Below are 72,089 nucleotides of genomic sequence, written 5' to 3'. Positions count from 1 at the left end.
TAATTCCAGCTTGAAAATTTGCACAAGACTTTGGCTGCGGAAGAAGGCAATCCTCATTCTCTGCTCAGGGTGCAACACACAATGCTCTCCCTGGTAGAAAAAAGCTTCCCTCGCTCTCCCCTACGTCTCCCACCTGACATACAGGCCCCCACTTAACCTTTACCCCCTGTTTATAGTAGGTGGTAAATACATGGGTCAAAACCCCATGGAACTGCGAATTTGGTGTGTTTTCATTTTTTTTACAGGAATTATCGATCCCGATGGTCATTCCCCATTCCTTGGGATTTTACTCATAGTTACACAGTACTGGCACAGATTGACCTTAAGGTAACAATAACATTGTTACTCCAGTACTGTGCAACTATAATCAGGCTTAAAAGAGGAAAATCCAAATTAGATAAATAATACGGTTTAATAAACAAACTGCACAAATGAAATGTGTCTCCAGGGGTGGACACTAGGGTATCTAGAAAGGACAAGAAGCTTGAAAAAAGACTCAATAGACAGGATGCTCTTTATTCATTGCCCAGTGTAACTGCACACCTGGGATGACTTGTAAGAGATAATCGGACTGATTACGAGTTTGACAGTCCTATGACCGCCGTGTTGGCAGTGGCGGTCAGACAGCCAACAGGCTGGTGGAGAAGACTGGCAAATTATGACTTTGGCGGTGATCCCAACGGATTACAGCCAGTGTGGCCAGACCGCCACGGACGACTGACGGCACCAGCAGGCCAGCGGAGACCACGTTTCCGTCTGACCTATTCCGAGGCTGCACATCTCCAAGATTTCCACTGCAGTCACACCACCACGGAAACCCAGGCAAAAACGAACAGTATAAAAGGAGACACTCACCTTCAGGAAGCCGTACTCGTCCGGAGCCACCATGGAACCACACCTAGACGTCATCCCTCTGCTCCTGCTCATCGAAAGACTACAGAATCTTCGCCAACGACAATGACAGCAACCATAAGTACACACACTCATCTGTTACTGTTGTATATTGCTACATTTTGTACACTTACGTAACATACCATAGGGAATGTGTGCAAGGGCTACCTACACTCACACGTAACAGTACAGTGACATGCACACTCACATACCACAACAATTACAACCACACATACACAGCACACACACTGCAGCCACCACACACACATATTCCACACGTCAAAAACACACACTTACACATGGCAACACTGCATATGCCCAGTCTCACACAATACCATTCAACATAACAACAAGTCACAATAACAACACAACCGCGCAATCATAAACACATTGCCAATCACTCACAACATACACAAGCCATGGACACATCACACATACAACACAATGAACAAATGTACAAACAACAAGGAATGAAAACACACAATTACACAATCATACAACTTAGGATTCGACACACACAGCACATCGTATCTATCAACCCATGCACAATACACGCACACTCCCACAGTCAAAGCACACAAAACCACGCACCACAACAACAAACACATGTCAACACAAACAACACACAATACCATGACAACAACATGTCTGCTACATACAACCCCCCATCACACAACACACACCCTATCCCTGGGGGACAAAAGCACTGCACACACCCTCACATACTGCCCATGCAATACAGGAAGCACTAGCACCACACACATACAAATACTGATACACAACCAATTTCAGCCAGCAACAACTCAAACCTAGGAAAGGAAATGCAAGACAAAGATGTACCTTCATAACAACTGGTTGGTAGGGGCATCAAGGGGGCAGGCAGGCACCTCAGGGATGATTGGTGGGTGGCAGAGGGGGGGTTGGGCTTAGGTTTGGGGTGGGGTTTGGGATTTGGCTTGGGCGGTGGGGGTTTTGGTTTAGGCTTGGGGGAGGGTTGGGTCTTCTTGGGAGGGGTAGACTTCTTGGTGGGGGATGGGCATGGGTACTTGCAGGGGGGTTACAGGAGGCCTTGGAAGTGGAAGGGATGGCATTGGGGAGAGGAAATGACCATTTAGAGGCATAACAGGTGGGAGAGGAGGAGGAAAAAGGGCAAACTCAGTTAGGAAGGCTTTTTTACACACACGGGGATGGTCATAGTAAAGGGGTTTGGGTGTGGAGGGAGAGTGAGTGGTCGTAAGAGATGTTGGTGTGGATGTCTTGGGTGCATGTTTGCTGGAGGAATGCTTGTGGGTGTCTGTTGGATGGGTGTTTGAGGGCATTTATGTGTCTTGGGCTGAGGGTGGTGGAGGGTCTGGAGGATGCCGTGGTTGACTGTCTGTTTGGGTGGTGACTGCAGGGATGGTGGATGTGCTAAATGGAGGCATGTCTGTGGTTGTGGTGTCTGTGGGTGTGGTGACTGGGGTGGATGTCTGAGGGTCTGCTGGGGTGCTGCGGGTGGGTAGGATGGGTATGGTGGCTGGATCTGTGAATGTTGGTGTGGTGTCTGCAGGTATATCTAGTGTGCTGTCTGTGATGCTGGGGGTAGAAGGGTTGTCAGGGAAGGTTATGACTATTGCTGTGTGTGCATGCCAGTGGTGTGTCCTGTGGTGCTTTGGTTTGTCTGTGCTACCCTTGGATGTAGAGGAGGATGCATGACTGTGTGTTTGTGTGCTTTGGCTGCATCGGGGAAGGGGGGATTGGGAAGAGGAAGGTAGATGGGGACAGGAGACAAAAGGTGACTGGCTGCCGTCAGTGTGGAGGCCAAACCCTGAAAGGATCTCTGTAGGCCAGCCAGTGCACTGTGAATGACCTCCAGGAACGTATTACACAGTTGTATCTGAGTTGCCAGTCCCTGGATGCCATTCACGATGGTCGACTGAACCACAGAGATGGACCTCAGGAGGTCAATAACCTCCTCACTGAGGGCAGCAGGGCTAACAGGGGCTAGGGTAGAGGTGCCTGCGGCAAAGGAGACGCCCACCCTCTTGGGTGAGTGGGCACAGCCAACTGGGTGGGGAACTACAAGGAGGGCAGTGGTAGAAAGAGGAGTGGTGGACAGAGATGGTGCTGGGGTGGTCCCAGATGGGTCCACCACCACCAGGGAATTTCCACTGCAGGAGGATTTTGAGGATGATGAAGTGGATCCTGTCTCCACCTTGGCACTCCCCTCACCCTCTGGGCCACTGGGTCCCTTTGTTTTGGTGTTCTCATGACTGCAGGTCCCATGGCCAGCAGCTTCCCCACTCAGCTGTGCCCTGTCTCCTTCACCTGCCAATGCTGAAAAACAGAAAGTGAGGTAGGGTCATCACATTCTTTGCATACCACTTACATCACCTTGTACACCTCAGGAACATCACACCTAGTTGCACTACACCCCCAGGTAGGGCCAGTTTAGTGTCAACATTATGTCACAACAAGATACATGTACACCCGTTCATGAAAACCTTGTCACACACCTTCTAAGCCACCTATCTCACACCTACAATAACATTATTTCAGCAGAGCTATCACACTAACCGTTCCATGACAAGCTGACTTGGCCACATGGTACTGGGCCCCTATCCACAGCAACATAGTCAACCAACAACCAAGCAATGGGAAATAGTAGTAACATTGATTTCCACATATCACATACACAAAATCTACATATACCAACATTTTGACCTGATGTCATGTACCAGGAAAGGGGCCTTATCATATACTAAACATAATTAAACATGTTGCATACAAGCCATAACCCTTTCATGTCACTGAGTTCACAACCTTATGCAACTACTCTTACTGACATATCCAAATTTGGAGTATGGTAAAGTCAGAACACGTCACCAACACATGTACCAATAGTGATGCAGGAAAGGATGATACATACTTTGTGGACCATGTCATCTAAGTCATTGTCCCCCTGTAAACAAAGTATTGCACACTTTAAGGGCATATTTAGCCCTGAGCATCTACCCACACACAACCACAGGTAGCAAAACTACTCTTTCAATACAATTGACACCTGTCATGTGCAGGAAGGTGACACATAGTTCTACAAATCATACTATAATTCCATCAATAGCCCAATGACTGAGTGGCAACATCACCATCCACACATCAGACATGACTAGCCTTCCATCTGAGACACAAACCATATCTGATGCTACCATGATAGGGACATACACCTTGATGCTATCCAAATTCTTGACTACACATACCATTCTACTCACATGTGTACGTGAACTACCACACCCGCACCACAATGTAGTCAGTGCAATAAATAAGTTGCCATACAAAAAGCATTCAAAACATAACCAAATTAGCAAGAGAAGTTATATTTAAGTACATTACAAGTGTGAATTTTGACAGAACCTTACAATGTACACATGGTGTTGGCAAAAACCAGTTCAGATTGTGACTGTTAAGAAGATGTCTTGGACTATTTATCATGCCTACAATGCTATGGTGAAGGAAATAGGTGTGTAGCCATTTCCGTTCTACAGAACATGAACATGTTACTAATATTCATAGCTCTGATATCAATGTATGTGATCCAACAGGAGTCTAGCAATATCTCCATGCTTACCTACATGTAGGATGTCCACTCAGATGACACATTACAGAGGTCTATGTACATCCCTCACTTACCAAAAGGGTTCACCTCCTAACAGCTCTGATTCCATTTTGCATGTATGACATGTGAAATGTCAGATGGACATGACAGCCTCACATGATTCACACATCAGAAACCTCATAAAAAGTATGGATAACTTTAACTTGTCTGACTCAATATTGCACATAGACATGGATCAAGGGTCATTGGAATAGACAGAGGGCAAAGACCTGGACAACCTACCATCATGATATTGGGAGTATAGACCTGCAGGTGGGAAGTGTTGGAAAATGGGTTATTGGTAGGGCAGGTAGGTACCTACACCTAGCAACAAGCCACTAACCTCCACATAGGTACAGTTAGGTCTCAGTAAATTAATCCCAGCTCAACCCTTGGTAGCTTGGCAACGAGCGTCAAGGCTTAACTTAGGAGACAAAGTGTAAAGCATTCAAATATCACAAAACAGTAATTAAATAAAACACAGGAAACAGTTTAAAAATCCAAAACCAATTTATAAAAATAGCTTATATTTTTATCTTTAAAATGACACAAAAACGATTAAAATCGGTTCAGGGGAACCGGAGATATGAATTTTTAAAGTATTATTATTTTCTAGCGCTTAGAAACAAAAAGCGCCAATCGGGTCATCTGGTTGCACCAGGACCGGGGCAAAGTCAAACTTTCATGCCGACCGCGATGGAGCCCTGCTCGGCTACAAGTCGCGGGAGGCCTCGGTTAAAAAGTTACCTTCTGACTTAGTCTCTTTTTTGATGTTTTTCTTCCCCGGGACGAACCTGCCAGTTGAATCCGACCTCCTGGAGCCCTTGTCCGGATACGCGAAGTCGGTTTCCTCGGTGGTGATTTTTACCTTCGGACTTAGTCGTTTTTTCGAGATGAAAATCCTTCGACCGGGGTAAACCTGGATCTTGATCCGACGTCCGTGGAGCCCTTCTCGGATACGATGGCTGGGAGGTCCCGGTCAACTTTTTACCTTCGGACTTAGTCTCTTTTTTGGATGTTTTTCTTTACCGGGACGAACCACGAAGTCAGGCCGGGTCGCGGTTAAGGCAAGCCGGCTAGAATTTCTGCGTCGGGTCGGTCACTTTATGGAGCTTTTTTTCAAAAATTCTCCAATCTTTTCCAAACTTCTGGGGCTTCACCCAGATGTTCTTTTAAGGTTCTTTTGGGGTCCACAGCTCACCCCAAGGGTCCAGAAGTTCTGTGATGGTCCTTGGGAAGTGCGGACTTCAACTCCCAGAATGCACCTGGCGCAAACTCCTTTTTGGCCACTGGACAGTGGTCAGCTGGTCACTTTTTCAGGAGTTGGTGCAGGGGACTCTGGATAGCAATTTTTCACCTGTAGCAAATAGGGAGTCCCTCCTTGAACCAGTTGAAGCCAGGCAAAGTCCTTCTTGTGGTGAAGCCCAAGTGTGCAGCTGGTGCAGTCTTTCTGAGTGCAGGGTCCAGGTGCAGGCCAGGGGTCCAGCAGGGCAGTCCTTCTTCTCCTTTTAGTTCCTTCTTCTTGAAATTTGGTGGGGATCTGAGGTGTGGGTGCAGGTCTGCCACTTTTATCCTTGCTCCTGGGTGAAAAGCAGGGGGGTCCTGGTTCTCCAATCAGGGACAGGGTCGTCCCCCTGTGATGACCACTTCCTGGGAAGTGTGGCAAAAATCTATCCCAGAAGGCAACAGTCTCTAAAAATCCAAAATGGATGAATCTGATTTTTGGAGGATAGATCTGGCTGAGCCCACCCACTGGTGTGGCTAAAAATCATAAACACACCCCTCTCCTGCCCTCTCCTAATCTAATTAAGGGGGCACCTAATTGTCTGGGGTTGCAGGATGTGGGGGTGTTGCTGGGTGCTCCAAATGTCCTTCTCTGCCTTTGAAGACCAGTTTGGCCGCCCTCCCCCTTCCTGCCTCACCATCTGCTGAGGGGAGATTTCTCTCCCCCAAGCACATTCCTTTGTGTGAAGTCAGGCCACTTCACACCTCATCAAGGTAGCCTGGCAGAAGCTGCTGCAGGCTGGCCAATCAGAGCACAGCAGCAAAAACAATGCAGAGCTGAAATTGGCAACTTTTTATGTAATGTCTAAACTTTTTACCTGAACAAGTTATATTAAATCCAACAACTGGAAATTGTGGGATTTATTACAACAATTAATTTGATACCAAATTCTTGGTATGTAACATTTAAGGAGACTTTAAAATTTAAAATAAAGTCTGCCCATTCTAGCCTATGAAGGCCATTTACTTCAATGAGGGAAAAACGAATTTGGCTGTTTTTACCTCACCAGGGCTTATAAATCTATTTTTATAAAGTCCCTGCTTATAGTTACATGGCACCCAGCCCTAGGGGCACATAGGGCACACCTTAGGGGTGACTTATATGTAAAAATAAGGTAGTTTAAGACTTTGGAAGTACCTTTAATTCCAAAGTCGAATTTGCATATAACTTTAATTTAAAAGCAGCCAGCAAGGCAGGCTTGCTTTTAAAATGACACTGGGCACCTCAGCAGTGCACCTAGGTGTGCACCACCTATGCTGTGGTCGCTAAACCTACATGCCCTACCATATACTAGGGACTTATAGGTAGGTTAACTTAGCCAATTATAATTAGCCTAATTTGCATATCCATTTTACACAGAGCACTGGCCCTGGGACTGGTAAGCAGTACCCAGGGCACAGCCAAGAGTCAGTAACCACCAGTACCTATCCAGAAAGAGTGGGGGTGATCAGGCAAAAAAAAAAAAGGACTTTCCTACACTGCCCCCCCCAGATGAAAGGTGATGGGTACTAACCTACACCCTGGTAGTCCTCATCAGCTAAGTGGAAAAACCTGGAAAGGCCATCTGCATTGGCATGAGCAGTCCCAGGTCTGTGCTCCACTGTGAAGTCCATCCCCTGTAGGGAAATGGACCACCTTAACAGTTTTGGGTTCTCCCCCCTCATCTGCATCAACCATCTGAGAGGTCTGTGGTCAGTTTGTACACGGAAGTGAGTGCCAAACAAGTAAGGCCTCAACTTCTTCAGGGACCAAACCACAGCAAAGGCCTCCCTCTCAATGGCACTCCATTTTTTCTCTCTGGGGAGTAGTCGCCTGCTGATGAAGGCAACTGGGTGATCATGGCCCTCGTCATTAACTTGTGCTAACACTGCCCCAATCCCTTCCTCTGAAGCATCTGTTTGCACTACAAATTCCTTGCTATAGTCAGGGGCCAGTAACACTGGTGCTGAACACATAGCCTGTTTTAGGGTGTCAAAAGCTTTTTGACACTCTGGGGTCCAAATGACCTTCTTGGGCTGTTTCTCGGAGGTAAGCTCAGTTAGAGGGGCCACTATGGTCCCAAAATTTTGAACAAACCTCCTGTAATACCCAGTCAGGCCAAGAAAGGCCCTGACCTGAGTCTGGGTTTTTGGAGCCTCCCAATCCAGGATAGTCTGGATCTTGGGCTGGAGAGGTTATACATGGCCTCCACCAACAAGGTGGCCCAGGTACACAACAGAACTTTGCCCTATCTGGCACTTGCTTGCCTTGATAGTCAGGCCTGCCTGAAGCAGGGCCTGAAGCACTTCCTTCAGGTGAACCAGGTGGTCCCTCCAGGTGGAACTAAATACAGCTATATCATCCAGATAAGCTGCACTAAAAGATTCCAACCCAGATAGGACTCTATTCACCAACCGTTGGAAGGTGTCAGGAGCATTTTTCATCCCGAAGGGCATCACCTTGAACTGAAAGTGGCCCTCTGGTGTGGAAAATGCTGACCTCTCCTTAGCTCTTGGATTTAAGGCAATCTGCCAATATCCTGAGGTCAGATCAAATGTGCTCAGGAATTTGGCAGCCCCCAACCTGTCAATGAGCTCATCAGCTCTAGGTATGGGGTGAGCATCAGTCCTAGTGACTGCATTTAGACCTCTGTAGTCCACACAGAATCTTAATTCTTTCTTCCCACCTTGGGGATTAGCTTTGGGCACCAGTACCACTGGACTGGACCAAGGACTATCAGAGGGCTCAATTACCTTCAGGTCCAACATCTTAGCCACTTCAGCTTTGATGTTGGCCTTGACCTGGTCAGACAGCCTGTACAGCTTGTTCTTGACAGGCAAGCTGTCACCAGTGTCAACATCATGGACACACCAATTGGTGAGTCCAGGGGTCAGGGAGAACAGACTAGCAAACTGTCCCAAGACTTGCTTACAGTCTTGTTGTTGCTGATCTGTCAATTTGGGAGAGAGTACCACTCCCTCTATGACCCATCTTTTGCCTTTGAGGACAGGAGGTCTGGCAGAGGTTCACCCTCCTCCTCCTTCCCTTCATCAGTGACCATCAGCATGGTCATGTCTGCCCTGTCCTGGTGGGGTTTCATCCTGTTTACATGTAGGATCCTGTGAGGATTCCTGGGGGTGCCAAGGTCCACCAAGTAGGTGACCTCACCTTTTTTCTCTAGGATTGGATAGGGCCCAGTCCATTTGGCCTGTAGTGCCCTAGGAGCCATGGGCTCCAAAACCCACACCAGCTGTCCTGGGTGATACTCAGGCATGGTAGCCTTTTGATCATGCCAGAGCTTCATGAGCTCCTGACTGGCCTCCAGGTTTCTGCTTGCCTTCTTCATATACTCAGCCATGCGAGACCGCAGGCCTAGTACATAATCCAGCACATTCTCCTTGGATTCCTTGAGAGGCTTTTCCCAAGACTCTCTCACCAAGCACAATGGGCCTCTTACAGGGTGCCCAAACAGTAACTCAAAGGGGCTGAATCCAACCCCCTTCTGTGGCACCTCCCTGTAGGCAAACAGCAGGCATGGGAGGAGGACATCCCATCTCCTCCTGAGTTTGTCAGACAAACCCATGATCATGCCCTTCAGGGTCTTATTGAATCTTTCCACCAGACCATTGGTCTGTGGATGGTAGGGTGTGCTGAACTTATAAGTAACACCACACTCCTCCCACATGGCTTTCAGATAGGCTGACATAAAGTTTGTGCCCCTATCTGAGACCACCTCCTTTGGGAATCCCACTCTGGTGAACACACCAAGTAGGGCCCTAGCCACTGTGGGAGCAGTGACTGTCCGGAGGGGTATTGCCTCAGGGTACCTGGTGGCATGGTCCACTACCACCACAATGTACCTGTTACCTGAAGCAGTTGGTGGGTCTAGGGGACCAACAATGTCAATCCCCACCCTCTCAAAGGGAGTCCCAACCACTGGCAGTGGAATCAAGGGAGCCTTTGGCTTGCCCCCTGTCTTGCCACTGGCTTGACAGGTGACACAGGAGCTGCAAAACTCCCTGACTTTTTCTGACATTTCGGGCCAATAAAAATGGTTGACCAGCCTGCTCCAGGTCTTGGTCTGTCCCAAATGACCAGCTAAGGGGATATCATGGCTTAAGGTAAGGAGGAATTCTCTATACTTTTGGGGGACCACTACTCTCCTAGTAGCCCCTTCTTTAAGGGCCCTTGCCTCAGTGTAGAGAACTCCATCCTCCCAGTAAACCTTGTGGGTACCACTGGTATCCCCTTGTTCTTGCCTGGCAGCAGTCTGCCTCAGGCCCTCAAGAGTGGGACACTCTCTTTGTCCCTGGCACAAATCTTCTCTGGTGGGCCCACCTGCCCCTTGCAGTTCTGCCAAGTCAGGCAGAGTTTGCAGGGAAGGTGTCCCTCCCTCAGAGTTCAGATCCTCCCCCACAGGGTTGGATTCTTCCTGACCCTCTGTACTTGTTGGGGCTGGCAAGCCAGACCCAGTGCCTTTTCTCTTTTTCTTGGAGGCTTGGCCCATTGTTCCAGGGTCCAAGTGTCCAGCATTCCCCTGTTGTGCCGCCTGTGACCTGGTCACAGCACACACCCATTCAGGGAGGTCCAGCATCTGTGCATGGACCCTTCTTTCCACTTCTGACCACTCAGATGCTTCAAGATCATTCCCCAGTAGACACTCTACTGGGAGGGCAGGAGCTACAGCTACTTTTTTAGGGCCAGTCACACCTCCCCATTCCAGACTCACCATAGCCATGGGATGGAGTTTGGTTCTGGTATCTGCATAAGTCACCTGGTGGAAGACACCAGGTAAGACCTGCTCTGGAGAAACCAGCTTTTCTGCGACCATTGTCACACTGGCTCCTGTATCTCTCAGAGCTTCCACTTCAGTCCCATTGACTTTAGGCCTCTGCCTATACCTCTCCATGATGGGAGGTAAGGTGGCCATAGTTGCAATGTCCACCCCACCCACGGATACTAAGGTGACCTCAGTGTACCCTGATTCCACCCCTGGGCCAACTTCCACCCCCAACCCTACACTAGCAATCCCCTGGGATTGCCCACCAGTGGGGGGCTTCGTGGAGCAGATAGCATCTCCTCTTTTATGTCCTGGCTGATGACAGTCAAAACACTTGCCGGCCTTAGCAAGCTCCTGAAACTTTCCTGCTTTAGCAGGATCATAATTCTTTCCCTGATACCCTTTCCCTTTAAAAGTGAATTGGCTCGGGGCTCCCCCTCCCTGAGAAGTTTTTGGGGACTCTTGTGAGGACTCTTTGGGTTTTTTGTCATCTTTCCCCTGGTTCTTCCCCTGAGAAGAACCATGTCCTCCCTTTTTCTGATCACCCCCTGGGGGTTTCTGGTTAACCCTAGTTCTTAACCAGTCATCTGCTGCCTCCCCCAGCTCTCTGGGGTTGGTCAACCTAGAGTCTACTAGATACTGGCGGAGCCTCTCTTGGACACAATTAGTTAGAAGGTGCTCCCTCATAATCAAATTGTACAGCCCCTCAAAGGTACTTACCCTGTTGCCCTGTATCCAGCCCTCCAGTGCTTTTACTGAAATGTCCACAAAGTCCACCCAGGACTGGGTGCTTGTCTTTTGGGTGTCCCTAAACTTAAGCCTATACTGCTCTGGGGTTAGACCAAACTTTTTAGTCAAGCAACTCTTCATACTGGGGTATGAGTCTGCATCCTCCCCACTCATGGTTAGGAGCCTATCCCTTCCAGAGTTGGGAACTAACTCCCAAAGGAGTGAACCCCAGTACTGAGGCTTGACTTTCCTCATCTGGAGGGCCCTCTCAAAGGCCCCCAGCCACTTATCTATGTCATCCCCCTCTACATAGGCAGGAACCACCCCTTTGGGTAATCTGGGGGCAAAACCCCCACCCAGGGACACCTCAGTTTCTTTCTCGCTGCCTCCATCTTTTTTTTCTTTGCTTGCCCACTTTTTGTTTTCTAGGGCAAACTTATCTGCTTCCAAAGCTATGTAGGCTAGCTGGGCTTCCAGCTCTCTTTCTCTGATGGATGGGTTCTCTCCTCCTGAAAGGACCCCCTTCCTACCACTAGCTTTGGGTCTGCCCCTAGTGACTGTATCCACTGAGGACCGTTCCTCCTCTTCCTCACTTGGGGTCTGATGCCTTCCCTCCCCTGAAAGGTTAGAGCTAGCATCTTCCCCTTTTTCTTCCTCCTCTGGAGCTTCCTCTGTCTCTACCTCTTGGGCCTCAGCCCATGCTGTCAGGGATTTAATCAGGATTTCCTTCCTGAGATTAGTGGTTGCAGGCAACCCTCTTTCAATACACAACCCCCTAAGCTGGACTACTGTCAGTGTGGGTAGGCTAGCCAGATCAAGCTCCATGGTTCCCTAGTTTGTGTCAACAAAAGCTTTTTGCAAAAATTGGAAACAAGAATTTAGAAAAATTACAACAATTCAATAATTGAAATTAATCCAAATTAAAAATTAAAAACAATTTTTGCACTAGGACAATTTAAAGGATTTTTAACTTGTTTTACCTAAAACTGTAACGTGATATTGAACACAAGTACAGGATCCCGTCGCTGCTTCCAATTATGTTGGAAAATGGGTTATTGGTAGGGCAGGTAGGTACCTACACCTAGCAACAAGCCACTAACCTCCACATAGGTACAGTTAGGTCTCAGTAAATTAATCCCAGCTCAACCCTTGGTAGCTTGGCAACGAGCGTCAAGGCTTAACTTAGGAGACAAAGTGTAAAGCATTCAAATATCACAAAACAGTAATTAAATAAAACACAGGAAACAGTTTAAAAATCCAAAACCAATTTATAAAAATAGCTTATATTTTTATCTTTAAAATGACACAACAACGATTAAAATCGGTTCAGGGGAACCGGAGATATGAATTTTTAAAGTATTATTATTTTCTAGCGCTTAGAAACAAAAAGCGCCAATCGGGTCATCTGGTTGCACCAGGACCGGGGCAAAGTCAAACTTTCAGGCTGACCGCGATGGAGCCCTGCTCGGCTACAAGTCGCGGGAGGCCTCGGTTAAAAAGTTACCTTCTGACTTAGGCCCTCATTCTGATTCTGGCGGGCGGCGGAGGCCGCCCGCCAGAATTCAGCCCTCCATAATACCGCTCCGCGGTCAAAAGACCGCAGAGGGTATTATGAGTTTTTCCCTGGGCTGGCGGGCGGTCTCCAAAAGACCGCCCGCCAGCCCAGGGAAAAACTCCCTTCCCACGAGGATGCCGGCTCGTAATCGAGCCGGCGGAGTGGGAAGCTGCGCCGGCTTGGAGGATTCCTTGGGGGCATCGGGAAACCGGCGGGAGACCGCCGGTTTCCCTTCTCTGACCGCGGCTAAGCCGCCGCGGTCAGAATGCCCCGCGGGGCACCGCCAGCCTGACGGCGGTGCTCCCGCGTGCCGCGGCCCTGGCGGTTCTATACCGCCAGGGTCGTAATGAGGGCCTTAGTCTCTTTTTTGATGTTTTTCTTCCCCGGGACGAACCTGCCAGTTGAATCCGACCTCCTGGAGCCCTTGTCCGGATACGCGAAGTCGGTTTCCTCGGTGGTGATTTTTACCTTCGGACTTAGTCGTTTTTTCGAGATGAAAATCCTTCGACCGGGGTAAACCTGGATCTTGATCCGACGTCCGTGGAGCCCTTCTCGGATACGATGGCTGGGAGGTCCCGGTCAACTTTTTACCTTCGGACTTAGTCTCTTTTTTGGATGTTTTTCTTTACCGGGACGAACTACGAAGTCAGGCCGGGTCGCGGTTGAGGCAAGCCGGCTAGAATTTCCGCGTCGGGTCGGTCACTTTATGGAGCTTTTTTTCAAAAATTCTCCAATCTTTTCCAAACTTCTGGGGCTTCACCCAGATGTTCTTTTAAGGTTCTTTTGGGGTCCACAGCTCACCCCAAGGGTCCAGAAGTTCTGTGATGGTCCTTGGGAAGTGCGGACTTCAACTCCCAGAATGCACCTGGCGCAAACTCCTTTTTGGCCACTGGACAGTGGTCAGCTGGTCACTTTTTCAGGAGTTGGTGCAGGGGACTCTGGATAGCAATTTTTCACCTGTAGCAAACAGGGAGTCCCTCCTTGAACCAGTTGAAGCCAGGCAAAGTCCTTCTTGTGGTGAAGCCCAAGTGTGCAGCTGGTGCAGTCTTTCTGAGTGCAGGGTCCAGGTGCAGGCCAGGGGTCCAGCAGGGCAGTCCTTCTTCTCCTTGTAGTTCCTTCTTCTTGAAATTTGGTGGGGATCTGAGGTGTGGGTGCAGGTCTGCCACTTTTATCCTTGCTCCTGGGTGAAAAGCAGGGGGGTCCTGGTTCTCCAATCAGGGACAGGGTCGTCCCCCTGTGATGACCACTTCCTGGGAAGTGTGGCAAAAATCCATCCCAGAAGGCAACAGTCTCTAAAAATCCAAAATGGATGAATCTGATTTTTGGAGGATAGATCTGGCTGAGCCCACCCACTGGTGTGGCTAAAAATCATAAACACACCCCTCTCCTGCCCTCTCCTAATCTAATTAAGGGGGCACCTAATTGTCTGGGGTTGCAGGATGTGGGGGTGTTGCTGGGTGCTCCAAATGTCCTTCTCTGCCTTTGAAGACCAGTTTGGCCGCCCTCCCCCTTCCTGCCTCACCATCTGCTGAGGGGAGATTTCTCTCCCCCAAGCACATTCCTTTGTGTGAAGTCAGGCCACTTCACACCTCATCAAGGTAGCCTGGCAGAAGCTGCTGCAGGCTGGCCAATCAGAGCACAGCAGCAAAAACAATGCAGAGCTGAAATTGGCAACTTTTTATGTAATGTCTAAACTTTTTACCTGAACAAGTTATATTAAATCCAACAACTGGAAGTTGTGGGATTTATTACAACAATTAATTTGATACCAAATTCTTGGTATGTAACATTTAAGGAGACTTTAAAATTTAAAATAAAGTCTGCCCATTCTAGCCTATGAAGGCCATTTACTTCAATGAGGGAAAAACGAATTTGGCTGTTTTTACCTCACCAGGGCTTATAAATCTATTTTTATAAAGTCCCTGCTTATAGTTACATGGCACCCAGCCCTAGGGGCACATAGGGCACACCTTAGGGGTGACTTATATGTAAAAATAAGGTAGTTTAAGACTTTGGAAGTACCTTTAATTCCAAAGTCGAATTTGCATATAACTTTAATTTAAAAGCAGCCAGCAAGGCAGCCTTGCTTTTAAAATGACACTGGGCACCTCAGCAGTGCACCTAGGTGTGTACCACCACCTATGCTGTGGTCCCTAAACCTACATGCCCTACCATATACTAGGGACTTATAGGTAGGTTAACTTAGCCAATTATAATTAGCCTAATTTGCATATCCATTTTACACAGAGCACTGGCCCTGGGACTGGTAAGCAGTACCCAGGGCACAGCCAAGAGTCAGTAACCACCAGTACCTATCCAGAAAGAGTGGGGGTGATCAGGCAAAAAAAAAAGGACTTTCCTACAGGAAGAAACAGCCAATAGGGTATGAATTGCTATATAGTGGTACACATATGACACAGTGACATGTGCATCATCATATTCTTCTGTGTAGAGGGCACAACATAGGTGAGTAATTTGTCCCTATACAAAACTGAATATGTTCACCTGTGTACCAGTGTTGAGGACTGTACATCTATGTGACATTGTTTCTCCATTTAAAGAGATTGCTAGGGTTTAGGGGATCTGACTGCAGGTATAAGCCAAATGCTGCCTAGGTATGTGCTGACTACAACGTTTTCACAGTTTCATGTGTCAATATTTAGCATTATATGTGACTTGGGTGTGATCATACTTATGCTGTACAGATTGAGTGATACACAAACATCTGCTGTTCTCTCACATACCTACCCTGGCAAGAGACCCTCCAGTGTACCAGTGTACCGTCCACTAGCAGACCTGCAGTCCATGGAGGAGCAACATGTGATACAAATCTACCGCCTGGATAGGCAGACAATCGTGGATCTCTGTTGTTAGTTGGAGCCACATCTGATGCCTTCAATTAATCATCCCTATAGAATACCTCCCATTTTACAAGTAACGTCAGTGCTGCACTTCCTGTCCACAGGGTCCTTTCAAAATACCATGGACCTTACTGCAGAGATGTCTCAGCCTATGTTCAGTCTGGTCCTGAAAGCTGCACTGTCTGCATTATTGAAACACCTGGACAGCTACATCAGATTTCCACAACCTGAAGATTTGGCCCTTGTAAAGGCTGATTTTTATGCATTGGGACACATTCGTGGTGGCTGTTGGAATGTTGAAGTTGTGTCGGTCCGACCACCACATCACGAGGTTGGTGGGCAGCCCGCCAACCTACCGTTGTCTCCAGTGGGCTGACAGTGGCAGAGGTCTCAATCAGCCAGGGCGGTGAGGAAGTCAGCGCCGCCCTGCTGAATCCAACCTTGTTCTCTGCCAGCCTTTTCATGGCGGTTTTACTTGGCATGGACAGTGCAGGGATGCCCCTGCCCAGCACCCTTGCAATGTTCACTGTCTGCTGTGCATTGCTGCCGGCTTGATTACAAGCCGGCGACAATGCTGCCACCACTTTCCTGCAGCTGACGGGTGGAAACCTTGGTTTCCGTCCATCAGCCCAGCGGGAAAGTGGTAATGGGCCCGTTGGGGAGGGAGCCAGTATAGCAGCAGGCTCCCCATCGGATGACCCATCTGCCGAACTCGAAATCAGGCCCAAAATGCTGTTTGTATGTGTTGTAGCGACAAAGCCCTTTGCATGAAAACAGGGTCAGCCTGCCTTGTTCGACTTTTGTCTGACCTGCTTTGCATTTTCCCCCAGTCACCTTGAGATACACCATGTTTATCCATGGAAATCTGACCTGATGCAGATACCTCTGACCTCAAACTTCCTAGGTGTCTGGAGAGCAGGTGTTATACAAAGTTTCTACCTACCAGGAAATTTCTATCTCTCACAGCCCTGATCTTCCCTTGCACCCTTCTAGTGTTGTAACATTTATAAAATCCCTAGGTATTCTGTGTTGACTGACAGGCCGTACACATTTTTTGTGAATTTGTCATTTGGATTGCACTGACCTCTTGTCAACGTGTGAAAAGCACGCTAAAGGCTGACCCCCAACCAGCCAGTTTTTAAACTTTATCTGGAAATAACAGAGATGCCGTGAACCAGCCCCGACATTTTTTAGAAACAGGACCTTGCTATATAGTTGTTTGGACAGAGTATCTAAAGAAAAATATTGTGATACAAAAATTTTGTGCCAAGAATATCTGGATTTCAAAAGTTTTGTGGACACAAATATTAAAAATAAGAGTATTGTTTTTTCGTGTTGTTTTAAATGTAATTTTATATAATAACATTTTTTTGTTAATTACCCTGCAATACATTTTGTAATCAATGTGTCAATTTAGCTCTTTTGTTTTCATTTGTTTAAAAAACGTATTGATGAAATTGTTTACATTTATATTTTAAATTGATGTAATGTGTCATATTCTTTTTTTTTAAAAATTTAGTAGCTCGATGTTGTGTTATTAGGGGATAAGGGTGGGGAGATTTTTAAACAAATGTGTGCTGTTGTTTATGTGTTTAAGTTACTACTTGTGAAGATAAAGAATAATACTGTTTTTAATTAAAAAAATATATACATTTTGATTTTATTTGTAAATTGAATGTTAAATAAATTTAGCTTTAAAGTTTTTTAGAAAATAAAAAATGCAATTATTAGAAGCTTTTACATTTTAAAACATTTTAATTTATGTATTTAGATGTTCAAAATACATTTATTATATTTTAATGGAATTGTAATAATTGGATTACACATGAAATTAAATAAACATTGAGATACATTTTTTTACAAAAAGTAAAAATGTAAACATAAAAAATTAGGGAATTTTGTTATGTGAATAAGATGTTATTGTATTTTTTTATTCTGTAAATGATTGAAAACAAATGTACGTTTTATTTGAATTGTGTCCTTTATTTTGTTTTGGTGTCTCATTACACTCTTATTTGGGGTTTCTTTTATTGTGTTTTGGCATCTCATGTTACTTCTGTTTGGATTGTGTTCTTTATTGTGTTTTGGTGTTCCATTATATTTCTTTTGGGGAGTCTTGTATTGTGTTTTGTTGTCTCGTCTTACTTTTATTTGGATGTATCTTTCATTGTTTTTGGTGTCTCGTGTTACTTTAATTTGGATTTTGTCATTTATTGTGTTTTGGGGTCTTGTGTTATTTTTATCTGGAGTGTCTTTAATTGTGTTTTGGCACCTTGTGTTACTTTTATTTGAGGTGTCTATTATTGTGTTTTGGCATCTTGTGTTACTTTTATTTGGCTTGTGTCTTTTATTGTGTTTTGGTGTCTTGTGTTACTTTAATTTGGATTGTGTCTTTTAATGTGTTTTGGCGTCTCATGTTACTTTTATTTGTATTGTGTATTTTATTATGTTTTGGGGTCTTGTGTTACTTTTATTTGAGGTGTCTTTTATTGTGTTTTGGCATCTTATGTTACTTTTATTTGGATTGTGTCTATTATTGTGTTTTGGTGTCTTGTGTTACTTTAATTTGGATTGTGTCTTTTAATGTGTTTTGGCGTCTCATGTTACTTTTATTTGGATTGTGTATTTTATTATGTTTTGGGGTCTTGTGTTACTTTTATTTGAGGTGTCTTTTATTGTGTTTTGGCATCTTATGTTACTTTTATTTGGATTGTGTCTATTATTGTTTTTTTGTGCATCTCGTGTTGCTTTTATTTGGGATGTCTTTTATTGTGTTTTGGCCTCTTATGCTATTTTTGTTTGGGTTGTGTCTTTTATTGTCTTTTGGTGTATTGTGTTACTTTTATGTTTATTGTGTCTTTTATTGTCTTTTGGTGTCTTGTGTTACTTTTATCTGCACTGTTTTTTTTGTGTTTTGATCTCTCATGTTACTTTTATTTGGATTGCTTTTTTATTGTATTTGGAGTCTCATGTGACTTTGGATTGTATATTTTATTGCATTTTTATCGTCTCATGTTACTTTTTTTGGATTGTGCCTTTTATTGTGTTTTGGTGTCTCATGCTAAAGGGATATGTTTTCCAAGTCGTCAATTACAGAAGTTTCTAAGCAGACATAGAAGCTGGAGACTGGCCAGTTCACTGCGGGTCCTCTAATACAGTGTTGTCCAACCTTTTTACCGCCGCGGACCGGTAAATGTTTGATAATTTTTCCGTGGCCCGCTTGTCCCATTGTGTGACAAGCGGGCCACGGAAAAATTATCAAACATTTACCGCCCGCCACAGTGGGGCGGCCCGGTGCCGATTGAACCACGGACCGGCACCGGTCCGCGGCCCGGGGGTTGGGGAACACTGCTCTAATAGGATAGTCAAGTTACATCTTATGAAAGTGGTTTTCAAGTAAGAGATAGACAGGAGCACCTTATCCCCTTTGGGAAAAACCTGGAGAACTCCCCAGTATCCAACAGCAAGTTCCCTGTTTGGGCAAGAATGGCCAAGGTTAGACTCTGTTGAGAAACATTTCTTGTGCCACAACGTTCCTCCCATCTCTGGTCTATATTTCCTGAAAACAACCTTCTTAATAAGCACCAATGAAGATTAAGCTCAGGCTCCAACACTGAGACTGCCACATGGCAGAATGTAGTTGTACCCTCTGAATCCTTCACGTAGGCAACTTCTGCCTTCTGATCCTCCTCAATCTGTTTGCAGACAAGGCACAGTCAACCACAAAGCCCTCTTTATAACTATGGTACGTTTCAAGAATCCTGCACTCTATTATAATTAGTACATCCAATAAATGTGGTACTCCAGATTGATTTAGGAAGAGATTCTTTATTGTTGTTCAGTATTATCCATGATAGTTCTGTGTTATGTTCAGAACAGCTGACACATGTTTCGCTCAGGCCATTTGGCCAGTAGGCTTTTTGTCTGTTCAGTCAGGTTGTAAATCGAACTACGAACCAAGTGAACAAACTTGTAAAGGTGACCAATGCAACATCGTTTCTCAACTGTATACACATATGTATTGTCTGTAACCCTGTAAGAAATGACCTATGAATTGTTAAAGGTTCCACGCCAATCAATCTTGAAAGACTTTGAGATACGTTTTTGACTCTGATTGCAGTACTACTTGAATCTATGAAAGAACAAATAGATATGGGAAGTAAATTCTTCAACTGGTTCTCTTCCTAGCTGGTGAACTACTTTAAACTGATGAACGTAGATGGTCCAACCCCACTGCATCCTTATCCCTAAAATCTTGAATCTTTGCCTTCAAACTTCTTGGTGAGTAACTCCACTGCCGAGGAACACTCCACCTTCAATATGTTGATAGTACCAAGTTGTAACCTGGAAATATTCTCACTTACTAACATCACAAACCTCTCTCTACCCATGGAAAACCTTCACATGTCGATAACTAAACATCATATACCTTAGCCCTCAGAAAACAGAGTTTGTGCATATCTCACCCCTTTGTGAATCTCCCTGTCTAACCAAGACAAGATTCTTTCATCATTTCAGCAGTTTACATCATCTGGTTCACTAAATCCACAACCTTAGGTCCTATAGCCTGTGCTCAATCTTAGATCCCTGAATGTCCTGCCTCCCACCAATCTCTATAGTTTCTGTTCATCCATAAGGGTCCTAACTTCCCAGAGACCAGCAGGTCTCCTGAGGCTCATACTCATTCTTAGGTCTTGAGACTTCCCTGCAACGTCAGGGACCAGTGGCCCCTGCTTATACTAAGTCAGCAGCAAGAGACTGTTTGGGGGTAAAGGGTGAAATATAAATGCTGTCACGTACTAACACCTCAAGTTCCCAAAGAATGACGTTACCCTCAGAACCCCTAAGCTCACTTCCACTGGTGGGTGCAATTAGGCTCTTACACTTGGAACGGTGAGGCTCCTGCCCACAGGGAGGTCCCGAGTGGTTACTGCTGCTCTTGGAATATTCCTCACTCTAAGGCCCCCTGATAGCCCTCTGCACACTGAGGACTTTTACACTCACCCTGGACTTTTCAGATATTCATTGTATTTTTACAGTACTTAAGAGAGGCCCTCCAGTGCCCAGAGATTGGTGGAAGGCGCATTGTTATATTTGTGTTACTTCCTGCTAGCATCACTCTTACATTACGACAAACGGAATGATGTTAGTGTGTAAATGTCAAAATAAAAAATAGTGTAACTTTCCTCACATACATGCAATTTTATAAAGCACAAACTGGGCTTTACATGAGCACCAGATAGCATTACAGAAAGTCAGGGTCATTTTTGTTTAGGCTCAGGTGGATTAAGTGATATGACGAGAATCACAGGATGTTGAGCTGACACTGGGATCGAACCGGTTTCCCAGTTTCAAAGTCGGCTAAGGCACAACCTCTCCCTATTGACTGCAGTAATTGATATCTGTCAGGCAAAGGGGAACAGCACAGACTAATGTATCAGTATCTCCTTGAGGCCTCTGTTACACCTGGAGTAGAGGGGGCAGAGAGGGGAGGCACACCTAATGCTGTGAAAGCTGGATCAACCCATTGTCATTCTGCCTCTGACAATTAGCCGGCTGGCCTGACTTAATGTGCAGGCATAGTATTTGTATACAAAGGCTGTAACAGCAGCTTTTCAAGTTGTGCACTAGCGATGGTGTCCAAGACAGCCCAAGCGGGTAGACTGCTTCATAGACCAAAGAAACGGGCCTACCAACTGGCCTGAGCCACATGCCCATCTGCCGATGGCCGATTGCCCGACTTGCCAATTTCCGGCTGCCTGTGTTTAGATCTGTTTTGAATTGTCAGGATCCATTACTTGACCTTAGATGGCAGAGGTGTAGCGGGTGTCAACTCTGAAAGTATAAAGACCTGTGACCCATGCGCACAATTTGTATAACCATCTGTTTTGACTATATACCACCACTATATCTCATGACAATGCAACCACTACATATCTTTGCATCATCACCAGAAATAGATGTGGAGCCAAGGGTACACTGCGGGATGAGAAGGGTGGACGTTGGAGAAATAACTATGGACCTGATTTAGATTTCCGCAAATGGGTTACTCAGTCACAATGGTTACAGATAGCCCTTCCATTGAAATATAAATCCCATAGGATATGATAGGATTTATATTTTGACAGACGGGCTATCCGTCACCGTTGTGATGGAGTCCATCACCATTGCTATGGAGTGACCTGGCTGCCAAAACCTAAACCAGGCCCTAAATCCTTATTATGGTGATGAGATATTATCGTAGGTGGATGTTACCGGACTTCGGTGTAGTGCCATACAACTGTGCTGACGCGTGCGTTTCTCAGGGCCAGCATCTGTTGTGCGTCCAGATGGTCCACTGTGACCCGTCGCTGCTTCTTCTGATAAAGGAGTTGTCCTCCAGACACACCAGAGTAAAGGGTTCTCCTTTCCTGTCCAGCCTGGGTAGCTGTGTTTGTGAAAGGCACCCTATATGGGCTATCCATCCCTTTGTGAGGTCGTCCCTTTGTGAGGTCAAAGGAGGCGTAGATCTGTGAGTGAATTTTCTATTTCCAGCCCGAGCTGCAGTTTTCTTGAATACAATGGAGTGTTTCTAAAGTGCAGACGGAAGTCCCCAGACACCAGCCTTCTCCCCCTTAACTTGCTAAAAAAAGGCACCTAAGTCGAGAGATGCCCTTTAAGAAGTGCAGTTGTGCAGTATTTGCATGCGTGTCAGCAATCCTTCTGTAAGCCTAGCCTTCATCTGCAGTCTTCGCGGCCCCTCTCTCACTCTTTCCGCTTCTCTGCTGACTCCCCATCCTTTCATGTGTTCGTTTAGACTTTTCTGCATCCCCTGCGATCAATGCAGACCCTGAGGCCCCGGCTCCCCTTACACGCGTCCTCTGTCCTGCTCCGTGCTGCTTCTCACCTTCTGGAAAGATCAGCAGGATGGACATGTGGGGGCTGATTTAAGAAAAGTGCAGCTCCACTTTACCTTGCCCCCCTTAGCGCCCCCCTACCGCCACCATGTGTGCGCTGTATTTAGAACATGGTGCACCATGGCGCAGGGTAGGGGGTAATAGCATTAGAATTCCTGACGCTATTGATGTACTCTGCAGGTATAGCGCCAACATTTTGATGCTACTCCTGCAGAGTACATAGGGGCCCATTATAAACAATGGCGTGCCCCCTTTTATTCCCTGCTCTGAGCAGGCGTTAAAAGTATCGAAACAAACGGCGCAAGGAAATCACTTAGATTTCCTTGCACCATTTTTTCGGCCCCCTTAATGGGGTAACGCCCCCCCCTTGCATACATTATGCCTGGTGCAGGCATAATGTGGTGCAAGGGTTAACAAAGTGGCGCAGGGCATGCATTGCACCACTTTGTAAACATGGCACGTGTAAAAAGCTACCTTAGCGCCGCATTAGCATTAAAAAAATGACACTATGGAGGCGCTAAGGCCTCTTAAATCAGGCCTGTGGTGTCCTGCCTGGTAGGATAGATGCTTAAATAAAACACATACAAAGACAGGGGAAGGACCATTAATTCTAAAAAGTGAGAGAAGGTAGCAGCCTTCAGCACCATCTGTACAAAATGCCATATTACAAAGAAAGAAAAAACAAAATCACCTGTTTTTCAGTGGGCAGGAATTTCTCCAGGTGCAAAATGATAGTTTGCTTCACATTCAGGTACCATTGCTGTGCAAGGACAATCTGTGAGTGAACCCCAGGGCTGCATTACTGGAAGGGTGCCCTCCCCATTCTGTGCAGATCAGGACAGAGCACCCAGTTACAGTGCATGCTCTGTCCTCAGCGGCGTTGCGCACTCGTGCCTGCCCTGGAAGCAGGGCATTAACGAGAGGTGGAGCAGCTGATTGAAGCCAACCACCCACCTTTCCCTGTGCCAACCCGGCTGCATTTGCACAGCGGGGCAGGGTCGCATTGGTAAGGCGGGCACTCGGGCAATGGATGATGGGCCGGTATCTGAGTTGCAGCTCTCGGGGACGCTGTTCGGGGCAGCGTGGTGGTGATGTGGGCTGTGTCTGTGCTGGTCAGATGCCGCCGCCGGCCCAGTGGGGGCCTCCGCGACCTTACCGGAGGCATATGGACCTCTATAGCCCCCTTTTACCAAGGGGCGCAGGTGTTATCCCTAATCTCTCTCTGGGCGGCCCCATTTATTTATGCAGATTGAGCAGACGGGGGCCTGAGCAGAAGTGGCCTCACATATTCAGGTGTGGTTCACCACTGTGAAATAATCGGTGCATAAGGAGTCCTGGCAGAATTTACTGTTTTTAATCTCAGTGAAGGTAAGCAGGCATGCCTCTTTTAGACAACCCTCCCCCTTTTTTCATAATACTTAAAACACTGAAGCAGTGGTTTGTGAAAAGGCGCAATACGCAAATGTGGCCCACATTTTTTTAGAGAGCATGCTCCAGGCAATTTAGTGACCGAACCTGCCTGCAAAGCAGTGCTTAATTTGTGCTTGTTGTTTCCGGTGCGGAGCACCAGCACTTATTTTTGAGGGCCGGCACTTTGTCTTCTGCCTCAAGCATTTGCTGAGAGCCAAAGACATATGGCAAAGAGGAAGGATGAGAAAAACAAAAAAGCGTCACAATGGGAGAAAGCAGAAAGCTGCAGGAGTGAGCTGAAGGGGCAGGGAATGGCTGTAAATGGATTGAAGAGGCTGTAAATGGATTGAAGAGGCTCAAAATGGTGTCGGGATTACGCTGCCTCAGTATTCCGTGCTCGCACATTTAATTGCAGCAGCTGCGTTTTTCAGAGGAGGGCTTTGGGCACCGGCACGTTTTTATTTACAAATTAAGCATTGCTGCAAAGGGATGCCTGGCGGGCTCCTGGGACCCCCTTTTCTCCTTTCCGGGGGGGAGGGGGAGGGGTGGCAGCCTTAGGGGGTGTACTACCCTGCACCACCTGTATGTGGCGCAAGCACAAGCTTCTGCTAGCCCCTTCTGTAATTCCAAAGTGCTCCAGTGACACAAGAATTGTTCTCAAATTCCCATTGCATATGGGGCACTTATTACAATACGGCCCATGGGACTTATAGGACTGTCAACCAGTACTTCCCTGGGGCAAAAATATATAACAGAACCTTTCACAATGGTTCAAACAAAGGCGGGCAAATCAAGTTGCTCATTGGTGCTGCTTGCGTAATATAAAATTAAAGCAAGTGCTATTTTCTCTAAATCTTTGAACAAAAGCGAAAACTGGAGCAGATCATTCTCAACTTATTCTACAGCATTTACATAATATCAGACGGTTAACATACCCTTCTCTACTTTTCAATCACTAAAAATGCAGCTAAGATTACGATATAATTAAGTTGTTCCATTTTTCATACATAGGTAACCACTTATTTCTTTAAAAGGAAAAATAATATTTGTGGATAATATTGCCTTTTCTAAATGTCTCCACTACATAACCAACATTTTATGTAGGCTAGCATCTGTTAAATTATATTTAACCATGTTTTCATTCTTAGTTCCCTTCCTTTTGACTTAGTTGCAAAAAAATAGTTCTGTGTAGGGGTAAGTGAAAAGGGGCGGGTGAAATATTCCATTCCAGGAATTGGTGGAATTTTGGAGACTATACGTTACATTTGTAAATTCTGCCAATTTTTTCTCTCAAGCACGGCTTCAAACCAGTATGTTGGTGAGCGAGATTTGATGTCCCTTAGCCTGATTTTTGGTCAGTAGAAGGACATCTGGTGAACTTTTTCCGATGTGAACAGTCATTGACAGTCGTGACCATTCGCTGTCAGAAAATGCCGCTCGAGTAGAAAATCTACTTGTGCGGCAGAAAAATCAATTTGAGTAACTAGCCCTGTGGGGCGCCATGTGGTGCCGTTCATGCTGACTTTTCAGCATGGAATGTGCTCATGGCGCTAAATCACAGTGCAACATGCCTATTTCCAACAATTGCCAGAACACCACGGAATCTTGCAGAGTTTTTATGTAACTCCGCTGAATTCCTCTGTGAGATTGACTGGGGCAGAATCTGCTTTCCCCACTCCATATCACACAACCAGCAAAAATGGGGCAGATGGATTTGCACTGATTTTTTAAAATGTTTATGTGCAGTCAATATTTGAAAGAGCCAGATAAGGAATATCCATTCTTGACTACTAAAACTTGTATTGTATGCTGAGTCCTACCCAGCCCCTGGTGTTGGTGTGTTGTCAATACACTCATGTGGGGCCTAGCTTGGCCAATGGGAAGTGAAAGAGAAAAAGCATTGACAAAGTCAGTTGGCCTCACTTAAGTTTACATGCAAGCAAGGGAGATTGGAATTGAAAATGCTTTTTTGAAGTAGGCTTCGGTATCTCTCAATATTTAAATTTTATCTTCCACATTTCTTTTGAAGTTACATAAAAACTCAGCAAGATTCTGCGGAGTTCCGCTAACAGGCAGAATTAGGCACGTTGCACTGCTCGCACTGATTTTTAGCACCAGGAGCTCATTCCGCGCTGAAAAATCTGAATGAACTGCTCCATGTGATGTGCCAGAGGGTGTTGCTTCCCGAGTTGATTTTCCCGCTGCTCAGGTAGATTTTCTACTCAAGCGGCAGCTTTCTCACTGCGAACAGACGCAACCCCATGCATTGGGGAAATCTCGCCGGGTGCCCATTTAGTGACCACAATTCATGCTAGGGGACACCAAATCTCACTTGCCAACTTAGCATTGGCAAGTGAGATTTGTGAGAAAAGTGAGAAAAAAAAACACCATGTGGCTGTTGGCAGATTATGGCCGGAACTCCCTGTTACATGCGTAAAGTGGAGTGATCAGAACTCAGCCAATTCTGCAGGTGGAGCAGAATTTATCTCCCACCTATAGTTCTGATTGTGATACTGGGGGTTATTCTAACTTTGGAGGAGTGTTAATCCGTCCCAAAAGTGACGGTAAAGTGACGGATATACCACCAGTCGTATTACGAGTTCCATAGGATATAATGGACTCGTAATACGGCTGGTGGTAAATCCGTCACTTTTCCGTCACTTTTGGGACGGATTAACACCTCCTCCAAAGTTAGAATAACCCCCACTGTGTTCAGAGCAGAACCAGTGATAAAACTAATGATGGGGAAAAACGCCGTGGGCAGGTCAAACACACAAGGGAAGAAAGCAACAAATAGACAGAAAGCAACTGAGAGTGGCACAAAAGCCATTCAATCTTAAGCAAGGATTGGCTCTGTGGAGTATTGTATACAATGGTGACTCCTGACAGACAGCTGGGACTATCCGTAGCAAGACTGCAATAATTGGGACTGCTGGGCACTTGTGTCCCTAGTCTGAGAGCTACGCAATATTGTGACTGTGTATTACCTGTACTAGACCCGAGGCCTTCACAAAGGTCCTCAACACTGGTGTATGCACCGGGTACACTGGCAACGAGGCAGCCACCAAAATACCACATACCTAACCACCTTGTCCCTAACTGCAGGCCACCCACCCAACAGAGGTAACTCGCCCCATCCTTCACCTGAAAAGAGCAGAAGGGGTTGACACAATGAGAATAGTGACCCTAAAGTTAACAAAAAATTACGTCTGATAGGAAATAATGGAAAAAGATGGACTAATTTGGTGCGAGGAGAGTATAAAGAGGCAGTACTCAGTCACAGAAGTAAGGTTTCTCTTCCCCTCCTCAACAACCAGACATAGGTGGTCACTGGTAGAAAAATGAAACACATGAGCTAGAAATGATAAGCCAGGTGTGCGAAACACCTGATAAGCAACAAGGCGGCGTGGAGGAGGGGACTTTAATCGGGCAGTGCGAGGTGCAAGGCACAGCAATCACTCAGACCGTCGCCCCTTCCAAATACCCATCTACCCACCATGAGTGACGGTGACCACAGTGAAGAAGAGAATGAAGGGAAGAACCAGCCCCAAACCCTTACCCAGCAGGAATCAACACGCCAGTCCATCAGCTAGACGGGCAGCAGTGAGTCCTATAACCCCATGCAATGAACTGATGAGCCTGCAACAGCCCCCCAAGATGGCATGCGTGGATAGCCAGGCTGAACAACTACTTCACGGAAACAAATGAGGCAGACACAGGCGTAAAGTGGTCCTTGCTGCTTCTCTACACAGATGAAGAAATATTTAAACTATTCAAAAAACAGCCAAACACCAGGGGGAAGACACTCATGAATGGGCCATGGACGCTTTGCACGCAGATTTTTAACCCAAAGCTAAACCCTGATTATGAGCAGTTCAAACTACAACAGGCAAAGCCACCCAAAGCCAGGACCATTGACGGGTTATATGCCTGGCTCCATGACCTTGTAAGTACGTCCGCAGAGAAAAATCCCAGCAAGGCAGTGACAACACAGTTGATCCAGGGATGTCAGTTCTCTGAGAACACCAAGAATGTCAGTGGGCAAGATACTAACACTGGGTGATCATGGGGGCTGTCCAAGATGAGAGCAGAATGCATGGAATCAGCAAAGGTATATGTCAAAGGACAGTGAGACAACACCCCTTCCATCAAAATGGAAATAGTCAAAGCCATGAGAGGTGGACGCAGCAGAGGCAAGACGCAAGACAAGGTAACCAAGATCCACATGCTTGCAGGTACTGCAGACCTGGACCACTTCCAGCAGCACAATGCCTGGCACTAGGCATGCTCAAACTGTGGCAAGCAGAGTTGTTTCACATTGCTGTGCCGTGGTGAGGGACGAGGATGGAGGCTGTGGCTCTCCGCAGCGAGACCGCAGACGATTTCCACTGAATCACAAGAACCAGAAGAATAACTCGACAGGCCCACCACACGAATGGTGATCGCTGACTATGGAGAAGAAGAAGAGAAGATTTTCCTCATCTTATTCAGTGACCAGTCACAATAAGCAAAATCACCAAGGCCTACCTACAGAATACAAATACAGAGATGCATTATGCTTTCCCTCATTGACACAGGAGCATCTGTGGATGTCTTGTGCATCAAACAATTGCAACAACGAGCTCCTCGCCAGGAGCCTACAAACAACAAAACACACATACATATGTTTGGCATCACTGAGACCATCTCTCTGGTCAGCACCTTCACCACCCTAGTCTCACAGGAATACAAAGCTACAGCCACACTATCTAGCTGTAAAGCTGCAGAAACATTAAAGTTACTCACATTCCATTCCTGCTTCTAATTGGCACTAGCAGCACCTAGAACCATTATTCACTCAAATGTGAAAGTCCAAGCCACAAACATCCAATGCCCTCGGGGGGGAGAGGAGATTAGGAGAGCCAGGGGTGCCCTGGCGTTATGAAAAATCACATTTAAGTTGATAGTCCCCTTATCCATGAGAGACCTTGCAGTGCAGTTAGCACATCAAGGGCACCAAGGAGACATCAAGACCAAAGCCTGACTTTGTTTTAAAAAACGGTGGTACCTCAGAATGGATGGAGGTGGAGCAGACCAGTGCCAGCTGCCTGCTGTGCCAAGTGAGAGCCGGCAGCAATAATCACAGAAAAACAAGCTAACCCTTAGCACAGACTTCTGTGGGCTTCCAGATTGGAGACAGCTACTAGTCGTATTTGACACATACAACAAATGCCCAGAATTGAGATCATGAACATGACAGCATTCAAACAAGTTCAACCAAAGCTAGAAAGATCTTTGAAGCATACAGCATCCCCACGTCTCTGAAGATGGGCACTTCAGGGCTCCCTTTTAGGGGTCCACGTTTAAAGCATACATGAGCAGACAGATGTCAGGGACAAAAAGATCAACCCAAGATGGCCTCAAGCCAATGTAGAGATCAGAAGGTTCATGTGCATGATGAATAAAACACTGTTAATAGGAACCAAAGAGCAAGACAATACTGAATGAACAATGCATCATTTTCTAAGAGCATATCATCCGACATCCTCATTGCACAACAACCTGAGCCACAGTGAACCTTCTCATCGCTAGATCTGTTGGTGTTATGCTATTAGTTACCCTATAATGGGCTCCACCGAGGTGAATTCCCACCACGCACAACACAAGTGATCAAAGAACAATGAAAATGACAGGCGAGGAGAGCAAGGCCAAGCAAACTCCCTGAGGGTCATCACATGACCATGACCACGACCATTCACAATTCACCTTGAAGGAAGTTGGGGACACCATTCGAGTGTGCACCATGGACTGTAACATCAAGGCTTGAAACTACCGTAATCGCTCGATGAAGATACAAGACAGTGACCAGAAAGATCTTAATGTTCAATAGAATAACCCTAACTACATTTTTAGCCCCACCAGAGACAGTACCTGAACCCTGCGACAAAAATCTTGAGTGAAAAAGCCCAGACAACACCAACTCCGGGGTCCAAGCCATCAGATCTTGCCACCCAACCTACTGATCTCAGGCAAGGGAGAGGGGGTGGGAGTCCTTGGGGCATAAAGCCTCTTTCTGAAATGCAGAGGTTCATCTGAGGTTATGGGTGGTTTGACCAGAGAGATATCCCGCAGCACTCAAAGAAGCTCAAGGAACATTGGTGTTGATATCAATCGATGGCTGGAGCTCAAGTCTGACTGCTCTGTTTTTATTTAGGATGATAGTACTTGTATTTATAGAGCGCTTACTACCCCTGATGAGGCGTCAAAGCACTTTTCAGCAAGTAGCACGCTACCCTGGAAACAAAAAAGGATTAGTGGTGGATTAGTATGGGGATTAGAATAGTATAGTATTACTATAGGGAAATGTGAGTTAATTTGGGCAGTGTCTAACGGTGGAGGGATGTAATGTTCCGCCCAGCCCCAGGTGATAATGTGTGGTATGGACAGGCATACGGAGGCTAGACTCAGCTGACGGAAGTCATAAGAGGGGCTCCTGCATGCTCCTGACCCTGTCCAGACAACAGCAATGGAGTGCTTGTGTGTTACCTGGATTCATTTCTGAGGGTTCCACAATGGGCTCCATCACTATCTTAGGCCCTCACTTTACTGTTGCTTACTGGTATGTGGGTGCGTGACTTTGCATGGCCTCATAGATATGGAGTAAGGCAAGCCTGCGCAAAGCACTGTGTAACCATACTCTGCGTCAAGGAGGCATTCCATGGGCGTTGAGGTGGGTGTTCCCACGCAACACCCTTGGAATTTGACACTGTCCAGATTTACAAAATCAGGTAAACCAGGGGAAGTGGCAAAACCTTGCACCTCCCAAGAGCATTTTCATTTATCCTCGTTTTTTTCCTCTTTCCATAGGTTCTGAATCCTGCAGCACACATAGACCGAGGAAAACAAGGAAAATCCATGGGGATTGTTTTTGTGCAGGAAGGTGTCCCTTTCTACACAAAAACAATCCAGCAACAACACAGACACCCTTGCACTTCGTGCAAGGGTGTCTGCATTGGCGCTAGGCACCAAATAGTGCACCGGCGCAGGCTGAAAGGAGAGGAATGCACTGTATCTCGTAAATATGGTGCATTCCTGCCCTTGTGGTTTGGCGTAGGGCAGCATAACAGAAAAACTTGAAGCGCTGTCCTATGCCAAATCTTTGTAAATGAAGCCCACTGTGAGCAAAGGCTCTGATCTGTGGCTGCCCTCCCGCCATATTGTTTCCGGTGAGGAAAGGGGGTGGCGCTGTCAAAGCAACGCCAAGATCCCACAGGTTATTTAAGTGGGAAAGAAGGTGTTTCTTCCCTGGTTTCCTGGTTAGGAAGTTGGTGACCAACAACCATACCAATGCAACCATCAGTGCAAGCCTACAGACTTTCACAGTCATTGCACAAGATCACAACACTTTGGAAATGATGGGAGGAGGGAAGCGATAAAGCATAATTTCGTTTTTGCAAGTAATTTCTATAGATCTGAATATTCCAAACTTGTTCAAATTTGTCATAGGAGTCTATGCACTTCATCAGCAAATTTCATTTTAGCTTATTTTTTTCTCTAAACTGATCTTCAAATGTTCTATTGTTTGGAACTGCGTCTTTGTTACAAGGGTGTGAGAATTTTTAGGTGTAACACAGAAACGTGGGAGTGTGGGCATTTGTTTCCGTTTCATTTATTTATTGATTTTCTTTCATTTTTTTCTATCTTGTTTTCATTTGGGACTAGGATCTTTCCTTTCTACTAAGTAATTCTGCTTCACATCAGTTTCTTAATTTAAAATAAAAGTTACCTGTCTAAATCATCAACATTGTTTTTTTATAATCTGTTTTGGATTTTTTTTTTAAATCTTTTTATTGCAAATAACTCCAGCGGAGAACACAATACAGTGTAGCTTCAAGTCACAAATCAAGTCAAATCGATTCCCTCACCCCCGCCTCCTGCTCCCCACCCACTACTCAGGCCATAAGCAGTTTACTGTACAATAGTAGCCTCTGTAAGCGTCCGATGCTCAATCCTGTTTCCCGGGGATCCAAGAGGGAGCACGACCCACCCGTATAGTCATTCCATTTCCCTCATACTTCAGTCCACTCACGTGGGCAGCCGCATTTTGCATATACCACCTTCTCCGCTAGCATACACCAGTCCATGTCCATCTTCCAATCGCCTAGCTGCAGCGGCTGTTCCTATCTCCGAGTACGTGTGATATTGCGTTTAGCCACCATTAACCCTAGTGTCACCAGAATGAAGTCCATGCGGGTAAGGTCAGTTTCCTCCCATACATTTAACAAGCACCACTTTGGGGTCGTTTTTTTTATGCACTAACATCCATTAATGTTCATATAAAGTAGATTTGAGTACCTTCCACCGACTTGCAGCCTGGAATAAAAATCATACCTTAGGCACCCGGGCTCTCCTCCCGCTTTGGTCGTATTAAGGATCCTGTCGGAAGATACCTTACACCGCCATTACCAGGAGTCACAGAGAAGAACCAGATAGCAGATAAATGACTTAAGAACCACTCACCATTAAATTAAACTCTCAATTTAAGTGCACTAGCCCAAAAAGTATTGATAGTATTGAGTTTTCCAAGAATAAAGGATTGAAGATAAAATGGGATAAGGGAGATCCAATTGGTTTTAACAAAGATATTGTGAAAGATACTATGGGTTCTATTTTAATTTGTTTAACCGACGAGTTAGGGCTAGCAAAGATACAATCTGAGTTTAATAACATTTGCAGGTCTATCTCAGACAACCTAACCTAAGGTAGACCCTTCCGTGAGCCACTGTTTGTTTGTGGTTTAGTGCGGCTTGTTCGGCTGCCCATAAACTGCTGTTGGTCACCCCGAAAAGCTGCCCATGTGTAGCATCTGATGTTAAGGAGGCAAGAAGGCTATATAAATTGCCTCTAGAGGAAAGAAAAACTGAGATTAGGAATAAGGCTTGGGAAGATCTCAAAGCAGCAGGGAAGTCCAGAGGCAACTCAAAGTTTTGTGAAGTTGTAAATCAGCCTTTTTTTGCTGAGCCAGATGCACCCAAAATAGAGAATTTAATCACACTGGATGCATGGGAGGCCCACTTCACAAACATCTTTTTGCTCGAAAATCAGCCTGCTAATATAGTTTCAGACTGCAGTCCAAATCTTCAGCGCTCCTAAAATTTCCCAAGACCTATCAAAGTCCATGAAGTGATCCTAGCCATCAAAAAATGGATTTCTGAGAAGGCTGCTGGCCCAGACTGCATGCCGGCCGATATTTTTAAAAGTGATACAAATTTGTGGGCCCCTTTATTAGCAAATGTTTTTAGATCTGCTGTGTTAGGTCCCAACTCTGGTTCTTGGAGAACGGCGATCATTGTGCCTATTATTAAAAAGGGGGACAGATCCCTGCCCACTTGCCACGGACCAATGTCTTTGTTAGATTCCAGCATCAAGATCCTGGATTGAGTATTATTCTCCCACCTGGAAGATTGGGCTGCGGAAAATAAAGTTTTGATGGAGGCCCAATACGGATTTAGATCTAGTATTAGGACTTTCGAACAATGCCTTTACCTGACAGCCGGGAAATATATCAAGGCCAAAATGGGTTTACCACCTCTGGCCTTTATTGAATTATCAAGTGCCTTTGACCTGGTGAATCGCTCCAAGCCATGGGATATGATGGGCAGGATGGGCAGGGAGAAAGAACTTCTCTACATTATCAGGTGTTTACATCAGGACCTCACAATAAGGGTGCGCTACAGCCCCTCACGTGAATGTTCCCCTCATATGAGCTCCACCCGGGGGTTAGGCAAGGGCGTTCTGGCTCCTTCCCTTTACCTGCTTTACATCAATGGGACCAATAAGTACCTGATGGAAAATGAAAAGGACATGCCATGTATGGGAAACAAACTTACACCCATTTTGTTATACGTTAACGTTGGGGTGCTCGTGGCCTGCACGGCAAATGGCCTACAGACCCTTCTAGATTTATTTTCAACCCACCGGAGTGACTTGGACCTGCAGGTAAATTTCTAAAAATTTATATTACGACCCCCGGTAGTCAAAGCACGAAGTAGAAGCGTTTTGTTATGGATGATCCTTATTTATGAAAGGTAAAACCTTTTAAATATTTAGGTATTCTTTTTAATCCATTGTTTAGGTCAACTGCATTACTAACCCCTAGAATGCAGCACTTCAATAGAAACATTGGGTCCATGTTCAGATTTGCACTAAGGTTAAAGCATAAACCAGTCATAGAAATGCTGAGTTTACGTAAGAGTAAATCATCAGAGGCTGGCCTTGTTAGAACTTGTACTACTGTCTGTGACTTGGCAGGGCAGAACAGATTCACGAGCTCTCATATTTGAGGGAACCTTTTGAGGTTTTTGGGCTTTCAGAACTATATAGAAACAACCCCCCCCCCCTTTTAAAATTGGGTCTGAATGCAAAAAACTGGTTAAACAAGGCTACTTCGACCATTGCATGAATTCATGTCTAGAGGAGGCCCAGGCGAAGGAATCGATAATTAAATATTCACCAGAGTCAACAACCCAGAGCATCAAGCCCTACCTGGAATGGATTCTAAGCACTGCTTGGTGTTATCATCTTACACTTTTTAGGGTATGCACGCTGCTCGGCAAGATGACCCTCTGCAATGTCGGAGTGACAATGAGCCCGATTTAGAGTTTGGTGGATGGGTTAGTGTGTCACAAAGGTGGCAGATATCCCATATTACAATATCCATAGGATATAATGGGATCGCAATACGGCAGACAGGATATCCGTCGAGTGTTTGGCGGAGTAATCCCACCCGCCAAACTCTTAAACAGGTCCAATGTTCTGCACCCTGTATTCAGCCCGAGGCTTTCTTTTTTGGCCCCTATTTTGCGAAAGACAAATCTGAGAAACTGTAAAGGACGAGCTTGTGTTTTTGCCGTGTCTAGGATGGCCAGGTATTTGCTATGCATTGTTGAATTTTATAAGAGTGGCTTCTCCTGTTAGGAAAGTATATGAAGTGTATCAACTCGCGACATATATGCACTGTGATCTGCACGAGAGCACATTAACCCCCGTTGATGGGCTACATGCTTTTGCTAGAATGTTAATTCTTTTATTTTCTTGCTGATGTCTTGCTTTCCTGGCTCCGGTAAAATTATGATATTTTGATGACTTAAAAAGTTCTGGTTGCTCAAGAAGGAGGAGCTAAATGGCAAGTTGACATTTTGCCTCGAACTCCGAAAATCTGTGCATTGGAAATAGCCCCTCAGACCAGCTGCAATAGTTACTGTAGTTTTTTAAATAAATATAATTAGTGATGCTAATAAGAAAGAGTGGATGACATAAAATAAAGTGGCCCAAACCAGCAGGGGACCCGATTCTCGGTGGCCACGTAGAATTTGGCTACTATCGTTAGTCAGTAGACCAACTCTGTTACTGCGAGAGATTTAGTCAATGCCCAATCGGTGCTTTGCGGGTAAAATCATTTTGTCAATGACATCTGATGATTCGGTTTTTTTTTTTGCATACATTCATTTGTGATACCTAGACAGTTGCTTAAGTCTTGCTGCTCCTTTCAAACTAATGATCCCCCGACTTTGATTTTTTTTCTGCTTTTACAAAGGTGACATGTCACGTGTTGGGTTCAGAAACAATGAAACGATATGTAGTGCTCCTGGCAAAATAACATTTAGCCATTGGTGTACTCCCTCTCTTCTAATGGAGAGGCAGTTTACATAGCTTTTTTTGTAAATGTATGTCACCCAGTGGCGCCCCTAAGGATTCTGGCTCACGTTGCCTATGTAGATACCAGCCATGGTTGGTTTCCTGCAAATAACACTTCTGTAAGAAGGCTCAGGGGTAAAATACGTTCACAGGCTTAGCTTGTGAACTGCAGGTCAGGAATGAACATCTCAGTAATGTCTGCTCAGCCTTTCATCCTTCCGTGAATGGTAAACTAACAAACATTAATGTGGGTAACAAACATATATTGGCAGATATTACTTACTGCGCTTGCCAAAGGCACTAGTGTGGTATATAAAATAACTTTAATACTATGGGGAGGTTTGCAGGGGCTCAGAGACACTGAAAACAAACTCAAAAAAGGAGCACAGTCAACAATACTATTTCTTGCAAATCCATGTCTTGTTTATTTATAAAGCAATAAATATTTCAAGCACAAGTAAACTGCTTGTGTGTGTAAAACTGTACAAATGGGGGGGTAGGAGGAGTTCAGGATGTGGGGGAGGGGCCAGGTGGCTCCTGAGAGAGAGGCCCGCGTCTTCTTATCCTGAGTTGGAGATACGGTGTGAGATGATGTAAGTAAAGAGAGAGAAAGAGAGAGATAGAGAGACGAGAGAGAGAGAGGCCGGGATGCTTTAGAAGCATTTGCGGTGGACGATGGAGGGGCCTGCCTCGTCGTACTCCTGTTTGCTGATCCACATCTGTTGGAAGGTGGAGAGGGAGGCCAGGATGGAGCCACCAATCCAGACAGAGTACTTGCGCTCTGGGGGTGCAATGATCTGTGAAAGAGAGGGGGGAGAACAGAAGATGTCAGACAAAGAGTGAGACACACCACCCAACAACACTTCCGACCAACTACAGGCAGTGCTTAATTTGAGCCGGAGGTTTTTGGTGCCCGGCACTTGCTACAGTCCACCATGTGGTGGTGCTGTTTATCCAATTTCAAAATGAGCTCAACAACAGTTATTTAGTAAAGATTAACAATGAGTTATACCTGATTCCCAGGCCATTCTTGCAGCTCTGGATGGTCTGGAGTATTCTGAGCTGTCACACTGGTAGGAGTGTGATGTTACTAGTTGTTTATAGTGTCACTGGCAGCGCTGCTATGAGCAATGGCTGCTGCAAGTGGCAGTGGCCTCTTTTTTTTTTTTTACTTTTTTTTTTGTAATACAAATTAAGCACTGACTACAGGCAGTGAATTCATGCTCCGCATTGCATCCGTGGGGTGTCACTGTGATGGATTGTGCATCCACCACGGATCCTGCTCTACAGCTCAGGTCACCTCTTATGTTGGATATCAGGTTCACAGGGACTGAGCTCAGATAGATTTCAGTGCGTGGCCTCTGCTTGCTGCTTGTAATATTGGAGAGATATTGTGAGTGATGCTCTTAAACTGCTTGCCTTTCAGTGTGACGGAGGTCGCAGGCGCAGACGGTGATTGCAAGTCTGCGACTCTGTCCAGCCACTGAGGCAGCTGAAGACTGATGCTAAACAGCATCAGAACAATGTCCTGGGCCTTTCCCAGAGGTATACCTAGGGGCGCACTCTAGGCTGCCACTCACACCATTCATGCTGGCGTTTAGACTGCAGTGTGTGTTTGTGTTTAACTGTGTGTCTGCATGTTTGGAAGAATTTCCAAATGTTATCGCGTGAGTGTGCCTGTGTGCCAGCAATTCTACCTCTTTCTGAGTGAATATTTATATTTTCGCTTTTGATTGGCACACACTGCCAGCAAAGTCCTTCTAAGGCGCACCTGGCATGCAGTTGGGGCTTCCCCAGCTCTCAACCAGCCTGCGCCACTGGCCCGTCCCCAAAGTCGGACTGTGTCCCAAGTACAACCATCATTGGTACTTTCCAGTACATATAGCCTACGTCACCACTAACCTTCATCCGGAATTATATGATATAGTTATTTACATAGTGCTTTCCATACTCTTTGTGAGTTAAGCGCTTTATCAAAGGCGCGCGTGCCAGCCTCCTGTGTTTAGCGCTTTGAATGAGAGTAGGCCTTGAACCCCAGCTCTGAGAGGGGGACCCTTCCCGCCTCACCCACCTTGATCTTCATGGTGCTGGGGGCCAGGGCGGTGATCTCCTTCTGCATGCGGTCAGCGATACCGGGGTACATGGTGGTGCCCCCGGACAGCACGTTGTTGGCGTACAGGTCCTTGCGGATGTCGATGTCACACTTCATGATGCTGTTGTAGGTGGTCTCGTGGATGCCGGCAGATTCCATTCCTGCGAGAGAGGGAGGGGGGTTATTAGTGAACAGGGTAAGGGAAACTGGTCAGTAAAAGAGGGGTGCAACTGCTGTCTGGGTGTCCCCTGTTATTATGTTGCACTTTCCTGTGTGTAAACAAGTGCTTCCCACAATAGGTGACCCTGACCTGCAGGACACCAGCTGCGAACAGGCGCTATGGGGACGAATAGGTGATGCAGCACCCTGATGACGCGTCAATGGCTGCTGGGCCGGAGAGGCCACGCCCACATCATAGAATACCAGGCAGCACCCTCTCTGCACTACAATGGCCTCTCGGCAGGCGAGGCCCCGCCAACCACAAGAGAATACCAGGCGGGTGATGGCGAACAGGTGAGGTGGTACCCTGACTGCAGGGCGAGAGGGACCAAGTACTACCGAAAACTACCCCTCCGAGCAAAGGCACGAGCCAGGTTTAGTCCAGAGGTGCAATGGGTGCAGGAAGCAAGAATTTTCCAAACGTAGGACTGATGGGGGCCACCCGGTCCTGTCAGTCAGTCCCCTGATTTCTGCTAGAAAATCATTATCCTGAAGTATTACTGGTCCTACGTGTCTCAGCCGTGACTTTTAAAATTTAATTATTCTACCTCACTCTCGCCCTCATACCATGACCTACTCGTCCTGAGCCTCCCCCTCCAGATCATGTCATGCCATGCCATCTAGCTTCTTAGCCCCCTCTAGGCGCTTGATCAGAATGACTGCATCCATTCCCCTTGAAACGGAAGCAGACTCCGGTGGTAGCCCGGGACCTCTCCATGTATGGAGGCCCCCGGCGGTCTCCAGCTTCCCCCGGGCGCACTCACCGATGAAGGAGGGTTGGAAGAGGGTCTCGGGGCACCGGAAGCGCTCGTTGCCGATGGTGATGACCTGGCCGTCGGGCAGCTCGTAGCTCTTCTCCAGGGAGGAAGAGGAGGCGGCGGTGGCCATCTCGTTCTCGAAGTCCAGGGCCACGTAGCACAGCTTCTCCTTGATGTCGCGGACAATCTCCCTCTCGGCTGCGGGGGTGAGAGAAGAGGTGGTCAGGGTGAGGGAGGGCAGCGTGAGGCTGCCATGCCAAGATTCAAAGGTCCATGCCTGACGTCCTGCTCCAGGCCAGGCTTTTTCCTTGAATTCTGGTACTTGTTGTCTTGTTTGTTACATTGTAAAATAAGACTACAATTCCCAGAATTCAAAGGGGGAAAACCTGGACTAGAGCAGCACATCACCACTGTACCTGGGGGAAACTTGGCAGGTATGCATATGTCTCACTATCACACCAAAGTCAAATCACAGGCTTTCTTTTTACAATCCATTGCATTCTGGGAGTTGTTGCCCAACTGGTTGTGGTGTGAAACCAAACCAAGACTACAACTCCCAGAATGCACCAATTTGCAATTGGAAGGATCGTATCTAGAATAGTGGTGTCTGGGTGGCATGGATCCTCATGGCACCTCAAGCCAGGAGCCAGTAACAGTACTCACCAGTGGTCACGAAGGAGTAGCCACGCTCGGTGAGGATCTTCATGAGGTAGTCAGTGAGGTCTCGGCCAGCCAGGTCAAGGCGCATGATGGCGTGGGGCAGGGCGTAACCTTCGTAGATGGGCACGTTGTGGGTGACGCCATCACCGGAGTCCAAGACAATACCTGTTGGGGGGTACAAGACCAGAAATAAAGTGAGATAACATCAGGGCCACTTTTCTTACCCCAGGGGCTTATGGGAGATTTCACTCACATAGTGTGACACAGCCCTACTACCAACACTAGGGACCACGTGTGTGTGTGTGTGTGTGTGTGTGTGTGTATATATATATCTTCCGTTGTTGGTATTTATCCTGTTTCTAGAAGCCCCCAATTTTTCTAGATAGGGTAACTATAGCTGCCAAGTTTCTCAGGCCCATGATCCACTTCAGGTTTTTTCTTTCCATCCACTGAGTTTTAGTCTTGTTTTATAATAGAAAAAACAAGACTACAAGTCCCAGAGTCCAAACAAAAACACCTGGCATGGAGCAGCACATCACACCTGGACCTGGGAAACTAGGAAAGGCGGGTTAACAAAGATGTAGAGAGATAAATTGATTTGCCCAGGATCACATACTCTTGTTAAGCACCTAAGCCGGCAATACATCCTACATCCCTCTATGTGGCATTTGGTGGCTCAGCATCTAGGGTACACTCCCTCCTGCCTTCAGAAGATGACCGTGTTCGAGTAAGTACACAATAGCGGGCTTTCATTCACTCCCCAGGTGTTGCTCTTGGCTAACAAGAAGCATGCACGGGACAGGGCGGTGTTATCAGCTGGGCCAAACACCTGGGCGTTTTTTGCCATCTGCACTAAGCACTCTGGGACTTGTAGTTCCACTCTCCCCACTACAAATCCAGCATCTTAGGCGCTGGTGGGGGGAACCGCGACTGGCTGAATCTGACCCTCGTGCCATGGGGTCAGTGGGCACCGATGGCAGATGGTCAGCTGACCCCCTCACCTGTGGTACGGCCGGAAGCGTAGAGGGACAGCACGGCCTGGATGGCCACATACATGGCGGGCACGTTGAAGGTCTCAAACATGATCTGCGTCATCTTCTCGCGGTTGGCCTTGGGGTTGAGGGGGGCCTCGGTCAGCAGGGTGGGGTGCTCCTCGGGGGCCACGCGCAGCTCGTTGTAGAAGGTGTGATGCCAGATCTTCTCCATGTCGTCCCAGTTGGTGATGATTCCGTGCTCGATGGGGTACTTGAGGGTCAGGATGCCTCTCTTGCTCTGGGCCTCGTCTCCCACGTAGGAGTCTTTCTGACCCATGCCGACCATGACACCCTGTGTGGAGAGAGGGGACACGTGTTACACCGGGGACGGCTGGGGCGCCTGACGCGGGACATGCTGGACACGAGAAGTGTGGTTTATGGGGTACGGCCTGAATGAGAACTAATTACAGGAATAGGGTGCGATGGGGGGTGGGTGTGGGGTTTTGGGGGTGGCAGTGTATAGCTGCCAAGATTCCTAGATCCATGCGGGATATGCTGCTCCAGTCCAGTTTTATTCCTTTGAATTCTGGGACTTTTAGTTCTGTTTTATAATGAAATAAACAAGCTTACAATTCCCAGAATTCAAAGGAAAAACACTGGACTGAAGCACCACATCACGCATGGACCTGGGACACTTGGAAGAACTGATTAGAATGGCCAATATTTACATCGCTGGACTTTTAGAAAAACGATAGACTTCCATTTCTGCCAGTCGGAAGATGGCCGTCTTCTTTGTGTGAATATACATGGGGTGGGACACAACCAGTCGGTTTTCTCAATACAGAAACGCAAACTAGCAGGGGCTCTAGTCTGGTGATAGCCAACAGAAAGCAAACTACAAGGGACAGATGGGTTATCACATGTACGTTCACAGACAATGCCATTCTCTCTCTGGCCATTGGGTGTCTCTGTTGCATTGATGTTTGGGACGTCATCCAATTCTTACTGTGGCCACTAGGTGTCACTTTAGCCTTTGCTGTGAACCTCCGCATATGCCATGGAATATAAATGGGGGGAGTCGGTGTTACCAGGCGTATCGCGTCACTTGGTCAGTAAAATGGGGCGGGGGGTGGAGGTAGGGCTTCAGATTCTACAATAAATAAGCTGGCACATCATATTCAAATAAATTATGTGAGAAGCACGACTTGAGGGGACACCTAAGGGGCAGTGGAAAGAAAGAGAAGTGAGGATTGCGTGGGGTGGGTGGGGGGCTTAAAACTCATTGTTTTGTAAAGCAAATATTTTTTTAAGATGTTCAAGACAGAGACGAGTGGTTGTACTTTTGTCCGTGTGAGTAAAAATCCCAGGTGACATTCGACATCCACCTCACCATGCACAACTAAAACCTATTCTGACTGACCACAAGGTGTCAGCGTTGCACCAGTCTCTACTTTTGCTCTTGTTATACATTAGGGCCGAAATTAAGCTTTTAATCGACCAATTCAAAGTCCTGAGCAGTAGGTGACAGAAGGAGCCTGGCAAGCAGAGACTTGGCACTCCTTCCCAGCCCCGGTGTTGTGTTTTACGAGCCTGGCTCCCAGGTGGGGCACGTGCAGGCACTCGGTGCCAACGAAGGTGCCAGGGAAGGGCGCCTCTGTCCCTGCCACCTGCTGAGGCCGGAATGTCTCGTGCAGGCCTCGTCCGGCTGGAGTGACAGCGAGGAGGGAAGTGTCTCCCGCTTGGGTCCCAGTCCCTGAAAGGACCACGGGGCTGGGAGGAGGAGAGTTGGGCGCCCAGTAGTGGCAGCTGTGATTGGAAGTGGGGTGGCGCGTGGCAGGATACCCCAGGAGTGCGCGCGTGGCCCGTTGATGCCCAAACTATCCCTGGCGGAAGGAAGGCCATTAATAGAACACCGGGCATGCATGAGTGAACCCCGAGGGGAGTCTGGGGCGTGTGGGTGACGTGAAAGAGGAACAGGGTGAGGGAGAGCGTAGGGGTACAGAGAGAGGCACAAGAGGACGTCACTCCAGGCCCTGCAATGCAAGAATAATGAGGCTGAGATGGGCATAGCTGGGAGGACTGGTGGACATAGGAGCTAAGGAGGGTGTAAGGAGAAAAGGACGGGTATGACGTAGTCTAGAAAGACAGGCAGATGGGCGGAAAGGTAAATACTTGGGTGGATGGATGGATGGTTGTGTTAGTGCATGGATGGGTGGATAGATCAATGGATGACATGTGTGACAGGAAACATTAACGAGATGTCAGTGGAGACCAGAGGTGTTTTCTGGCGCAGGAAGCGGAAGGAGGGACGAGGTCTGGTACCTGGTGGCGGGGACGGCCCACGATGGATGGGAAGACAGCGCGGGGAGCGTCATCTCCGGCGAATCCGGCCTTGACCAACCCGGAGCCGTTGTCGCACACCAAGGCGGTGGTCTCCTCGTCGTCACACATCCTGAGAGGTTGGGGTCTGAAAGAAAGAAAGGAAACCGGCTCAAACCCAAGCCACCTTCGCCATCGCGCACCGCTCCAACATGGCCACCGTTTGGCACACGTGCAGCCAGTGGTGCCCGCGGTCCCAGCCTAGCTGCCAGACCGTCCCCCCCCCCCCCCCCCCCCCAGCTATATATCCTAGTAAATAAACGTTATCCAGCATTGCTCCTCATGTGTGCATGTCTGCCAGTGGTGCCCGCGGTCCCAGCCTAGCTGCCAGACCGCCCCCCCCCCCCCCCCAGCTATATATCCTAGTAAATAAACATTATCCAGCATTGCTCCTCATGTGTGCATGTCTGCCAGTGGTGCCCGCGGTCCCAGCCTAGCTGCCAGACCGTCCTCCCCCCCAGCTATATATCCTAGTAAATAAACATTATCCAGCATTGCTCCTCATGTGTGCATGTCTGCCAGTGGTGCCCGCGGTCCCAGCCTAGCTGCCAGACCGTCCTCCCCCCCAGCTATATATCCTAGTAAATAAACATTATCCAGCATTGCTCCTCATGTGTGCATGTCTGCCAGTGGTGCCCGCGGTCCCAGCCTAGCTGCCAGACCGTCCTCCCCCCCAGCTATATATCCTAGTAAATAAACATTATCCAGCATTGCTCCTCATGTGTGCATGTCTGCCAGTGGTGCCCGCGGTCCCAGCCTAGCTGCCAGACCGTCCTCCCCCCCCAGCTATATATCCTAGTAAATAAACGTTATCCAGCATTGCTCCTCATGTGTGCATGTCTGCCAGTGTGCACGGTGTTTGGGAACATTTGTCACAGCGTGGTATCATCTGTCCGGCTATCCCAAATGTATTCTACATTTCCATGTCCCCCTCACTCAACAGCAAATGTAAATGCTTAAAGCCGCTTTAATGCGGGTAAAAACTGAGGCATTTCGATCACACCTATAATTTGAAGCAAACATCCCCACTCTCCGTTTTTTTTTTTTTTAAATATACTTAAGGATGATTGTTGGTATTTTCAATAAATGCAACGTTCACATATCAAGGGTAAGCGCTTTAGTACACCTATTTGGGGAGTTAAAGCGCTTGCATATATGGGTAACAAGCTACACCGTGTGGGTGAGTGGCTGGGAGGGTGTTGTCCCTGTTTTGAGTCAATGTGACAAGTCTTTCCATGTCGTGCGTTATGGCCACCAGGGTGCTGTCATCCTGTCGTGGAACACAGCGCCTAGAAGTGTGTTGGATGGAGAAGTGCACGGTTTTATGGGTGTCAGTACCTCGTAGCCTTGAACCTCTCTTTGCTAACCCCTGTATAATATGTCCTGGGTTCATTACCCAGTTAGCTGGTTATTGCCCTGGGTCGGTTTTTGTACAGCTAGAGACAGAAACGGTGAGGTGATCTGCTGGGATGGGCTTTGCTAATATCACCCATACCCGGCTGTCATTATGAGCTTTTAGAAAAGGGACGATGGTATGTAGCTTGTCGAAAGCACCAGTGACGGACTAAATAAGGTCCTCTGCATGGGTGAACAACCTTCCCGCAGATTTACACACAGTGGTCTGCGCACCCCTTCTCTGCTCATGACACACGGACCCGCCATGGCCTACGGCACTTCGAAGCGTGGGCCTACATTTCCCAGAATGCAGCGTGTTCTTGGTTGCAGCGTGCTCTTGGCTACAGGGCCGCGGAAGGCTCACGCTGCCGCTTATGACACTGGAAGCTCTGGACAAGTGAGGACAGCTGATACAGCGTCACAGCGCTGCAAGGCAGACTGTGGAAGCAAGCGCTTTATAAAGAACAGAGCAGTAGTTCTTCTAACTGGCGGGTACCTCCTCGTGAGTACTCACTTCTATGTGGCCACCCACCCTCAAAGCAGGGTGTGTTGTCACATGTTTGAAGAATTGAAGGTGTGACCCGTTGACGCCTCAGTTGAACACTGATTGGGTATGGAGTCTGAAGCCAGTGATGGGAGTGCCGACGTAATGTAAGAGCAGCATATAAAGCGCGCGATCTCGGCGCATTGGCCACTTGGCGCTAGGAGGGTGGAAGGAGAAAGCCTCAGTGGGGAGTCAGACGGGAACTCAAACTCACCCCTTTAAGGTCAGCTGGAGGAACGGTGCTGCTAAAAACAGCGCCTGGAGAAGCTACAGTTGGCCTTGCAGCGCTATACATCTCCTCTGACACACAGATGCATAGGTAGCTAATTAACTTCTAAAGCAGAATACTTCGGTACTAATCCCCGCTTCCTTGCCCGAAAGCGTGTGGTCTTGGGCAGACTGCTTTCTCTTTCAGTCACCCAGTTCCCTAACAACAGCAGGCCGGACGCCTACTTGTAAATAGACTAAGCACCCCTCCACAAAACAAGGCGGTCTGTTTCATTCGTTCAACATGTGCCTAGAAGCCACCCACTGCGCAGTGCTGCGACATACACGCCTATCCCCAAAGGCACGCACCACTTCAAGACACATTAAGTTGGTGATGGGACTGTGTCCAAAAATACCAGAACTGTGAATCGACAATCGAAGGCCTTTCTGTGCACGTTTCACCTTCATCCGTGAGTTCATAAAGCGCTTACTGCCCTCGTGCAATCAAGCGCCTTAAAAGTAAATATGAAAGTCACAGCGCATAATGCTTCAAATTCTCACGCAGTAAAGTGACCAATCAGGGATGTCTAACAAAACCCAGTGCTTAATTTGTAAACAAATACGTGCCGGGGCCCTCGTCAGGAGCCTACCGCAGCGTGCATCACCCACTGCCACTGAGGCGCTGCCAATGACAGAACCATCACAACTCCTAACCATCACACCGCTACGAGTGTGACAGTTCGGACTGTTGGAGGCCCCCAAAAGCCTGTCAGGTAATGGTTTACAGTGTTTATTGAATTAGTAAACAATAGCTCTTCTGCTCATCTTTAAGTTGCAAAAAGCAGTGTCGAGCACTTAAAACCACCGGCCCAAATTAAGCACTGCCTTGTATTCTAGCATAACAAGTACATGTCTTGTGTATCAAGTTTATAACCCAGCTCTCAGTCTACGTAGTACATTTTAGTAGGGTTTTGTGCTGTTCACGTTGTGTTTGGAAGTTGAGTTGCTCTCGTCTACGTTTTTATGACCTTGATGCTTCTCTTTCCTCGAAGAAGGGATGGGATGGCGGCTCAAGACAGAGCTGACCTGGTGTTCCTCAGTTGTCCACTTTGCTGTGTGAAGCCTGTCCTTGCATCTGACACTGCCTGCACTATAAAATAAGGAATTGTGATCACTTCAATCACACTTCGATGATGTTGGACTAATATATGGTTTTGAAGACACTGCAGCTTTTCGCGTAAAGACTTTCCCTATTCAATGTATTTTATTATAAGCTAAGCCCTGACGAAGTCCTTATGAGAACAAATTTTCTCGCAGGATGAAACACGTGTTGGCTGTGTTTGCGGCATGAACAGTTGCTGTACTTCTACATATTATGTATTTTCAATATTTTCAAGATTTGCTGCTTCAAGTATATAGGCTTTGATTGCCATATAAACTGTAAATACAAGAAGGACTATTGAACGGACTTGTTTTTCATATGTAACAACTGGCATTGTTCAAATGAAGATTATACACAATACCATGGATTCATGAGTGCCCTGACTTCTTTTCTCTAGCATTGCGAGTTTCCTTGGAAACATTGGAGGATTTGGGAAGATCCTTCTGCCAGGAGCACCGTGCCGCATACTAGTAGCAATGTTACTTTGGGACACACTGTGAGCGCCCTGATCCTATGACTTTCTTCCTAAGTTCTTTTGCTTTTGTCTACGTAGTACATTCAGTACGGCATAATCAATATACACTAGAAAACATTAAAAGGTATCACACGTCGCCTAAATGCTAGGTCACCTATACAATATCTACATCAGCAGATTAAATATAATTCAATCTATGGTCATTACAGCATGCTAATTATGTATTCTAAAACAGTGCTCCCAGGGCCTGCTTTAGGGCCGGTGGCGCCCTGTGCAACATTTTTTGTGGCACCCCCCAATCTCCCCATGACCACCTCCTCAGATTCACTCACTACCACCCAGCAAAAGTGCCCCTCATCTCTCCATAGCCCCTCTCTCACATACATTTCATTTGTTTTAAAGGCTGACTTCATTAATAAAATCGTCTAGCCACACAAAATACAGTTCTGTTGTTTGCAGCAGGCACATTAACCCTCTGCGCTACTTTATGGCGAGTTAGAGCTGCCGCAAAACAACTCCTATCCCTCTCCCTAGTAGGAACAATTAATCACAAGAGGTGTCTTGACATTTAATTGCTTCCTGAAGGCTGGACGCACAAGGAACTCTGCAGCAAGTGCTTTTAAATCGCCAGTTTGGTAAGTTACTGCTAAACACAGCGCCCCCCTGAGGCCTGCATCCGGTGCGGCCGCGCCGCCGTAAAGCCGGCCCCGAGTGCTCTGGCATTTATAACAATTAATGTTTAATAAGGTGCATTAATGCACAGCCGGTACCCCCCGGGTTATTTGAAACTGAGTGTATGGGACTAGGGGCAGTAAAGGGAAAGCCTGTGCCGACGAGCACAAGATGCGTCTGCTCTTCTCAACCAGCGTCTCACTGAAAACTAACTGAAAATATTTATAATAACAGCAATGTTGACCCTTCCTATAGCGTCCGGCACGGACTGAAAGACATCTTGGCGCTAGAGAGCTGTCACCCACCAAAATGGAATGAAAGTCCAATTTCCAATTAAAAAAAAATGAAAAGCAGATCGAAGTCCTAACGATCACTTGTCCAAAAATCCAGATCCGAGCTTGGATGGCCATTTTTGGTCCACTGTACCCCAGAAGCGCTGAGTACTCACCAGTTCAGCAGCGAGGGGCCTTCTCCAGAGATGTCAGGTGCTGGGTGCCGGCTTCTCCGCCGGCTGGGAATATATAGAGGCCGCCCTGGGGGGCTGCCCTGGCCGCCTGCGCGGCGGGGACGCCCGAGGCCCATATTAGGTAGCCTCGGGGCCAGCTGGAGCGGCCGGGCCATTCATGGTGTAAGGGAGGGGGAGGCCGGACGGGCCGGGCAGGGCCAGAGCCATGTATGGGGGCCAGGGTGGGGCTCACCGGGCCAGGCATCCCTGCTCCAGGCATGTCCAAATAGGGGCCAAAATCCTGCATTCTGGGCTGGAGCGATGGGGTGTTGAACAAGGGGGGATGTGCACACTTTTCTGGGGGGCTGGGGCAGGAATGGGGATGCACACCGTGCCGTGCCTGAGACGTGACGAAGCGCCAAATGTTACATGAAGGGGTGCAGAAGCGGGAGACGGGGTGTTGTATGTGGCACAGGTGGGGGCACAGGGATGCCAATTAGTAGGCAATAAAGCAGCATTTTGGCCTGGAGGGGGGCTGAATCAGCTAGGGATGTGCAGAGGGTGTTTACAAGGGGATGGAGAGGAGGGAAGCAGACTTTGTGAGGCTGGATGCCGGGTTGGAAACTAGGCCTGGGCGAAATTTCACTTACGCCAGAGTAATCGGAGTGATTTAGGTAACTCCGCGTTACTCTTTGGTGTGGAATTACTGAAAATAACACGATTGCACCCGCTCTGGAATTAAGAGTAATTTAGTGGGAAAAATCCCACTGCAAGAGCGCATTTAGAGAGCGCGAGCAGCCACTAGCGCTTGCTATTCTTGTTCTGTTGTACTTAGCGCTATTTCTTAGGGTAAATTGGATTCTCATGTTGGACATAATGGTGCATTTTACACAAAGAAAATCGCTCGGAATGCTGGGAGTAAATTGGGGCCATTTTATTCTAAGAAAATAACGCTAAATGAAGAATTACTCCTCTCAACTAATTCTCCATAATCTGATGGAATTTTGGGGTAATTTCACAGGATTACACTCAATAGTATTTTGTGAGTTACCCCCACCCCTAGTGGAAATGTGTGTGTGCATGTAAACCTATTTGTAGGCGTAGGACAATATTGTGTGTCATGGAAAGAGGACTGCTTGTGAGGGGAGAGTCAATGATAGGTAATGGACAGTACACAAGCGGGTGTGTAGGGGGGCATTGGGGCATTGTATGGGGTCAGGGTGGAGCCCCATCCAGGTTATCCAGTACCAGGGATGGACCAACAGAGGGACTTCTACCCTTGAGAGTAGGGGAGCATTGGCAGGTCTGTCTGTGGAGGGAGAGGTATGTATGTTCCTTGGGACAGATATGGAGGTCTGCAAGTGGTACTGCACACGAGAGGATGAAGGCTGGACTGTGTATAGGGCGTGGGAGGCATACAAGCATAACTGTATGGCAGGAGACCTGCAAACATGACTGTGCTTGTAGGTATCCTGCAAAAATGACTTTGCTTGAAGGAGACATATCTGTGCTTGGAGAAGGCATGCAAAGATGAATGTGCTTGGAGGAGGCTTGCAAACATGCCTGTGCTTGAACAAGGCTTGCAAACATGACTGCCCTCGGATGAGGCTTGCTAACATGCCTGTGTTTGTACGAGACTTGCAAACATGCCTGTGCTTGGAGGAGGCATGGCTCTGCTTGGAAAAGGCTTGCAAACATGACTGTGCTTGTATGAGCGGTGGGTGTGCTTGTAGGAGGCTTGCAAACATGACTGTGCTTGGAGGAGGCATGGTTGTGCTTGTAGGGGGCTTGCAAAAATGACTTTGCGTAGAGGAGGCATGGCTGTGCTTGTCGGAGACTTGGAAGCAAACATTACTCTGCTTGGATCAGGCATATCCATGCTTGTAGGTGGCCTGGGAAAATGACTGTACTTCGAGGAAGCATGTCTGTGTTTGGGGAAGGCATGCAAACATGACTGTGCTTGGATGAGTCTTGAAACATGCCTGTGCTTGTAGGAGGCCTGCAAACATGCCTGTGCTTATAGGAGGTTTGCTAACATGCCTGTGCTTCGAGGAGGCCTGCAAACATGCCTGTGATTGTCGGAGGCTTGCAAACATGACTGTGCTTGTAGGAGACCTCCAAATATGCCTGTGCTTGTAGGAGGCCTGCAAAAATGATTGTACTTGGAAGATGCTTGCAAACATGAATGTGCTTGGAGGAGGCCTGCAAACATGCCTATGCTTGTAGGAGGCTTGCAAAAATGACTGTGCTTGGAGGAGGTTTGCAAACATGCCTTTGTTTTGAGGAGGCTTGCAAACATGCATGTGCTTGGAGGAGGCCTGCAAACATGCCTGTGCTTGGAGGAGGCCTGCTAACATGACTGTGCTTCTCGGAGGCCTGCAAACATGCCTGTGATTGTCGGAGGCTTGCAAACATGACTGTGCTTGTAGGAGGCCTCCAAATATGCCTGTGCTTGTAGGAGGCCTCCAAATATGCCTGTGCTTGTAGGAGGCCTGCAAAAATGATTGTACTTGGAAGAGGCTTGCAAACATGAATGTGCTTGGAGGAGGCCTGCAAACATGCCTATGCTTGTAGGAGGCCTGCAAACATGCCTATGCTTGTAGGAGGCTTGCAAAAATGACTGTGCTTGGAGGAGGTTTGCAAACATGCCTGTGCTTGGAGGAGGCCTGCAAACATGCCTGTGCTTGGAGGAGGCCTGAAAACATGCATGTGCTTGGAGGAGGCTTGAAAACATGCCTATGCTTGTAGGAAGCATGCAAACAGCTCTCATTGGGGCCAATGGTATGTATGTCAACAAATGTACATTTGTGAGCAAATGGAAGCCATGCAGACCGTACTGTACACGGGGACATAGGAGGCACGAACACAATATGTTACATGTGGGCATTGGGAGGTATGACACAATACTGGGATTGGGCGTGGAAACTATACCTGCTGAGGGAACCGTACACTTGGGTTGGAAGCATGTTTACATGTTTTACATCAGCACCTCAGAGACTTACCGACAGGAAGGCATATGGGGGTGTGTGGAGGTATTCAAACTGAGCTGCACATGAGACTATAGGAGTTATGTAGAGTAGACTGAACATTCAGGAAATGTGAGGCATGAAAACAAGATACCACAGACGGGTGGTAGGCGCTATCCTGGACAGATTGAACATGTGGCCAATGAGAGGTACTCAAGGTAGACTGAACATGCAGGAACGGGAGGTATGAAGCCTAGACTGAACATGCGGGCATCGGGAGGTATGAAGCCTAGACTGAACATGTGGGCAACTAGTGGTATGAGGCCTAGACTGAAGATGCAGGCACTGGGAGGTATGAGGCCTAGACTGAAGATGCAGGCACTGGGAGGTATGAAGCCTAGACTGAACATGCAGGCACTGGGAGGTATGAGGCCTAGACTGAACATGCAGGCACTGAAAGGTATGAGGCCTAGACAGAAAATGCGACACAGGAGGTATGAGGCCTAGAATGGACATGCGGGCAACCGGAGGTATGAAGCCTAGACTGAACATGTGGGCAACTAGTGGTATGAAGCCTAGACTGAACATGCAGGCACTGGGAGGTATGAAGCCTAGACTGAACATGCGGGCACTGGGAGGTATGAAGCCTAGACTGAACATGCAGACACTGGGAGGTATGAAGCCTAGACTGAACATGCAGGCACGGGAGGTATGAGGCCTAGACTGAACATGCAGGCACTGGGAGGTATGAAGCCTAGACTGAACATGCGGGCACTGGGAGGAATGAAGCCTAGACTGAACATGCGGGCACTGGGAGGTATGAAGCCTAGAATGGACATGCGGGCACTGGGAGGTATGAAGCCTAGACTGAACATGCAGGCAACTAGTGGTATGAAGCCTAGAATGGACATGCGGGCACGGGAGGTATGAGGCCTAGACTAAACATGAGGGGGAAGTGAGCTATGCAGAGAGCTGCATAGGAGGCGAGGGGTATACAAACTGGACTGCACACAATAGCAATTGAGTAGGCAACAGGGCTGCACATGAGGGCAATGGGAGGTATGCAAACAGACTGAATATCAGGGCAATGGGAGGTATGCAAACAGACTGAATATCAGGGCAATGGGAGGTATGCAAACAGACTGAATATCAGGGCAATGGGAGGTATGCAAACAGGACTGAACATGAGGGCAACAGGAGGTATGCAAACAGGACTGAACATCAGGGCAATGGGAGGTATGCAAACAGACTGAACATCAGGGCAATGGGAGGTATGCAAACAGACTGAACATCAGGGCAATGGGAGGTATGCAAATATACTGAACATCAGGGCAATGGGAGGTATGCAAACAGACTGAACATCAGGGCAATGGGAGGTATGCAAACAGACTGAACATGAGGGCTATGGGAGGTGTGCAAACAGACTGAACATGAGGGCAATGGAGAATGCAAACAGGACTGAACATGAGGGCAATGGAGAATGCATACAGGACTGCACATGAGGGCAATGGAGAATGCATACAGGACTGCACATGAGGGCAATGGAGAATGCATACAGGATTGCACATGAGGGCAATGGAGAATGCAAACAGGACTGCGCATGAGGGCAATGGAGAATGCAAACAGGACTGCGCATGAGGGCAATGGAGAATGCATACAGGACTGCGCATGAGGGCAATGGAGAATGCATACAGGACTGCGCATGAGGGCAATGGAGAATGCAAACAGGACTGCGCATGAGGGCAATGGAGAATGCATACAGGACTGCGCATGAGGGCAATGGAGAATGTATACAGGACTGTGCATGAGGGCAATGGAGAATGCATACAGGACTGCGCATGAGGGCAATGGAGAATGCATACAGGACTGCGCATGAGGGCAATGGAGAATGCATACAGGACTGCGCATGAGGGCAATGGAGAATGCATACAGGACTGCGCATGAGGGCAATGGAGAATGTATACAGGACTGAACATGAGGGCAATGGGAGGTGTGCAAACAAAGCTATACATGAGGGCAATGGAGTAGCAAAGAGGACTGCACATGAGGGAAGTGGGAGGTATGCAAACAGGACAGCACATGAGGGCAATGGAGTATGCAACAGGGCAATACTTTGGGGTAATGAAAGTCACATGGGCATACCTATGAATGGAGTAGAGGAATCCAGACAGGATGGCGCGGGCCACCTGGGGCAGTGCAAACAAGACTTTGCATGTGGGGGTTCTTGAGATGGCAAAAAACATAAGAAGACAAAACGGGAGGACAGCTCAGGCTCTGCACAGAGGGTTTGCACTCCATCTCCTCCAGGGCTCAGCAAGCTCCTGTCCCCCAGAATGCCCCAAGAGGGGGTGCGCACCCTTCCATTGAAGCAACACCTCACTGCATGCAGACCCAAAGGTCTTCAGACAAATGTTTTCCCTCTGACTTCCTTGTTCTCTGTGACTCCTCCCTCTCCTGCCATCAGTATCTTTTCTGGAACTGCCCCACTTCCTTTCTGCCCCCCTCCGCCCCTACTGCGTCGGATGAAGGACTTGCTCTGCATCCATTCACTGGTAACTAGGGTCACCGTGGACTCTAAGGCTGCAGGGAAGCTTTGCTCCCATCCCATGTTTTGGTAGTAAAACATCTACTAATTTGGATGAAGTGGGCCATTCAGCCACCTGGGCCCTGGTGCCTCTGTACCTGCTGCACTATTGATAGCGTCACTCTTATACAGCAAATGTGTGCATGCCAGAGACTACGTATCTTGGCTATAGTTGAGTTTCCACCAGGATCTTGGGTACACGGTCAGGGCTCTCGCACACAGATGTGGGGGTGTTACCTAGCAACATTGACAGGGACATCTCTAGATTCTCACATAGTTACCAACTGAGATCTACTAAGCACTGATCACACCCACCTGAGTTCCGAGAAAGCACCCTTAGATATTCCATGGACTGGGATTTACCCTAATCCCAGTTGAGTGTTAGGATCCATCCTCTGGTAAACCCCATCCCACCTCCCAGCGGTAAAGTCGCCTAAAATTCACATCAGTTTCTAAAAGTCTTGTACTGTCCCTCGAGCGGTTCCAGGACACCAGGACCAGCAAAAGTAGCTTCAAAACTGCAGAGGTGGTGTGAAAATTGCAAGTTTTTTCTCATAAATTGCAAAACATTGGAGAAAATAACCATAATGGCTGGTACATTTTGCAAATTGCACTTTTGAGGTATCTTGTATGAAAACTGAACTCGTGTGTCTAACTGTAGGAAAGTACTAAAACCCTACTATGACAGGGCTGATCTCACCCTGCTCATGGCAACAGATGAAGGACAGGAAGAAGAGAGTGACCCTCTCCCTGATCTCTTCTCTTCCACTGAAGATGATGCTTTAGTGGAAGGTGTAGTTTTGGCAGACTGTCTTACTGCTGAGCAGAAAGACAACTGCATAAATCTCCTTGGACAGTTTTCTGAACTCTTTTCAACTGTGCCAGGAACCACATCTTGGTGTGAACACACAATTGATACTGGAGACAGCTTGCCTGTCAAAAGTAAAATCTATAGGCAGCCTGACCTTGTCAGGGATTACATAAAGCAAGAAGTTCAGAAAATGCTTGATCTAGGAGTGGTTGAACATTCTGAAAGCCCATGGGCCTCTCCTGTGGTGCTTGTACCAAAGCCTCACTCACAAGATGAAAAAAGGAGATGAGGTTTTGTGTAGATTACAGAGGTCTCAACCAGGTAAAAAAACGGATGCTCACCCTATACCCAGGGCAGATGAGCTCATAGATACACTGGCATCTGCCAAGTATCTAAGCACCTTTGATTTGCCTGCAGGGTATTGGCAGATCAAATTATCAGAGGATGCTAAAGCTAAAACTGCATTTTCAACTATAGGAGGGCACTACCAATTTACAGTGATGCCCTTTGGGTTGAAAAATGCACCTGCCACTTTTCAGAGGTTGGTAATACAGTCCTGCAAGGGTTGGAGGCTTTTAGTGCAGCATATCTAGATGATATAGCTGTCTTTAGCTCCACCTGGGATGATCACCTGGTCCACCTGTGGAAAGTTTTGGAGGCCCTGCAAAAGGCAGGCCTTACTATCAAGGCTTCAAAGTGCCAGATAGGGCAGGGGAAAGTGGTTTATCTGGGACACCTGGTAGGTGGAGAACAGATTGCACCACTTCAGGGGAAAATCCAGACAATCATGGATTGGGTTCCCCCTACAACACAGACCCAGGTGAGAGCCTTCCTAGGCCTCACTGGGTATTACAGGAGATTGATTAAAAACTATGGCTCCGTTGCAGCCCCACTTAATGATCTCACTAGTAAGAAGATGCCTAAAAAGGTATTGTGGACAGCTAGCTGTCAGAAAGCTTTTGAGGAGCTCAAACAGGCCATGTGCACTGCACCTGTCCTAAAAAGCCCATGTTACTCCAAGAAATTCATTGTTCAAACTGATGCATCTGAATTAGGGGAAGGGGCAGTCTTATCACAACTTAACTCTGAGGGCCAGGATCAACCAGTTGCTTTTATCAGCAGAAGGCTGACCCCTTGAGAAAAGCGTTGGTCTGCCATTGAGAGGGAGGCCTTTGCTGTGGTCTGGGCACTGAAGAAGTTGAGGCCATACCTGTTTGGCACTCACTTCATTGTTCAGACAGACCACAAACCTCTACTTTGGCTAAAACAAATGAAAGGTGAAAATCCTAAATTGTTGAGGTGGTCCATATCTCTACAGGGAATGGACTATACAGTGGAACATAGACCTGGGAGTACCCACTCCAATGCAGATGGACTCTCCAGATATTTCCACTTAGACAATGAAGACTCATCAGGTCATGGCTAGTCTTATTGTTCTTCGTTTGGGGGGGGGGTGGTTGTGTATGAAAGTACCATCTTGCCTGGCACAGGGCCCCAGTGCTCATAAGTATATGCCCTGTATGTGTTCCCTGTGTGATGACTAACTGTCTCACTGAGGCTCTGCTAACAAGACCCTCAGTGGTTATGCTCTCTCTGCTTTCCAAATTGTCACTAACAGGCTAGTGACCAATTTCACCAATTCACATTGGCATACTGGAACACCCTTATAATTCCCTAGTATATGGTACTGAGGTACCCAGGGTATTGGGGTTCCAGGAGATCCCTATGGGCTGCAGCATTTCTTTTGCCACCCATAGGGAGATCTGACTATTCTTACACAGGCCTGCCAGTGCAGCCTGAGTGAAATAATGTCCACGTTATTTCACAGCCATTTACCACTGCACTTAAGTAACTTATAAGTCACCTATATGTCTAACCTTCACCTGGTGAAGGTTAGGTGCAAAGTTACTTAGTGTGTTGGCACCCTGGCACTAGCCAAGGTGCCCCCACATTGTTCAGGGTAAATTCCCCGGACTTTGTGAGTGCGGGGACACCATTTCACGCGTGCACTATACATAGGTCACTACCTATGTATAGCGTCACAATGGTAACTCCGAACATGGCCATGTAACATGTCTAAGATACCCCAATGCCATTCTGGCATTGGGGAGACAATTCCATGATCCCCCGGGTCTCTAGCACAGAACCAGGGTACTGCCAAACTGCCTTTCCGGGGTCTCCACTGCGGCTGCTGATGCTGCCAACCCCTCCGACAGGTTTCTGCCCTCCTGGGGTCCAGGCAGCCCTGGCCCAGGAAGGCAGAACAAAGGATTTCCTCTGAGAGAGGGTGTGACACCCTCTCCCTTTCGAAATAGGTGTGATGGCTGGGGAGGAGTAGCCTCCCCCAGCCTTTGGAAATGCTTTGATGGGCACAGATGCTGCCCATCTCTGCATAAGCCAGTCTACACCGGTTTAGGGATCCCCCAGCCCTGCTCTGGTGCGAAACTGGACAAAGGAAAGGGGAGTGACCACTCCCCTGACCTGCACCTCCCAGGGGAGGTGCCCAGAGCTCCTCCAGTGTGCCCCAGACCTCTGCCATCTTGGAAACAGAGGTGTTGCTGGCACACTGGACTGCTCTGAGTGGCCAGTGCCAGCAGGTGACGTCAGAGACTCCTTCTGATAGGCTCTTACCTCTCTTAGTAGCCAATCCTCCTTCCTAGGTAGCCAAACCTCCTTTTCTGGCTATTTAGGGTCTCTGCTTTGGGGAATTCTTCAGGGAATTCTTCAGATAACGAATGCAAGAGCTCATCAGAGTTCCTCTGCATCTCCCTCTTCACCTACTGCCAAAGGATCGACCGCTGACTGCTCAGGACGTCTGCAAAACCGCAACAAAGTAGCAAGATGACTACTAGCAACCTTGTATCGCTTCATCCTGCCGGCTTTCTCAACTGTTTCCAGGTGGTGCATGCTCTGGGGGTAGCCTGCCTCCTTTCTGCACCAGGAGCTCTGAAGAAATCTCCCGTGAGTCGACAGAATCTTCCCCCTGCAACCGCAGGCAACAAAAGACTGCATCACCAGTCCTCTGGGTCCCCTCTCAGCATGACGAGCATGGTCCCTGGAACTCAGCAACTCTGTCCAAGTGACTCCCACAGTCCAGTGACTCTTCAGTCCAAGTTTGGTGGAGGTAAGTCCTTGCCTCCCCACGCTAGACTGCATTGCTGAGTACCACATGATTTGCAGCTGCTCCAGCTCCTGTGCACTCTTCCAGGATTTCTTTCATGCACAGCCAAGCCCGGGTCCCCAATACTCTAACCTGCAGTGCACAACCTTCTGAGTTGTCCTCCGGCGTCATGGGACTCCCTTTTGTGACTTCGGGTGGACTCCAGTTCACTCCTCTTCTAAGTGCCTGTTCTGGTACTTCTGCGGGTGCTGCCTGCTTTTGTGATGGCTCCCTGACTTGCTGAGCGCCCCCTCTGTCTCCTCATCCAAGTGGCAACATCCTGGTCCCTCCCGGGCCACAGCAGCATCCAAAAACCCTAAACGCGACCCTTGCAGCTAGCAAGGCTTGTTTGTGGTCTTTCTGTGTGGGAACACCTCTGCAAGCTTCTTCACGACGTGGGACATCCTTCCTCCAAAGGGGAAGTGCCTAGTCCTGTTCGTTCTTGCAAAACACCAAGCTTCTTCCATCCAGTGGCAGCTTCCTTGCACCCTCAGCTGGCATTTCCTGGGCTCCTGCCCACTCTCGACACTGTCGCGACTCTTGGACTTGGTCCCCTTGTCTTACAGGTACTCAGGTCCAGAAATCCACTGTTGTTGCATTGCTGGTGTTGGTTTCCCTTGCAGAATCCCCCTATCACGACTTCTGTGCTCTTTGGGGGTTGTAGGTGCACTTTACACCTACCTTACAGGGTCTTGGGGTGGGCTATTTTTCTAACCCTCACTGTTTTCTTACAGTCCCAGCGACCCTCTACAAGCTCACATAGGTTTGGGGTCCATTCGTGGTTCGCATTCCACTTTTGGAGTATATGGTTTGTGTTGCCCCTATACCTATGTGCTCCTATTGCAATCTATTGTAACTTTACACTGCTTGCATTACTTCCTTTTGCTATTACTGCATGATTTTGGTATTGTGTACATATATCTTGTGTATATTTGGCATCCTCATACTGAGGGTACTCACTGAGATACTTTTGGCATATTGTCATAAAAATAAAGTACCTTTATTTTTAGTACTTCTGTGTATTGTGTTTTCTTATGATATTGTGCATATGACACCAGTGGTATAGTAGGAGCTTTACATGTCTCCTAGTTCAGCCTAAGCTGCTTTGCCATAGCTACCTTCTATCAGCCTTAGCTGCTAGAAACACCTCTTCTACACTAATAAGGGATAACTGGACCTGGCACATGGTGTAAGTACCTCTGGTACCCACTACAAGCCAGGCAAGCCTCCTACACTAGCCTCATTTTAAAAAATCATTTGCAGTGGGGGCTCGAGGAGAAAATGTCTCCTGGAGCCAATTTCTGCTCAAACTACTCGCACAAAGAAACAAAATTTATGCAAACTTTCATAGTCGTGAAATTCCTGAAATTATGTATATTTTGCATAATGCAACATACATGAAATGCACATTTTGTGAATTAGATAAGAGCAAAAATAGTTTCACACAACCTTAACTTAACTATTGGTTGAATTATGAAATTAGGACTTCTCTATTTTTAAGGTTTAGAGTTTAAAAGTCAAATCCTGGTTTAATCACTCACCCAATTCTTACCGTAAAACTACAATTAAAGAGACTGCATGTAGAGATTACCTAGATGGTGGAATCGTGAAATAATGGAGACCCGCATGAGATCGCAGGCTTCACTAACTATTCTGGAACAAGACAAAAATGTGGCATGAAATCTGGACGCAGGCAAATTAAGGCCCTGATTTACACTTTTTTTGCGCCGCATTACCGTCATTTTTTGACGCAAAAGTGGCTCAAATTTACAAAATACAATTGTATTTTGTAAGTTTGCGCTGCTTTTGGGTCAATAAATGATCGTAATGCGGCGCAAAAAAAGTATAAATCAGGGCCTAAGTGTTGCATTTAGTGGCAATAGTTCTTAGCTATTTTGCATGTTAGCACAGACATTGATCCAAAATAAACCCAAATGTTCAGAAAATAAGGTCTTTCTTTAGAAAATGTGCTGTACACATTCTGGAGACGTTGGCCCATTTTTATGCGGAATTGGCGTAGGGCACCACATCATCTTCCTGCGCTGCCCTATGCCAATGTGAAAGGGCAGAAATGCACCAAATTTGTGAAATACGATGTATTACTGTCCTTTCCCTCTGCGCTGGTGCACAATTTTTTGGGAATAAGTGGCACCTTCCTACACAATAAAAATCCGGAGAGGCGTTTCCCTCTTTGTATGTGTCGGAAAGAGTTAAAAACGAGGAGAAATGAAAATATTTCTCCTCGTTAGGCCAGTTGTGGGGAGGTTTAAGGTTTTTGCGCTGCCCCAGGTTTAAGAACTTTGTAAGTCTGGGGCAGCGTCAAAATCCATGCGTGTTGCGTGGGAAAACCCGCTGCAGCGTCCATGGCACCCCTCCCTGGAGCAGAGTAAGGCAACGCAGGGACTTGCATTCCTTTGTCTTACTCCATATCTATGAGACCATTCAAAGCCACGCACAGTGGCTCTGCGTGGCCTCAGAGATGAGCTTGTAGTCTGCGCCTTCGGAGCGTCATAAAAAGAGATGCAACAGCGGTGCAAGCCTCTCATACATATACCCCGTGCTCAGTGCTTAATTTGTAAATAAAAAGGTGCTGGTGCTCAAAGCCCTCCTCCTAAACACTTGGCTGCTGTAATTAAATGTGTGAACACGAAATACTGAGGCGGCGTAATCCTGAAGCCATCTGGGGCCTCTCCAATCCATTTACAGCCACTCCCTGACCCTTCAGCTCACTCTTGCAGCTTTCTGCTTTCTCCTGCTGTGACGCTTTTTCGTTTTTCTCTTCCTCCGTCTTTCTCACGTGTCTTTTGCTCGCAGTAAATGCTGGAGGAAGAAAACTAGCGCCGGCCCTCAGAAATAAGAGTCGGTGCTCCGCACCGGAAAGAACAAGCACAAATTAAGCACTGCCCGTGCTCCTAATCCTCTTTGTCTGAAATTAATGCTTCAGCCTAGCATCGGAGAGCAGACACCTTATTGTATCAATACTCCTTGTCTGAATCCAGGAATTAACTAGCTTATGCACGGCATAAACAATGCTGCCCTCGGAGGAATGCAAACCTACGTGTTCACACTTCTAGTAAAAGGTGTGAATTTTGAATCTCTGCCCGGCGCCCACGCTTATTGGCCCGTATTTTGAAGATCATTTCCGGATTTCTTCTGCTCATCTGCTATGGCGACGGAGAGCGCCGCTTTGCAACAGGAAACAGCCCTGCAGAGCAGCAGCAGTTAACACTTTGTATTAACTATGTGTCTCCCTCGGAGGCAGAAGCTTGGAAAAAGAAATGCCAAATGTCAGAAAGTCTGCTACATGTGGGGCTCTCTCTTGAAATAACTTCTGCTTTGAGAACAGAGTGCTGTGAGCATCAATTTGCATGAATGCTGAAACCAAATAGTGTCGTGACAAAGAAATTCCTTCTTTCAAGACAGTTTCAATCGTATTTCAGTTGCGTTTAGTTTCTTGCTGTAGATAGGTTCCCATCCTGAAGTCCATTCTTTGGGTATATCACAACATCTCGCAAAAGCCTCACTTATGAACACGTTACTAAGCAAACTCAGCAGCCATAGAGGCCCATGCTTCCGGTGGACCCGAATATACTTTTGGGGTGCTCTCCTGGGAACCGATGTGCTTCCCTCATTCCACCTGTAACACAGGGGTTGGTTTTTCGTACTAATTTCACCTGAAATATGAGGGCGAGAGGGCCAGCTCTAAGTTACCCTGCGAGCCATTCTACTCCAGGGAGGCGGAGTGGATTCACGCCTGATACTGTGCTCCAGAACTTCTAGAAATATTACAAGTTACCGAACCTCTAGAAAGATTAAAACCCCATCAGTGCCCTTTCTATACCATTGAAATCTTTCAGCAGGTGAGTTGGAGCTCCTTCCAGCTCTTGTGCAATGATTTTCGAAGCCCAAGGTAAAATGACTTTCTGCCTTTCAGGCACTCTCTTCACAACTCACCACCGCCCTGGAAACCAACGACTCACTCGACCCCTCACAGTTCGGCTTCAGAGCTAACCACAGCACCGAGACCGCCCTCATCGCAGCCACGGACGACATCAGATCCCTGACCGACAAAGGAGAAACCGTGGCCCTCATACTCCTGGACCTCTCTGCAGCATTCGACACGGTCTGCCACCGCACCCTGATACGTCGCCTAAGCAACGCCGGCATCAGAGGCAAGGCCCTGGAATGGATCACCTCCTTCCTCTCCGGAAGAACTCAGAGAGTCCGCCTCCCCCCCTTCAGATCCACGGCTACGGAGATCATCTGCGGCGTCCCCCAGGGATCCTCCCTCAGCCCCACCCTCTTCAACATCTACATGACCCCCCTGGCGAACATCGCACGCAAACACGGACTCAACCTCATATCCTACGCAGACGACACCCAGCTCATCCTATCCCTCACCAACGACCCCACCTCAGCAAGAACCAGACTACACGAAGGCATGAAGGAAGTAGCGAACTGGATGACAGACAGCCGGCTTAAACTGAATACAGAGAAAACGGAGGTCCTCATCCTCGGCCCTACACCTACCGCCTGGGACGACTCCTGGTGGCCTCCCGCCCTAGGCAGCACTCCCCAACCCACCGACCACGCACGCAACCTCGGTTTCATCCTGGACTCTTCCCTCTCCATGACCAGACAGGTCAACTCGGTGACCTCAGCATGCTTCAACACCCTCCGCATGCTCCGCAAGATCTTCCGCTGGATCCCCACCGACACCAGGAAGACCGTCACCCACGCCCTCGTCACCAGTCGCTTGGACTATGGGAACGCTCTGTACGCCGGCATCACCATCAAGCTACAGAGGAAACTTCAACGAATCCAGAACGCTGCTGCACGACTTATCCTGAACATACCCCGCCACAACCACATCTCCGGACACCTGAGGAAACTCCACTGGCTCCCAGTCAACAAGAGGATAACCTTCAGACTCCTCACCCACGCACACAAAGCCCTGCACAACCGCGGACCAGAACTCATCAACCACCGCATCTCCTTCTACACTCCTCCTCGCACCCTACGCTCGACCGGACAAGCCCTGGCAACCGTACCACGCATTTGCAAAGCCACTGCCGGAGGCAGGTCCTTCTCTTACCTAGCAGCGAAGACCTGGAACTCCCTTCCCAGCCACCTTCGCGCCATACAAGACCACCTTCACTTCAGACGGCAGCTCAAGACCTGGCTCTTCGAGCATTGACCCCCCCCCACAGCGCCTTGAGACCCTTACGGGTGAGTAGCGCGCTTTATAAATGCGACTGATTGATTGATTGATCTTCTGTCCAGGAACAAGGCCTCTTATGGTCATTGGTGGGATGCAGTAAGGCAGGTGTCTGCAGTGGCCTTAATGTGGCACTAGGTACACTGGTCCCCTCCCCCCTTCCTGTCCAATCTGTCGGGGGTCCTCCACAGGATTGATCCAGTGACTGGACCTTCTTTGGAAAATATCTTAGATTCCCGTGATGGAGTCCATTTGATGGTCCCCACCTGGAGTTCGGTGGTGTGACTGAAGGTGACATGGTTGCTGGAATAAAACATGCCGTCTAGCGTGTGACCTGCTGAGTGGGTGGGTGAGGTGACTAGTTGCTTGAGACTGACGTTTGCGAGGTTGTCCAGCAGGGCAGTAGAGTTGCAGTTGTTGGTGCTCTCCAGGTGAAAGACCACCTCAAATATTCAATAAAACTACTTAAATGAGTGACAAATATTAAAGACCACGCCTCCATGAAGACATTTTGACATAGTAGAGCACAAAAGAAAAGAACTACATGTAATATAATGCTATGGGTCCAGGCTTTAGGCACAGGCTGCAACGAGTACTGTGTTGCTGTGGCTGAGAGAAGTCACAACTGTGTGGTGAACTTGAAGTGTTTGTTGAGAAGGCAGCTGGGGCTGGCCATCCAGGGCATGCAGGACCACCACACTGCACTGTTAGACCTGACAGCCTTAGGGTGGTCACCCCTAACTTTTTGTCTGCCTCCCTCCACTTTTTGGACACTGTTTTTGCTGGTTTTTAGACTCTGCGCACTTTACCACTGCTAACCAGTGCTAAAGTGCATATGCTCTCTCCCTTTAAACATGATAACCTTGGATCACACCAAATTGGACTATTTGATTTACTTATAAGACCCTAGTAGAGTGCACTATATGTGCCCAGGGCCTGTAGATTAAATGCTACTAGTGGGCCTGCAACACTGGTTGTGCCACCCACTCAAGTAGCCCCTTTACCTTGCCTCAGGCCTGCCATTGCAAGGCCTGTGTGTGCAGTTTCACTGTCACTTCGACTTGGCATTTAAAGTACTTGCCAAGCCGAAAACTCCCCTTTTTCTACATATAAGTCACCTCTAATGTGTGCCCTAGGTAACCTCTAGGGCAGGGTGCTGTGTGGGTAAAAGGCAGGACATGTACCTGTGTAGTTTACATGTCCTGGAAGTGTAAAACTCCTAAATTTGTTTTTACACTACTGTGAGGCCTGCTCCCTTCATAGGCTAACATTGGGGCTGCCCTCATACATTGTTGAAGTGGTAGCTGCTGATCCGAAAGGAGTAGGAAGGTCATATATAGTATGGCTAGAATGGTAATACAAAATCCTGCTGACTGGTGAAGTTGGATTTAATATTACTATTTTAGAAATGCCACTTTTAGAAAGTGAGCCTTTCTCTGGACTTAAATCTTTCTGTGCCTTACAATCCACGTCTGGCTGGGTTTAGTTGACAGCTCCTGGTGCATTCACTCAGACACACCCTAAACACAGGGTACTCAGCCTCACTTGCATGTATCTGCATTTTGAATGGGTCTTCCTGGGCTGGGAGGGTGGAGGGCCTGCTCTGACACAAAGGACTGCCACACCCCCTACTGGGACCCTGGCAGACAGGATTGAACTGAAGGGGACCTGGTGCACTTCTAAGCCACTCTTTGAAGTTTCCCCCACTTCAAAGGCACATTTGGGTATAAAACAGGGCCTCTGCCCTACCACCTCAGACACTTCCTGGAGAAGAAACCTGAACCAGAACCTGCACCCTGACAAGAAGAACTGCCTGGCTGCCTAAAGGACTCACCTGACTGCTTTCTACAGAGGACTGCTGCCTTGCTGTTGCCCTGCTGTCTTGCTGCTCTCTTGCTTTGCTGCAGAAGTGCTCTCCAAGGGCTTGGATAGAGCTTGCCTCCTGTTCCCTGAAGTCTCAGGACCAAAAAGACTTCTCTCTTGCAACTGGACTCCTTGTGCGGCGAAAAATTCGACGCACAGCTTGCTCCGCAGTGAAAAATTAACCGCTCGCCGAACCGGAACGACGCCGCTCAACTTCGCGAGGAAAAGATCGACGTGGTATCTGTGGTGTGACCAAAACTTCGACGCAAGGCTCACCGGGGACAACACCGCCCGACTTCCAGAGGGTAAATCGACGCAGCGCCTGCCATGAGGGAGAAATTTCCCCGCATCGCCCACCGGAAAGACGCACAGCTGGTCAACAGGCCCAGGATTCCACGCACAGACCCCGGGGTGTCTGAAAACCCCGCGACCCGAAGAGGAGACCCGTCCGCGTGCCGGAAATCGATGCAACATCTTCCCCGCGTGGAAAATAGCGACGCAAGTCCGTGTGTGAAGGGGCGAAACCGACGCACACACCATTTTCCACGCATCTCCTCCTCTGCGGCCCTTTGCAGAGATTTTTCACTCAAACCAGGTACTTTGTGCTTGAAAGAGACTTTGTTTTCAAAAGACTTAAGACATTTTATATCACTTTCCAGTGATATCTCCACATTTTCTTATTGCATCTTTAATCGTTTTGACCTGCAAATATCCAGATAAATATTATATATTTTTCTAAACTCTGTGTGGTGTATTTTTGTGGTGCTATATTGTGTTATTGTATGATTTATTGCACAAATACTTTATACATTGCCTTCTAAGTCAAGCCTGACTGCTCAGTGCCAAGTTACCAGAGGGTGGGCACAGGATAATTTGGATTGTGTGTGACTTACCCTGACTAGAGTGAGGGTCCTTGCTTGGACAGGGGGTAACCTGACTGCCAACCAAAGACCGCATTTCTAACATGCACCATTTTCGAGGACAGGGATGGCCAGGGTATGGAAGAACCCACTAGGCACATAGTTGCATGTCTGTTGAAGCAGATTTATTGACACTTTGCACTAGTGAAAACTAATGCAAACCGTTTCAAAGTGGTGACTTGTTTTTTACTTTCCAGTGTAAAACCATTTTTGCGCGGAAACGTTGCCTACAAGTAACACAAAGTAGTGCCTTGCACCACATTGCATTACTTTTTCATCAAGGAGGCATCCCAGGGGTGGTACATGGACATTCCCAGGCTACCACTCATTTTTTTGTTACTCAGATCCCCATTTAGCAGCATTGTAGTTATTGCTCCTTGCCAAAAAAAAGGCAGGACTTAACTTGCACAAATAATTTTATTTCAATGTATGAAAAGTTTTAATGTATGTCTTAAAACAGTGTTACTCTACTGGAAAGCTACCCTTCCAGTACCAAACCTTTGCTAGACATCACGCACGCACTTTTGCACTATGTTACAACATTATGTGTGTGACACAAGATAGTCTGCTTGATCACCGTATCTTGGTAAATATGGTTCTGTGTTTTCCCCCTTGTGCAATACAGCACAGCAAACTTAATTGCTCTGTTGAATGGTGCTGCTTTTTGATCAATCTACCCCATTATTTCTCAAGCCGAATGGCCTGTAAATGCACTAAAGCCAAATATGTCATAACCGGATTTAGCTTTCTACCTCACAACATTTATTAAACACCACAGTTTATCCCCGGTGCGCCTTGTTCACACACAAGTTACACCAAAAAATGAAATGTCAACACTAAAATTTATAACAATGTTTACAACTACTGGCTGAAATAAATAATATTCTCACAATGATCAAAGGCACGCTGTAGGCCTTATTTTCAAAATTAGGCCTAGGTAAAATTTCAGCTATGACAGACAAATTTAGGTAATTCTGCGTTATAATAACGCAATTGTCTGCTCGAGTAATTTAGAGTAATTTTGGGGGGAAAAAATCCTACAGCAAGAGCATATTTGTGTTCTGTTGCATTTAACTCTATTTCTCAGCGCAAAATGCATCCTCACGATACTATCACTAAATGCCGGGAGTAAGTTCAGGGGGCAATCCTACCTCGAGTGCGCTTTTAGTGCGCTCGAGCAGCTGCTCACGCTCGCTATTTATGCTCTTTTTCTTTTAGAGCTATTTCTTAGTGCAAAATGCATCTTTGCATCTATGGTGGACCTAAGGGAGCATATCTGTGTTAAGAAAATAGAGCTAAATGCAGAATTACTCTTCTCACATAATTTTGTGTAACCCCATGGAGTGAGTTTGGTAATTAAGCATGATTACCCTAGATGTATTTACACGAGTTACGCCCACCCCTACTCGAAATGCTTCTTTTAAAACTTGTGTTACTTTCTTCTTCTGAAGGAACAAGAATTGTCATGCCACATGTGTGTGTTTAGGGATGTGTGCGTGTGTATTTTTATTTACAGCATAAAATATTCACGTTTAAAGCTAGAACATTTGAAGCATTTTTAATTAAACTTTTCAAACACTTTTCTTGCAGTAAAATATTTCCCCAGCACATCTCCTTTCTGCACCCTCCTGTGATAACTGGTGTAAGTAACTTCATTTTCCCAACAGTTTCAGTAGCACTTACGTTTGGATTTTTAAGGTATAATTTATATTTCTAAAAAGTGTGAGCAGTGCATTTGCACCTGTGCGTGAACATCCACTAAGATACAACTGCGTTGGTGTTCGCCTTATTAGCATAGGATTTCCTTGACCCTCCTCCAAGACATCCCTGGGAAAGCTAATGTGCATAACGTAAGCTAAAAATGCGCAGAGGTTCAAGACATGCATATGTGAGTAAATGATGCACAGTTAATATTACACATTTGTGAATGATACATAACTGACGTGCTCTAAATTTCTTCTTTTTCATAGGTATTGTTTTCACTTACATCTGAATAATTCCTCTACCTCATGGAGAAAGGTGGTCCTCATATTTAAGTGCAAAGTTTCAGGTAGGAGTGTGAGTCAAAGCACTGTGGAAAGGGGACAGTCCTTCAGTCTAAACTCAGTTATGCACATGTCAGTGGTGTGGCCTTATGGGATACCAAACGCTGTGTTGGCCTTAACACTCTGCCCCTTAACTAATGTAATTTTAATTGTATTTGTATAGCGCTTACTATCCCTAACAAGGTGCTGAAGCACTTTTCGGTGAGTAGCACGCTACTCCAGAAACCAAAAAGAATTAGTGGTGGATTAGTATCAGGAATATGTGTTAATTTGAGCGGTGGGCATGCAAGTTAGCAGAGGGATAGAAGAGGGAAGAGCTTAGAGAGTGTTATTTGGGAGATCATGGTAGTAAACTGAGGTTTGGGATGAGCAAAAAGGAGAGATGGAGTAGGGAAGGTTCTCTAGAAATGGATTAAGGAGAGAATACTGGTAAAATGAGGTTAGGGATGTTTGTAATGGTTGTTAAATCTGAATGGGACTGAGCCCTGCTGTAATCTCGTGCTAGCTGCCCTTCGAGTGACTTCCATCGACAGGTGCCTCTGGTATGATATGATGTGGGTATTTATATAGTGCTTACTACTCCTGATGAGGCGCTGAGGGGATTTGCAGACAGGGACATGCTGCTCTGAGGGCGACCACACATTAAATATGTAACCATGCTTAAGGAGTTACAGATTGTTCTGCTGTTCGTCAAATGGGTGTCATGCTATTTGTGACAATCTGTCATGTAGTTCTTGTTGTGTCACTTGTTAAAGATAATGTTGTTCCAGACTGTGAACTAAAGGGATTTACAAAATGTAAGTGTGTCATGCATAGAAAATTGCAGTTGTCATGCTCTTTGTCACACAGTTGTCATGCTGTTTCCTAAACATTTAGGCCCGGATTTAAGAGGGCCTAGCGCCTTCTTGTGCCACATTAGAGTCATTTTATTTTAAGCTAATGTGGCCCAACGACGCCAAGATGGCAGCGCCATATTTACAAAGTGTCCCAGTGCATGCATTGCGCCACTTTGTAACCCCTTGTGCCACATTATGTCTGTGCCGGGCATAATGTATGCAAATGGGGTCGTTCCCCCATTAGGGGGTGGAAAAAAGGCGTAAAGAAATCTGACAGATTTCTTTGTGCCATTTTTTCAGCATTTTTAACACCTTCTCAGAGCAGGCGTTACAAGGGAGCACTCCTTTGGTTACAATGAGCCCCCTGTTAAGGGTTAGCGCCATAATTGTGTCTCTAACCCTGAACAGTACATCAATAGTGTCAAAAGTTCTAATGTTATTGCCCCCTGCCCTGCGCCATGGTGCGCTGTATTTTAAATATGGCACTCACATGGTGTCTGTAGGGGGACGCAACATGTCGCAAGGAAGTGGTGCTGCCCTGGGTGCAGTGCCACTTTTCTTGAATTTGCCCCTTAGAGGCCTATTCACAAAAGCTGTTTTGGAATACGTAAAGCAGTACTTGTTTACGTACCCCAAAATAAAATTCACAAACCTCCAGCCAGAGATCTCCACCTCTCCTTTTATTTATGGATGGATATATCTGACCCCGTGGTGAGATCTTCACACACTGGTGTAAGATTTAGTGGTTAATGTGGAAAGAACAAGGAGGCGTAGGAGCAAATGAGATATAATTACCACAAAATGGTTGGGATGAAGGGAAATTTGAATATACTACAATAGTACTACTACCACGAGAGGCTTAAATTTACCCCACTCAGCCTTTGAGTAAGTCAAGTACCACACATGGCTATCTAACGGTACTACAACACACTCCCATAGGAATCACTGGAGGCAGGGAATAATACTAACATTTAGGGAAACATATAAATTAAATTACATCACATTTTAAATAAGATTTGTATTTGAATCAAAATAATTTTTATTATGAAATCTTTTTTTTTTTTAAACTAAAAGATTATAATTTTTTTTATATATATACATTTATAATGTAATGCATTTTAATAAAATGTACTGTAAATCATAATTTATGCAAAAGATTTTAAATAAAGTCATGCATAACATTCAATACAAAATTCCTTTTGTAAACAAGGACTAAGAATTAGAGATTTATTTGAGAATATAAGTTCAAGATGATTCAGAGTGTACCACATGTTACTGGATGCACTCTGGTAAGTTGACCTACTGTTGCTGAATCCAGATGCAAGAGCAGGGGGGGCCTGAAGGGGTGGAAGGGGATTGCACCACCCAGCTTCGGAACCCTTTGCTTCTGGAAGTAAGGAAAACTTCCGACCATCATCCTGTGGGAAGAGGCACTAGCATCACTGATCTTCTGATGAACCTCTGGTCTTACTCTGCCAATTGTATGCTAACACATTATATCACCTGCTACCAGTGCCTAGGCACCAGCCATGTGGTAGAGTGTCAATTTCATTGTAGTTATTATTATTGTTCTGAAACTTTAGTGCTGTGAGGAAATTTGTGTTGCTATGGGTGGCGTATAAATGAAATTAATAAATAAATCTATTTTGAAATCTGACCAAGGCAAGTCCTTTCAGAGAGACACAATATTAGCATTTGCGAACTACAGATCGTCTACTTAATTACAGTAGCAATTGCATTCCAGAGTTATACTTCAAGATAACCATTCTAGACTTTCATAAGGAATAATTTCATTGGGTCCAGTTCACATATCGTTTGCATTCCTACAGGAATTGGAACAAAGCATGCATCACAATATTACATTCCATATCCAGACTCATAGTATCCAAATGGGTGGAAGCATATAACTGTAAATTGAACTTACGAAGGAGGTAGATCTGCCAGTATTTCTAAACGCGGATCGAGTGCCTCGGACTCCAGACCGGCGGAGGAGCACCGTGACAGGGTTCCGAGGACAAGCTCTGGTGCTTTCTGCCCTGACCTTGCCTCTGACCCTCGAAGGGAAGCCTAGCTCCTGGTCAGTAAATCTTCATGCCACGATGGTTGGATGTGGAATTCCTGTGTTTCTCGCCTCCGACTTCATGCTGTTTCGGGACAATAAGTGGTTAAAGTGAATGTAGTTGCAACGCCAGCTTCTGTCTTTCTTTGCTCTTCTTGAAATGGGGACACCAAGCAGTGATGGGCAGATGCAAAAAGGATGCAGGCAAAAGGTTAATGTTTCACTTGTTAATAGTAGGTTGCAGTTTCAGCTCAGAGACTGCCCCCTTAGCACTTGTAACACGCCACAAGCGCTGTTTACATTTTTTAGTTATGAATTTGTGTGAATATTATGACATTTACTCCCATATTCTTTAGTGCTGTTGCTGGCTCAAGCATAACTATGATACAGTGGATTTGAGGTTGAAGTTTGAGGTTCACTACAGCAGAAATAAAGCCTTTTCGAGCCAAGGCCCAGTTTATTGGCAGAAACTGGCACCATAATGTACCCCATAGAGGAACTGTGATTCAGTGTCTGCCTAGCTGACTGGCCAATGATCATTCAAAAGGCTGAAGCACTGATGCAGTTCCCAAAGCCCCGGACTGTGGAACTCTCCTAGGCAAGAACTGAGATCTGGACCCATCACATGCAGTTCAGCAAACTTCTGGAAACTGGCTACAGAGACTTGTTTACAACTCCATGACACACAGAGTAGAGTCTCACAACTGAAGAATACTGGGCATGATTACTCTCTGTGTCCTATGATACCTTAACTCCCCCTCCCCCATCATTCACCTGTAGTTTTGTAGAACTCTGAAGTTAAAGAAAGGTGACATTAGGCGCTCCATGAAACCTTTGAATAAATAGCTGCATTGTAGCAAACATTCACTCTCACTCCACACACATTTGATAATGCAATGGAATATCTATAAGAATACTATAGAATATGAAAATATTAAGTCAATGTCGGGTTTGAATATATCCAGTTGAATCCACTTCTGAAGTGTTCTCTGTTACGTAAAATTAATACAACTCACGCGGGAGCGCGTTATTGGCATGCACGGTTATACGTGTGCAGTTGCTCACACGTGGGGATAGTCTTAAAGTTGCACGTATGATGCCACAGAGGGGCTTCTGGACTGATTTGTGAATTCCAAAAGTTCATAAATCTGCATCCAGTAGTAGGAGCAATTCCTGGGGGGGGGGGGGGGGGTGTGAGAGAGAGAGAGAGAGAGAGAGAGAGAGAGAGAGAGAGAGAGAACACAAGAAGGAGGAAAAAAGAAAGTGTGTGAGTGAGATGCAGAGCAAAAGAGAGAGAGAAGGAAAGCAAGACAAGTGGAGGCAGAGAGAGAGAGGAGACACAAAGAGCAAGACCGAGAGAGAAGTAGAAACCGAGGGTGAGAAAGACAGACAGACTTGGAGAGGGGGACAGAGGGAGAGGGGCAAAGGGGCAAAAAAGGAGTGAGGTTGTAGTGGAAGAGAGTGAAAGAGCGGGTGGAAAGGAGAGCAAGATGGGGAGAGAGAGACAAAAAGATACACAGCAGGAAAGGATGAGATAAAGAAAGAGACAGAGGGAGTGCACTGGAGGGAGAGAGAGAAAATGGATGAATGAATGAGAATGTGAGCACATTTCCTAATTCACCTTTGTAAATAATGTGATATATAACACTTTGGCAGTAGGTGTGGATTTTTAATACCTGTCCATAAAGCATAATTGTATTTAGTTGAATTGGAAGAAGGAGCAATGGAGTGGCGCGAGAGGAGAAAGAGAAGGTGATGAAAGGTTACAAGAAGGTGAAAAGAAGGATTAAAAGGAAAGACAGAGAAAATGGTAGGAAAGAAAAGGGGAAGATAAGAAGGAGAAAGAAGGTTAGAGACAAGGGAAGACTGGAGGGATGGAGCAGATTTTAGAGGAAACATAAAATATAATAAAAGACAGAAAGTAGAAGATGGGAGACAGAAGGAGGGTG

General features: G+C 46.9%; 1 protein-coding gene across 1 annotated transcript; it reads right to left on the bottom strand.

The window, feature by feature from the left end:
* Positions 1 to 36,097: 36,097 nt before the first annotated feature.
* Positions 36,098 to 47,775, bottom strand: ACTC1 (actin alpha cardiac muscle 1). Its single transcript, XM_069209039.1, has 7 exons — positions 47,682 to 47,775; positions 42,722 to 42,866; positions 40,427 to 40,751; positions 39,429 to 39,590; positions 38,772 to 38,963; positions 37,768 to 37,949; positions 36,098 to 36,493 (listed from the first exon to the last, which is right to left on the bottom strand). Exons 2-7 carry the CDS (start codon positions 42,848 to 42,850, stop codon positions 36,350 to 36,352), a joined length of 1,134 nt encoding a protein of 377 aa, XP_069065140.1. The 5' UTR covers positions 42,851 to 42,866; positions 47,682 to 47,775; the 3' UTR covers positions 36,098 to 36,349.
* Positions 47,776 to 72,089: the final 24,314 nt, after the last annotated feature.

This window comes from Pleurodeles waltl, chromosome 9, assembly GCF_031143425.1.
Source record: "Pleurodeles waltl isolate 20211129_DDA chromosome 9, aPleWal1.hap1.20221129, whole genome shotgun sequence".
Taxonomy (NCBI): Eukaryota; Metazoa; Chordata; class Amphibia; order Caudata; family Salamandridae; genus Pleurodeles; species Pleurodeles waltl.
The sequence above is the reverse complement of the archived record's forward strand: the minus strand, read 5'-3'. Positions and strand labels throughout refer to the sequence as shown.

Excerpts from the sequence above, each read along its gene's own strand:
- ACTC1 (XM_069209039.1), bottom strand. The coding sequence starts at position 42,850 with ATGTGTGACGACGAGGAGACCACCGCCTTGGTGTGCGACAACGGCTCC. Across the intron at positions 40,752-42,721 it reads TGGGCCGTCCCCGCCACCAG|GGTGTCATGGTCGGCATGGG; the intron begins GTACCAGACCTC and ends CTCTCCACACAG. Across the intron at positions 37,950-38,771 it reads CTTCCAACCCTCCTTCATCG|GAATGGAATCTGCCGGCATC; the intron begins GTGAGTGCGCCC and ends CCTCTCTCGCAG.